The sequence below is a fragment of the Physcomitrium patens genome, chromosome 16, assembly GCF_059467195.1.
Source record: "Physcomitrium patens ecotype Gransden chromosome 16, ASM5946719v1, whole genome shotgun sequence".
NCBI lineage: Eukaryota > Viridiplantae > Streptophyta > Bryopsida > Funariales > Funariaceae > Physcomitrium > Physcomitrium patens.
The window spans coordinates 3,231,345-3,303,433 of record NC_143425.1 but is presented as its reverse complement, the minus strand read 5'-3'; the positions used below and the strand labels follow the sequence as shown (position 1 = coordinate 3,303,433).

The window sequence follows — 72,089 nt, the reverse complement described above, 5'->3', positions numbered from 1 at the left end:
ATAATAAAGAAATTTAAACCTCTTTTGAAGCTTTAAAGATAGTTTTAATTTTTGTATCAATTTTATATTGTTTTAATTATATCAAGATATTTTTTATTGAAAAAAATACATCAGACTTTGCTTTATGAGAAATATTATCATAAATAGAAGTAGATGACAAATTCTATCTAATAGCTTTTTATTCTAAAAATATTTTAGTAACTAAGATTAATTATGAAATTTATGATAAAGAATTTCTTGCAATTGTAGATTTATTTCAAAAATACCTATATTATCTAAAAGGTGCTTTAAATCTACTCACTATATATATGAATTACAAGAACCTTAAATATTTCATATCAGCATGTATTTTGAATTATTGCCTAGCGTGTTAGAACATGTTTTTATTAAGATTTAATATTAAGATTACCTATTGATTAAAAAAATAATAAAATTTTTCAGATGTTCTTTTAGACATTTTGATTTTATACCAAAAGAAGCAAATACAATTTTTGATCAAGAAAGAATAGTTTCCTTAAAAATAGAGCATTTTCATCTTCAAGTAATAAGTTGTTGATTTAACCTTTCTCAAGCAAGTTTGAACAAGTATGTCCTTTGATCTTCTTGTTCATGATATTAAAAATAATTCTTTTAAGTCTTATGATAATCTTAAGTTTGAATTCAAGAACAATCTACTCTATTTTAAAAGATGCTTATATATTCCAAAAGGTGAAGTACAATTGCATATTATTCAAGCTTCTCACAATATTTTTATAACTAGACATTTTAGATATGATAAGACTTTGGAACTAATATCTAAAGATTTTTGGTGGCATCAAATATAAAAAGAAATCAAAAACTTTATATAATCATGTGATGTTTGTTTAAAATTAAAGACTTTTTGTCATCATTCTTATGGACCTTTTTAACCATTATCTATTCTATAACAACCATAGTCTTCTATTTCTACGGATTTTATCACAGATTTTTCAATCTCAAGTTCTTGTGATTCTATATTTGTGATCCATTCATTAAAATGACACATTATTTATATATGACACATTATTTATGACACATTGTGATTCTATATTTGTGATCCATTTATTGCAGATCCATTCATTAAAATGACACATTTTGTACTATGTACAAAACTTTTAACAAATGAAGAAACAACTAAATATTTTATTGAAAATATTTATTGCTATTATGGATTTCCAAGAGATATAATATCAAAAAATGGGACTTAATTAATATCAAATTTTTGAATATTTTTTTTAAGATACTAAAGATAGATATAAAATTATCTTTGACTTTCTATCTTCAATTCAATAGACAAATAGAGTAGTGTCGTATTACTTACATTCTTACTTGAAAATATACCATGCACCTAATTGTGGAAGATAAGTAAGAATACAAGAATAATTCTACTAAGTCTAATAGAGTCTTAAATAAAATTTAATCAATCCAAAGTAAATTTAAAATATATTACAAAAAGAACACAAAGAAGTGATAAATTAATCTCAAAGAAAAATAATAAAAAATCTTTAAAAATTATAAAAATTATTTTTAAAGAAATAATAATATTCTTAAAGAAATATTAAAAATAGAAATTTTATATAAATCTTAAATAAATAAAAATATAATTCTATTTTAATTCTAACTAAAATCCTAATAAATCTTAATTAAATTTTAAATAAAATCCTAATTAAATCCTAATCAAAATCTTAATAAAAATTTTAATTGAAATTCTAATGAACTTTAATCAAATCCTAAATTAAATCCTAATGAAATCTTAAATCTTAATAAAATCCTAAATCCTAATCAAATCTTAATCAAATCTTAAATAAATTCTAACAAAATTTTAAACAAAATTTAATTAAGTTTTAATCAAATCCTAGTCAAAAAACTAATATTTGAAGCATCAATTTTGGCTCAAAATTTACAAGCTTTGTAACAATTAAATAAGCACAACCAATTTGAAAAAATTTATACACACCAAATAGATAATAATTTCTAAATTCAACTAAGATGTCAGCCAATCTCCTTCTATAATCTTAATATTGATATTTCTAAGCCATGATCTTTTATTTTTATCATTCAATTGATATCAAACTTTATATAATTATTGGAAGTCAAGCTAGCTACCTTTGAAAAAAATTGCATTTCAATCCAATTGGTTGATTGATAGATATCTTAGAAATCCTCACTTGTCCTCTAAATCTCAATTTTTAAGACTATAATCCACAAAAAATCTCATATGCTTTAATCTAATAGTTTTATTGACCTCAAATTTTATGCACATATTTAAATTAAACATGATAATAAATTATCAAAGTGATACCTTTAAGTATACTATAAAATTCACAAAATTTTCAAATTTATAAACTTATTTTTATTTTTTAATATCTAAATCCACTAAATAAATTACTAACTTTGAAAATTCTTCAAAACTTCAATATTAATCCAAATGAAATGAAATCAACTCTCGAAAGGTTTTTTTTTTTAAGTTTCTCTTAAATTCCACTTTTTAATTAATAAAAGTATCTTAAAGTCGCCATAGGTGCATGGCTTTGAATCTTAGGATTTGATTTCAATTTAAGTTGATAACTAATCCTTTCAAAATATCAAATTTTAATAATTTGAGATAATTTTTACTTAAATATATTTTTAACTTTTTTTTGAAGTTTTTTATATTATCTACTTATTTTATTTACTTTAATTTGACGCCTTTATGCTCCTTTTCACAAATATACATACTTATTCTAGTAGTTACCTATATAATTACATATAAGTAGATATAATTAAATAAAAATAGATTAATTTCATAATATCTTTTAGAAAAGCTTTTTAGAAGCTTTATAGATATGATTTTGACTTTACACATGTTTATAGTTGACTTTTAGATTAAAAATTTTGTCAAAAAATTAGCCTTATGTTAGTCTTATTTTGTGAAGTTTTGCTTGAAAATGCACTCGGCACTTGATTTGTTGAAGATACAAAGAATTTGCAACATTAAGTCCTAAACACTCTAATAAAATCGTGTATAAATTACTATACAATCTTAAAAAACATAATCAAGCATCTATTAAGTCTAATTATTATTATTTTATTTTATTTTATTTTTAAAATTAATTATTAAAAAAATAAAAAAATCCTAAAAAAAATTAAAGAATCCTAAAAAAATTCAAAAGAACCTTCAAAGAATCTTAAAAAAATCCTAGAGAATCCTAAAGAAATCCTAAAAAATCCAAATAAAATCCTAAACTAAACCAAATCCTAATCTTAAGCAAATATTAATCCTAATCAAAATCTAAATCCTAACCAAATCCTAATCAATTTTTTTAAATCTCAAATAAATTTCTAACAATCTTATAAAAGATTTTGAAATTCAATAACTAATGCTTGAACTATCGATTTTAACTCAAATTTTTCATATTCTTAACTAATTATATCAACAATCAGCACAAAAAATTGAAAAAGATCAAAACTACCAAATAGATGATAATCTCAAAAATGTGCTTGAATGTCGGCTAGCCTACTTCTCTGATCTTCATGCCAATCTTCTAGAGCCAATTACTCCTGATTAAACTATTATTTTGCTTCCAAAATTTATATACTTGTTAGAAATCAAGTTGAATATCTTTATAAAAGAAAATTTCTTCAATATAATTAACAAATTGATAGATATCTAAAAAATCCTCATTGATCTTCAAAACCCTAAATTATGAGACCATGACCCACAAAAATCTTTATGCTTTTCAATCTAATCAATTGATCAAATTCAAATTCACAACACACATCAAGCACAACTATATCTACAAATTTAAAAAAATTCACTTGTAGATTTGTTACCAAAGTCTTGAAATTTTCCAAAATGTCATTCCTATTTTATTTTCTAAAAACTAAAGTCACCAATAACATCAACTTTGTAAAGCTCTTAGAAAGTCATTATCTACTCAAATCTTCTAAAATCAATGCTTATAGAAATCCTATCAAGTCTTTTCTCCAACCTCACTCTCAAATTAACAGAAGGACCTTAGAATCATCATTGAGACTTGGTTTTGTGCCTCAAGGTCTAATTTCAATCCTAGTTGGTAATTGGTCTTCTTTGGATATCAATTTTTGTCCCTTTTGAGAAAAATTTTGCTAAAATCAACTCTTCACTTCTTCTTTCATATGCTTAAATCTTTTATTTTTCTAATCTATCTTATTTTTCTTTATTTATGGCCCTACAAAGTAAACAGAAGCTACTTTTCTAAAAAAGTAGTATTATTACTAAAAAAATTATTACCTTTCTATCTTTTATTTATATATTTTTTACTTTATCTTTTAACTTGATTCTTCTATAATAAGATGCATGTTATTATCTCTCACCATATAGTTATATTACAACATGATAATGTGTGGATAACTTATAGAACAAGTTAACTATGTGGCACATACATAAAAAAATTATCTTGCAAGTTAAGACATGTGGCTTACAAAGTCAACACATGTTGGAGGTCCTATAGAACGTTGCCACATAATTCCTAGGTGGATAGTGTATATAGAGGCAAGAGTAAAGCCTTCTTCACTTTTTTCAATTTCTTTCTTTTTCTGGTCTAGATTCAAGAGTCTTTAGTTTCCTTATCTTTTTTAATAGTCATTTTAATTTTTTTTAATATATATATTTCTTTACTTCTATTTTATCATACTTTTTAAAAAAAGTCTCACTTAGTTATTTATTTTTATTGAATTCTTGTCTTTGACACCCTTACAAATTTAATAGAAGTCTCTTGTATAAAAAGCAACATTGAGACTAAAATTTTTACTACCTTTTTATCAGTTATCATTATTTTTTTACTACATCTTTATATTAAGTTCTTTTGTAATAACATCCATAATTTTATTTTTTATCATGTAATTATATTATCACACAATTAGAGGTGAATCTAGTTTTAAAGTAATATTTAAGATGTACCATCAACTACTAATAACAAGATTAGAAAATTCTTTTGCCATTAGAAGAGTTTGTTTATAATATAAGATACATTCTTTTATACAACAAACATCTTTTATTAAAAATTATAATTATCATCTACGACTAAATACTTTTGACTTTTTATTAGTTGATAATTATATGATAAAAGATTTAAGAAATATTTTTTCAAAGCTACATACAACAATGAAGGTACAACTAAATGAAACTCAAGAATAACAAAAGATCACTGCTTATTACAAGAAACTACCTTGATTTCTCGCATCTTGAACTTCTTCAATATATAATTGCTATTCTTTATGGAACTTGTCTTTAAAAAGAAGAGTAGTATCATAGACATATATATTTATTTAAATAAAAAATATTAAATAAAAAATAAATGTATTTAGATTTGATATTATCTTGTGGAAATACTACTTAGAAGCTTCATAGATGTGTATTTGACTTCATACATATTTGTAATTAATTGATAGGTTAAAAACTTAGTCAATAAATTAACCATGTATTATATGTGTTTTTAATTTTTGGGATAAACTAACTATGTGAACTACATATAAGAAAATTATCTTGTAAGTTTATTTATTTAATGATGATTTTTTATTTATTTATTATTTATTTTGTAGAAATATAAATGAGCCAAATTAAATAAATAAATTTATTAATTAATATAGGTATATTTTAAAAATAACTAAAAATAGTTTTTGGCAAAATTTACCTCAAAATATAAAGAATTATTACCTACAAAAGATTGGTTGTGAATCAAGGCCAAAATCAGACCCTCAAATATAAAACCTTGTACCTATAGAAACTCAAAGATTTTTTGGTTGATTGAAGAGTGGGATTTGAAATCAAACTTGTGGAAAGATTTTTGGGAGTTTATTTATTTCATTTGAAGATAAATTGAAGTTTTGAAATTTTTTCAAAGTGAAAGGTGTATTTAGTGTATTTGGATTTTAAGAAATAAAGAGAAATTTACAAATATAATGATTTTATAAATATATTAGTATATTTATAAGTAAAACTTTGATATTTTTTCATTGTACTTTTTATTAATGTGTGTGAAAAATTTGATGTCAATTGAGCAAATGGATTAAAGGTTGTGAGAAAATGGATTATAGTCTCGAATGATTGAGATTTAGGATCAATGAGGATTTTTGCAATCTTGCAACATCTGCCAATTCAATTGAAGCCAAAATTGGTGTGAATAATTTAGACTTATTTATCTATTATTTAGCTAATTTTTGGATCAATTGAATGGTTTATTAAAGAAAAATCTTTGTTGGATGATCAACGTTTAAGTTAGAGAAGGAAAGTGGCCAATATCAGAGAGGTTTTTACAGCTTTTCTTTTAATTGGTGAGTTTGATTCTTTTTAAATTTTATATTATTATAAATTTATTATAGATTAAAATCTAAATAAAAATCTAAGTTTCAAAATAGCTATAATATTTGATTAAGATTTATTTAGAATTTTCTTGATATTACTCAAGATTTTTTTAGGATTTGATTAGGATTTAAGGTTTGATTAAGATTTGATTAAATTTTATTTAAGATATGATTAGGATTTAATTTAGGATTAAGATTTAGAATTTGATTAGGATTTGGTCTAAAATTTAGTTAAGATTTTATTAGTATTTGTTAGGATTTAATTAGGAATTATTTAAGATATGGCTAAGATTTTTTTAGAATTTTTTGAGGATTATATTAAGATTTGATTAGGATTCAATTATAATTTCTATTTTTATTCTTTTTTCAAGATTTTTTAATTTTTAATTTTTTTACTATATATATTATTTTAAGATTAATTTATGATTTCTTTATGCTTTTTTGATAAGTACTTTGAGACTTCTCATGGAATTTAATTAATTAGCATTATTATAATTTAATTAAAAAAAATTTAGATTTTTTTGTTGCAAGTTCTATTTTACCTTCCAAAATCAGGTATCCAATGCATTCTTAAGCAAACTTTACAAAATATAACAATGGCCATATAATACATAGAGTACATTTTGTTTCTAACTAAGCTAAGCAATCCTCGTTGCTAAATTACTATTGATTAATGAGACATCTGAGAAAACAATAATCAAGAGATCCTAATCTCTAACAAATGGTGTCTTAGAGAGACTACAAGGCTTTCTTCTTATATTTCTATTTATATCTAAGGTAGTACAATTCATATGGAACAAATAAACCTCCCTTTTTATAAAGATTTCACTAATTTTTAATCTTCCTATTTCTATTAGTATAACTATTTTTTATATTTTATATTTTTTATAATATTAAAAATATTCAATTAGCTTAAGATTTTTACAAGGTATTTTTTTTTAAAATTCTTCATAATGGCCTCCTAAGGTGGTAAAAATCATTTTTTCTAAAGTTTTAAAAATTCTTTAAAAATTCTTTAAAAAAAATTAAAAATTTTAATTTTTTTAAAAAAATCTAAAAGGTTTTTGAAATTCTTATATCAATTCAAGAATATTTTTTTCTAACTTATTGATTTTTTATAATAATAAAAATAATTTATATCAACTAAAAATCCTATTTTTTATATAAATAATTAAAAAGACATAATTTTCCTTCTTATACTTCTTCTTTCTATCAGCTAATATTTATAGATTTTTTTTATAAATAATATATATGGATAGAATGTTAATATAGAAATCGGTATCAATAATTAAATATTAATTCTTTTAATTAAAAAATATTTATTAAATCAATTAAGATAATTTCTTCTAAGACTTAATAAGACTCTATTTCTATAAAGTTTATTTTCTAATGAGACTCTAGAAACTTATAAATCCTTATTAATTCTAACAAATATTATAATAATAAAATAGAATCTTTCATTCTAATATTTTTGTATTTAAAAAACTTAAAATTATATTTTAGTAATTCCACCAATTCAAATCTTATGATTAGGTCAATAATTTATAAATTCTTAGATTAATAATTAGATTACAAGATTAAGAGATATTTAATTTTTTAAAATATTATAAAGAAATTGGATTACAAAACATAAATATCTATTGTGCCATGTAATATGGCATTGGATGCTAATCCACATTAGATGGTTGTAGTCTACTTTAATTTAGTGAGTTTTCATTTATTTAGTATTTTGTGTTAAGTTACCATATTAGTATCAACTAAGACTTGAGTATTTAGGTGGAGAAGTCCCTTTCATTTAATAATCTTGTCAAATCAAGTATTTTAAGTATTTTTAAGGAAAAAAATTCTTTATTTTAAGATTTTTTTTGAATATAATGATTTAGCTATTAAATAAATTTTATAATTTTTTCAACATACTTGCACTCTTAGATATTTTTTTATATTTCAAAAGATAGTAAAACTAAGTTTTGTTTAAATACTTTATCTTTCACTTTATAAAAATCCTCTATTCTTCAACTTTTGTAGTATAGAAAATTAAAAAATAGAAAAAAATAGAAACAAATAGAAAATAATAATAATAAAAATCTTCTTCAATTTTAATAAATTTTAAATAAGGGCTATTATTTTATATTTTTTCTTATGGATATTTTTATAATATAGACTAAAAATCAGTATTAATGATCTTTCTCACCGAATTATTTAGAAAGTGACCATATTGAGGACTTCAAACTAGAGGTAGATATTAATAAGATGTTTTAATTTTTTTTAGCATTTCATACCAACTAGAATGTAGGCACATCTCACAAGATGGAAGATAATATCCATAGTATGATAAAAGATCAATTTTCAAGAAAAATTAGAGATATTTTTTTATTAAATTAGAAGCTAATATTTTAAATTTAAATAAATCAAATAAAATCAAATAAAAATTTAAAAAATATTACATTGTTGTTTTTAGCCATATTTGTCGCAATGCCACTTATACTATATCTTTACAAATTATGATAGAAATCGATAAGCAACTTATCCAAAAGTTAGGTCTTAATAATATAAACCTTAAATCTTGTCAATTTAGTACAAGGCACAAAGTTGACTATTAGCTATATTAAGTAATCATTATTATTGATTTTTTATATTGAGTCCAAAAAACTTTATTCATGCTTATTTCTAAAGTGTGTAGTAACTAATACTATCAATAATTATATTTTAATTGGTCAACAAGCACTTTGTTCACTTCATTTAGATTTAAACAATTGGAGTAGAGAGAAATAGATTAGATCAGGGTGGTATATTAATGACAAGAAAAATTAATTTTATTTTGTCATATTTGTAACAATGGTGATGATTGTATTAACAAAGGCTCTATTTGATTGTAGCGTATTAGCATCAAACTTATTTTGTAGACTAATTTTTCTATAAAAGATATTATATCAACGACATAAACCTCAAAGAACTAAAATTTCAATACATTCTTTTGTCATTTGAAAGACTAGAAAATCACTCAAAGATGATATATTATTAAACTAAAATAGCTATTGCCAAAGATAAGAAGATTAGAAAGTCTTGAAACAAGACTAAGTACTAAAAAAGCATTGACAAGAGTGAAGAAGGCTTCACTCTTATCTTTATATATACTCTTAATTAAGATCTATATTATTGTGTTATAACACAATTATATAGTGAAAAATAAAGATATAGATTTTATTATAGAAGAGCCTAGTAGAAAAAAGTAATAAAAAATAAAGATAAATGATAGGAAGATAGTAAAAGATTTAGTCTTAATAGTACTTTTTATAGAAAGAACTTCTATTTATTTTGTAGAAGCATAAATAAGCCAAATAAAAATAAAAGAGATAAGAAATTAATATAGGCATATTAAAAAATAAGTTAATAATAGGTTAAAGTAAAAATTACCTCAAATTGCCAAAAATTGATATTCAAAGAGGATTGCTTGTCAAACTATGTCAAAATTAGATTCTAATGAATAAAACTATATTCATATGGTGACTTTGGAATTCTTTTGGAGATCAAAGAAAGACATTTGAAAGAAAATTTGAAAAGAGATTTTTAAGCATTTATTTCATGTCATTTAAATCAATATTGAGATTTTGAAGAATTTTCAAAGTTAATAATGGTCTTAATGGAATTAATATTCAAGAAATAAAAATATTTTTACAAATTCAAGGATTTCTTGACTTTTATAGTGTGTGTATGGATGAAATTTGTTAATATCTTGGTATGCTAATTGTGAATGTGTATACAAATTTTGAAATCAATCGAATGATTAGATTGAAGTTTATGAGGGTTTTTATAGATTGAGGTTTCAAAAATTGGAGTTTGAGGGTTAGTGAGTGTTTTTAAGATCTTTAGCAAGCTATCAATTAGATTGAAATAAAATTATTCTATATAGATACAAGACTTGATTTTTAATATTTGAATGAAATTTGAAAGCAATTCAACAATTCAAGAAGGAGATATTGGCACTAGAAGTTCAACATTTAATATGGAGTACAAGGCCATACAAAACCTGATTGGATTATCTTGCATTTCTCTCAATTGGTAAGTGCAATTGATTTCAATTTTTTTGTTCTTATTTCTAACTAAGATATATTAAGAAATATAAAAAATTTAAGTTGATATCAATAGTTTGATCATTAGTTTTTGAGGTTTCAATCTACTATATGGTTTGTTAAAAGTGTATTTAAGATTTAGAATTTGATTAGGATTTGCTTAGGATTTGGTTTAGGATTTGTTTAGGATTTAGGATTTCATTAAGGCTTCAATTAGGATTTGACCTAAAGATTGGTTAAGGTTCAATTAGGATTTCAATTAAGATTTGACTTAAGACTTGATTAAAATTTATTAAGATTTTAGTTAAGATTAAATTAGGATTTAATTCAGATTTATTTAATATTTCTATTTTTAATTCTTTAAAGTATTCTATATTGTTTTTTTAAAATTTTTTATTTCTAATATTTTTTTATAGGTTTATTTTTATATTTTTTAAAATTTTATTATTTTTATTTTAGATTAATTTAGGACTTTTTGTGTTTTTTTTATAACTTCTTTTAAATTTATGTTGGATTGATTAAATTTTAAAGATTATTAAGGTTTATTTAAATTTTAGTTAAGATTCTATTAGACTTGATAGGATTATTGTTGCATTTCTACTTATCTTCCACAACTAAGTGCCTGATACATTCTCAAGTAAGAACACACATATTATGACATAAGTATTGAATTTAAAGTGAATACTTGAAATGGGAGGTATTAAAGTTTATTTATTTTTTATTTTTATTTAATAAATAACAAGAATAAGAGTTTTGAAGGAACTATGGAAAGAGCTTCAAGTAGGGCTACTAGTAGAGTTTCTACTAAAGGACAAGGTATATATATGGATCCAACAATTGCAAGCATATTCCAAGCTTTTATATTGTCTATACAACAATAGCAAAATAATAGTTGTAGAGAAGCTTTGGCAATCAAAGCATTGCAAGAAATGGATAACAAGGTTGATCAATTTGATGAAAGAGACATCTCAAAGTATTTATAATGTTATAAACAGAAAGTAGAATTAAATCAAGTTTTTGAAAAGAAGATGATTTAATTATTTGGACTTGCCAAGGTATTGGAGATACAAAAATATATTATATAAATTATAAATCATTGTAAGAATTTGTAGAAGATATTTTCACATACATCAAAAGATAAATATTTCTTAAAGAATACTAATTGTATTACTAAAAAATTATTTTTAGAATGAATTAAATAGCATAATAAGAATTTATAAGCAATACAGCTATTAAAGAAGTTTGAAAGGTAATATTTTCAATTATCAAAGGTAGAAAAGTTACCATTAGAGCCAAAGAAGGTTGAATTATTTCTTTAAGTAGCCAATAGAGAATTACAAGAAAAATTAGAATTGCTTCTTGTAGACAAAGGAAAAGGTGAAGGATTGACAACAAAGTAGAAAAATGTTGAAAATGCTAAAGATTTGCTTACAAAACAAGAAAAGAGAAAGAATAAGAGTTAGTACAAGCATCTAAAACTCAAGTATATACAATATAACTAACAATGTCTATTATTCAATCTCCAATATTTATATCAAAGAAAGAAGATATGGGAGTTGAAGAAATTATATGTGATATGTAAGATCTTCAAATTAAACTAGGAAGGTTTAAAGAAAATACTTCTACAACCAATTTGAAAGCTATTTCTAAACAAGGATATGTACAAAGATGAATTTTATATGACAATATTTTTCATACTAAAAAAGATTGCAATAAATTTAATAATATAGTGCAATAAAGAATTTTTTTTGGAAAGATAGAAAGGTGGCATTAAAAGATACAAGAGACCTTTTTCAAACCAATTTTAACAAGGGAGATATGATACTATTGATTTAAGATTATTTAATAGCACATAAAATAGCAACATCAAAAAGTGGTATTTGTCTTCTTTCTAAGATATTCTCTGTCTTATATGGCTCAAGAAGAGATATATGGAATACAAGATTGATCTTCATAGACTCTAATAGATATAATTGAAAAACAATAGGATTGATTTGTTCACAAATAGGAAAAGATTGAAGCCTATAATAATCAAACTTGTTAAAAGAATAAGTAGTCTTGATATTGCGACAAAGTAGGCTTACCTTATCATCTACAATGAATTATAGTTATTTCTTATAATAAGCAATTGAATTGATCTTTTGTTATTCTTGAACTTCATTTAATTGTGCTTTCATTATTGTATATAGCTTTGACAAATGATTTGCAAAATCTTTTGCAGCAAAATCTTTTGCAGAAAAATTTTTAACTTTTAAGTATCAAAACATGGATGATAACCATAATTTACAAAGAAAGATATTTTTTGAGTAAAAAAATATATCAAATTATTGTATGCAAACTCTATCAATAGAAAAAAAATTATCCAATCATCTTGATGATAATTAATAGTATACTTCAAATACTACTATAAAACTTAATTCACTCATTTTATTTGCCGATTACTTTGAAAATGAAAAGTGAAAGAGAGCTTTATGTCTAGTTTTAAAATCTTAAAAAATATTCTCTAAAATTTTGATATAAATTGAGTCCTTATATCTAATATAATATCTTTGGACAATCTATGATAGCAATAAATGTTGTAAAAAAAACTTAGCCATTTCTTCATTTGTGGTTGATTTTATATATAATATAAAATATACCATCTTGATAAAATAATCTAATATTATAAATATAGAATCATATTAATTTAAGATTTAAAGATCTATAATAAAATCCATAAAAACAAAAAATTATGGTTGTTTTGGAATAGGTAATAGCTAAAAAAGTCCATAAGATTGATATCATAAACAAAAGGATCAGATGACATACTTGATTGAATTTGCTTCACAAAGAATGAATCAATATTCAATATTGATTTTATTACTCAAAGATAAAAATTCTTTGGCTTCAAGTGAATTATTCTTTATTAATCAAAAGTTACATTGTTGAAATAGAAAGAGTTGCCTCAAAAAAGTGTTAGGCTTTTGGTTCTCACTAATTACTCAATCAAGTTTCAAGTAAAGAAAGTACCAAGTTTATATAATAAAAAATCCTATAGGGATAATTAAATCAATACATAATCCATAAGTACCAAAGAACATCCAAAATGTGATAATAATATTCTAAATCCTTATATATTCTTAATATGAATTTTTTCTAAACTTCAACACCTCATATTTTATGATTGGACCATCCAAACAAACTTTAATTTTATATAAAGTACTGATGTACTTTAAAAAACTACCCAAACAAATTTCAATTGTAAATTCATTACAAATCTTGAGATATCACCAAAATCCTAACAACAGCCTTAAATCCTTGCTTATATACATCTTTGTGGGATGATCTTCATATTTCACAAATTAGATATTCAAATATCATAAAATTTTAATATGTAGCTTTTCAATCCAATAATTCATACCTTTAAAAAATTTAAGTCAAAAATTCATCCTAAAACTCAAAATATGACTCTAGCTATTACTATCAATAAAACAATTCATTGCTTTTGAATTGTATGTGTTGTCTTTAATGCTCTATAATTCCTTTGTATAAACTCCAAATATAGAAATTCTTTTACAAAAGACATAAATCTTAAAATCACCCTTATGATTGTACTTGATTTCTAAAAGCTACTATATAACTTTTTGTATCTTTAAAAGAGCAATAATATGTCTTAAAAGAGACCTTAACTTCAAACGGCAATAACTTCTTCATCCTAACTTCAAATCCTTTAAATGCTTTTGCAAAAATTGGAGCCTAAATTCTAAATTTTACAATCTTTGCTTCTAATTCTCAAATGTTCCTTTTGAAGTCATCAAAATCCATATTATGGTCGCAAGCAACTTGCTTAAAGCTTATTGCATAAGGCCTTTTATCAATAGAGATGAAGACCTTCATTCCTTGCCTTCATCTACCTATACCTTACTTTCATCCTTCCAAATAAGCTTCTTAGTAGTTTAAATCTTCATCTTTGAGCTTCTATCTTTTCTAAAATTTTATACTAAATATCTAAATATTATATAATTTAAATATTATAATAAAAATATGTAAATTTTAAAATAAGTTTTTTTACATCAATTCTCTTTAAATAAATCTATTAGCTATTTTAATATACATTAAGACTTATCAATATATTATATATTTTAATTAATTTTCATATACTGTAAGTAATTGTAGTACAATAGCATCTCTTTTTTTTATATATAAGATAAGAATGTCTATAAAGGACATTTGATAAATCTTATTTTTTTTGGATCAATAAATAAATTTGAAATCAAATCTTAATAAATATATGCTCCAACAAGCTTGGCAATAATTCAAAATATATACTAACATGAAGTGTCTTTTAGATAATGATGCCATTCTTGAAATAAATCTACAATTGTAAGAAGTTCTTTATCATGGATCTTATAGTTAATCTTGATTACTAAAAATATCTTGAAATAAAAAGCTATCAAATGGAGCTTGTTATTTATTCCTATTTGTGATAAAAGAGAATCAATACCAAAGTCTAATGTATCTATTTTTATAAAAAATGTTTCAAAAAGTTAATACAATATAAGATTGGTGTAGAAATAAATGATATTTACAAAGCTTCAAAAGATGCTTCAGCTTCTTTACTCTACTTAAGTTTGTCTTTACATATCAAGCATATAAGAAAAGTTGGAAGTTAAAAAAAATTTAATGAAGATTTAGTAATAATTAGTAAATTTTAAAAAATATTACATATCTTTGATTATTTTTGAAATCTTTTAATTTATGATAGTTTGAATATTTTTAGGATCCATCATAAGACCATTATTTGAAATGATGTATCCTAAGAAGTTAACTTGAGTAGTATAAAATATACTCTTTTTCACCTTTGCATATAATTCTATATTTCTAAGTCTTTGTAATAGACAATGAATATAAATTTCATATACTTCTATGTTTTTAGAATAGATTAAATTATTGTCTAAATAACAGATGACAAAATCTTCTTAAGTCCTTCATAGTCTACAAACATCTATAAAGATCTATTTTTTTCTTCAAAAATAAGATGGAAGTTCTAGTTGCAGATTTAGAATGGCATATGAAGTTTTTAATCAATCTTTCATCAATGTATTCCTTGAATGTAGCCAACTTGTTTTATGATAGGCTATAGATTGGTCGCAATGGTGGTTGAGCTCTTTCTTAAAGATTGATGGAACAATCATTAATGGAACATGCTTTGGAACATGCTTTGAAAGAATTGATAGAACATGCTTTGGAAGAATATCTATATTCTTTTTTTTGAAGAAATCTTATTAATCTTAGTGTTAATTTAGAATTCTACTTAAAATCTTTTCTCCATCAACAATAGATGTAGCATTTATAACAAAAATTGATCTTTCTTTTGTAGCATGCATGAAAGTTCTTGCACTTATTAATTATAATTTAGATATATTGGTCTTATGAATTTCTAATTGCCTAACAAAATCTTAGGCTAAATTATAGAAAAAATCAAGATTGTTAGAAATCTAGTCTATTTAAGCGTTATATCTTTCTAATCACAATAATTCTATAATAATTGAGTTAAAAGGAGATTTAATCATATTTAATATTATTAAATTATTATGGTCACTAATTACTACCTCTATAAGAATAGTTTCATGTATAACATTCCTAGAAGATAATAAAAAATTATCTATTATTTCTATATGTTATCAAGGACATACACTAGGAAGTTGTAGAAGATTCTAGAAGGTTCTAGAAAAGCTTTGTAGTTTGTAGAAGCTACTTGAGAAGCTTCATAGTTTGTGGAAGCTATTTGAGAAGCTCCCTAGCTTGTAGTATATATAGGAGCCAAGAGTGAAGAGATCCTCAATCTCGACAATACATCTCTTGGAGCTTTAGCTCACCTCTCTAGTATTATTTTTGTACTCATCTAATTAATCTAATTTTTTTCGATTCTTCTTGAGCTTCTTATTTAGATTTCCATTCAGTATTCTAAATTCATAACAGTTTATCAAGACTACACTCATCTTTCATATCAAAGCTAGTTCCTTCTTGTTAGAGTGTGGATTATCCCTCTGCTTGAAGGTGCTCGCATTTTAGAGGTTGGAAATTACCCTCCTCTAAATTGATATTTTTTCTATTATAATATTGGATTCTTATCCTTCTTGGAGAGAGTGGATTACCTCTCTTCTTAAAGTTTTTAAGGCGTTTTAGAGGTTGCGGAGTATCCTCTTCTAAACCAATATTGCCTTCTTATAGAGTCATTTCTTTCCTTCTCTTAGAATGGCCAGAGGTCAAGATATTAGTATGACTAAAAGTTCGGAGTCCATGTTGGATGCCATTATGGATGTTCTTGCTACGTTATCACAGAGAACTGTAGAGATTGAATGAATCATTGCAAGACTTCATAATGATGGAGCATCCGGGATGACACAATCGAGGATTCACTACCCTCAAGCTTCAGAACTAAGAGAAGTAGCTTTGCTTCTAGTTGAAAAAGAACCGTTGGTCTTACAACGAAACAAGCCCTGAATTAGCCTTCCAGACAAGTTTGATGGTACTCGTTCTAAGTTTTGAGGTTTTGTCAATCAAGTTAGATTGATAATAGCTTTACAACATGAACGCTATCCAATGGAGGAGTCACGTGTTGGACTGGTTGGAACTTTACTCACGGAGCAAGCTATATCAAGCTTTGCTCCTTTTCTTGAGAAAGAATCATCAATTTTGAACAACTTTGAAACTTTTTTGGAGGCGTTTGTGAAAGAATTTGACAAACATGACAAGGCACGATGGGCTACAACAAAGATCCGGTCACTACGACAAGGGGCACGCTCTGTGTCAATCTACGCATCAAATTTTAGACAATTAGCGTGCTACATCAATTGCGATGAGGAAGCATTGATGAGTCAATTTTATTGAGGCTTGAGGGACGATGTGAAGGATTTGTTATTATCTCTTCTTGATCCGTGAACATTCAATGAAGCCATTCGTAAAGTTATAAAGTACAATAACTACCTATTCCAACGTCACCAAGACCAACGCTCAAGACAACATACAGCTCATCATGCTCTAACTATGCCAACAAGCAGCCAGAATTCAGATTCAGAGGTGGAAGACATGCAAATTGATGCGGTACGTGTCAAATTTCTAAATCTAGAAGAAAAAAAAAGTGACGTATAGAGGAAGAACTATGCTTGTAATGTGGTGAAGAAGGTCACAGAGCTGGAAACTACCCCAAGAAGCAAAATCGATGCATTGTCAGGACCACACGCACATTTGTTTAGGAAAACGAGGATGCCCAGCGATAATAGGGACGATGTGGCTGGACAATTCAATACTACAATAATAAACAAGTTCTTCTCTTTTCGCTCAACATGCCCATTGCTTTACCATTTCTCTATCTTTTGGCCTTCAAAAATTAAAAAATCTTAGCATTATTAGATTCAAGAGCATCTGCTTACTTTTTAGATGAAGAATTTGCTTAGCATCATGAAATTCCTCTAGTACAAAAATCTAAACTCGTTCATGTAGAAGTAATAGATGGACGACCTTTATTGTCTAGTAGTGTCACCCATAAATCACAACCTATAGAGGTGACGTTTAAAAATCATAGTAGTTATATTATTTTTAATATTATTAGAATCCCATCAAATCCTATTATTCTTGGTCTTTCTTGGTTAGAAATGCATAATCCATCCATAGATTGGAGGTTATAAAGGATGACATTTCCTATAGAACATTTTGAGAGTAAGCCTATTAGAAGATTTTGAATCAAAAAATCCTTATTTATTGGAGCAAGAGCATTTGTAACATCGTCCAAGGAAGGCACATCATTTGTCATTTATGCGACTCCAAGTAGATAAGAGAAGATTTCAACAGCAGGTATATCGGAGCAATATAAGGATTTTAAAGACATGTTTCAAAAGAAGAATGTGGACATGCTACAGGAGCATGGATCATACGATTGTCCCATAGACTTACAAAAAAGAGCACAACCACCTTTTGGCCCAATCTACAATTTGTCATAGACGGAGTTGGCAAAGTTACAAAAATACATTGATAAGAATCTAGCCAAGAACTTCATTCATAATTTGAAGTCGCAAGCTGGGGCACCAATCTTATTTGTGAAGAAGAAAGATGGCTTGCTACAAATGTGCATGGATTATCAAGGTCTCAACAAGGTGACAAAGAGGAATCGTTATCCATTATCCTTGATATCAGATCTTCTAGAGTAACTTGGGCGTGCAAGGTGCTTTACAAAGATTGATTTAAGAAGAGCTTACAACCTCGTGCAAATCAAAAAAGGAGACGAATGGAAGACAGCTTTCCATATAAGGTATGGCCATTTTGAATATAATGTCATGCCTTTCGATCTTACCAATGCTCCGGCGGTCTTTCAACACATGATGAATGACATCTTTCAAGAGCACCTTAATGATTTTGTTGTCATATATCTAGATGATATTCTGATATTTTTTAAGAACATAGAAGAGTATGAGAAAAAAGTTTGTCTCGTCCTTGAAAAACTCCTCAAGCGAGGACTTTACGCCAAATTAGAGAAGTGCTTGTTTAACCAAACTGAGATAGAATTTTTGGGATTCATTGCAATTACGGAAGGTTTGAAGATGGACCCTAAGAAGGTGGAAGCAATTGTATCATAGGAAGCTCCAAAGATGATTAGAGAAATTAATACTTTCTTATCTTTGCTAATTTCTATCGGATCTTCATCAAGAATTATTCTTAAATTGCTGCTCCACTCACTTGGTTGACATGTAAAGACAAGCTCGAATGGAGACCTCTAGCGAAAAAAGTATTTCATGATCTTAAGACGTCATTTACTATGGCCCGAATCTTGGCACATCCAAACTTTACAAAGGCCTTTTATTTGGAGATCGATGCTTCAGATTTTGCTATGGGAGTTGTACTTTTGTAGATAGGCATAGACGAGAAGCTTCATCCGATTGCGTTTTTATTTTTCTCTTACCAAGATCAACTATGAGATCTACGACAAAGAACTTCTTATGATAGTAGATTCTTTCCAAGAGTGGCGTCACTTTCTCGAAGGAGCTATGCATCCGATGATCGTATACATAGATCACAAGAATTTGGAATACTTCATGTCAGCTCTAGTTTTAAATTGTCATTAAGCTTGATGGAATATGTTGCTATCCAAGTTTAACTTTGTTATTATTTATCGACCTGGGAAGCAATAAAGACTATCTGATACATTATCAAAGAGATCATATCTAGCGCCAAAGGCTGGAGAAGCAGTATTTGATCAACAGCGTACAACATTGTTGAAGTCAGAACAATTCAAGCTTTGCTCTGCTATAGTGCCAATTGATGTTGACTTCCTCAATAAGATACGTACTGCAACTATTGGAGATTTTGTAGCCCTTGATATCACGCAAAGTGTCAATAATGACAAGTTTAAGGTGGAAGGAGATCTTTTATACTTTGAGGAGCGATTGTATATTCCTAGGGAACTAGCATGACTCCGAGTTCTCCAATCTCGACACGACTTTCTAATTGCGGGATATTTTTGATTCAATAAGACCTTTGAACTTATTTCTTAAGATTTTTGGTGGCTCCAAATAAGGAAGGATATCAAAGATTTTCTCTTCTCCTGGGACATTTATTCAAGATCCAAGAACTCTTGGCATCATCCTTATGGTCTTCTTCAGCAATTGCCTATTCCATATCAACCATGGTCTTCAATTTCCATGGACTTTATTACAGACCTACCACCATCAAATTCATTTGATAGCATCTTTGTTGTGGTAGATCGGCTTACAAAGATGGCACACTTTGTTCGTTGCAAGAAAACATCATCAAGCAAAGATATAGCAAGGCTCTTTCTTAATAATGTGTATCAATATCATGGTTTACTAGATGATATCGTGTTGGATCGAGGAATCCAATTTGTATCAAAGTTCTAGAGATCTCTCTTTGAGATATTGAAGGTGAATATCAAGCTTTCTTCGACTTTTCATCTTCAAATTGATGGCCAAACGGAACAGGTGAATCAAACTTTGAAGCAGTACTTACGATACAGCATCAATTATCAGCAAGTTGATTGGATTGTATATCTATCATTAATCGAGTTTGCATATAACAACACCCTTCATGCATCGACTCAACAAACACCATTCTTTTCCAACTACAGGTATCACCCGAAGCTTGATTTGTTGAGTCCGTCAACTAATAACAACTCGGTAGCTGAAAGATTTGTGAAACAACTATCAGAGCTTCAAACTACGTTGAAGCTTCAATTGCAAATCATCCAAGAAGCTTATAAGGCATTTGCAGATAAATTTCAGAATCAGACACCTACTTTCAAAATTGGAGATAAAATATGGCTGCTTCAACAGAATATCAAAACTAAGTAGCCATGTAATAAATTGGACTACCAGAGATTGGAACCATTTGTCATCTAGAAGCAAATCAATCCAGTAGCATACCGTCTGAGGTTATCGGTTGCTATTAAGATACACCCAATCTTTCATGTTTCTTTGTTGGAGCCTTATCAAGAGTCGTCTTTTTCTAGAAGAGTGCAATGTCCACCATCTAGTATTAAAATTGAAAACCACGAGGAATACGAGGTAGAAAAGGTACTAGATTTGCAGCATAAGTGGGAGCGGCTATGATATCAATGAGTGTACATGGAAACCAGCAAAAAATCTTATCAATGCGTTGCAAAAGGTATAGGAGTTTCATCGATACTATCCTCAAAAACCTAAGTCCTTTCGATGAATTTTTTTCAATGAAGTTTCTTCTCCTTGAAGTCTCTTAATTCTCGGCCTTATAAAGAAAGGAGAGAAGGAACCTCTAAAAGACATAGTTAGAGACTATAAATCTGTAATCTGAGCCCATTCTTCTATGTTTAGTGCTTAAATTTTTTGGTCTGATATGGATAGCCAAGATATAGATACCATATCACTCATATCTTCTCAACTGAGTATCTCACAAAGACAATCCCAAGATGAAGAACGGCCTGTACCACAAAGACAATAGAGGATATGTAGTAACAGGTTGCTAGTGATTGTGTTTGAGCTAGAAAAATTTATTTTTTGATACATCATCCTTTTTGATAGCCATGCTCTTCATTTTGTGATTGCATTATTTTTTTAGACAATGTTGAGTAATATGCTTGGATTCTCCACAATATAAGTATAAATCTTTTTTATGACAATGAATCATTTTTTTTCTCAATAAGAAATTTAAAATATATCATATTAATTTACATTGGTTCTAATCTTAATAAATAAGTTTCAAAAAAATTAAGAACTTCCATCATTACTTGACTTGTTTCTTTTCTACCAAATCTTTGTTTTGAAGTCTTTTAAATAATCAATTATTACATGCAATGGCTTAAGTAATAAACTATTTAAAAGATTTTATTTTTAACATTGCCAATAATAAAACTTTCATATTTTCTTTCAACTCATATCAAAATTGATTGATCAGAATTTTGTCATTCCAATCCACATTGCAAGCAAGGTTTTGAAATTCAGTAGCATATATAGTGATTGACTACAATCTTTGTCATAAAGATACGAGCTTAGTCTATATTATTCATTTTCTATCACTTTTTTTAAATAAAACTATAAACACTTCTAGGAATGAATTCAAATTAAAAAAGAATCATAAATCTTTTTCCATCAAAGATACAAACTAAGAGAGAGCACTTCTAAATAGAAATACTTATATGAATCCAAATTGAATAAATCCATTAAGATATTGGAAGAGATGCAACTTTAAATAGAGCTTGACTTGTTGAAAAAATCTTCAAAATTTTGATCTTATTCTATTAAACTTCTCAAGCATACTAATTCTTGTCCCCATTGTACTTGTAGAAACAAAACTTCCTAGATTTGATTGTAAGGTCAATATTCTTGCTTTCTTCAACTATACAACTTCTTGATACAGATTCTAAACTTCTTTTATATGCATAAGATTAGTGTTTCCTTTATTGATATTAGTGATGCATAAAATTTCCACACTAAGAGTATTGACAAGTTTGTAAAAATCTACAATAGTTGCAAATCTATTATTACTTTTGCCAAGTACAACATCCATAGTTTTTCCTTCTATTTCAAACAGCTTAACAAATCAATCAGTCATATTAGAAGAGGATAATCTACAACCTCTAATGTCAAATGAAAATTTCCACAAAAGAAATTAATTTAATTTTTTTAAAAAAAAAATATTATGTGAGAACTAAATAATTTCTTTAAAGATGGATAATCTATAACATTTAAAATAGAAAAATAGAAGTAGAGTAATCCACTCACTTTTAAAACAAGACAAGAACAATGAATTAGAATTCTTTTTAAAATATCAAAGATATAAACCTTAAAAAATTAAAATATCAATAATCTCTTGTTTTACTCAAAAAGATTAAAAAAATCATTCAAAGATGATATAGTTTTAAACTAAAATAGCCATTGCTAACGACAAGAAGATTAAAAAGTCTTGAAATAAGACTAAAGACTAGAAAAGCATTGACAAGAGTAAAAAAGGCTTCACTCTTGCTTCTATATATATTCTTAATTAGGAGCTATGAAGAAATGTCCTATAGAATCTTCAAAATATGTTGACTTTGCAAGACACATACTTTAACTTGCAAAGTAAGTTTTTTATATGTGTGCCACATAATTAGCTTGTTCTACAAGCTATCAACATGTAATTAACTTATTGACCAAGTTTCTAACCTAACAATCAACTACAAATACATGTTAAATCAAAGTAGCATCCATAAAGCTTCTAAGAAGCTTCTTTAGAAAATATTATGAAATAAATATATTTTTACCTATTTTTATTTAATCATATAGGTAAATATGAGAATAAATATGTATGTCTATGATACATTAACATTTATGTCCAAATCTATGAAACAAAATAGATCACCATCTTTAAATCAATTTGTAAGATATCGCAAGGATTTATTTTTTTATATGAAATATATGTAGAACTATCTTAGCAAGACTAAGAGATTGTCACTTCATTGAATTTTTTAAAAGATATTAATTTATTTATTATCATTTATCTTCATTTGTCTCATTAATTTACATTCTCTTTATGAGAGTATTATCTTTACACAACTCTTTGACAACATTAATATCAATTTTACAAAAATATTAGAAGCTAGACTCAAAATTAAGTATTACATTCAAGTAAATATTAAATTTATATTTAATTAAGTATATCAAAATCACCTCAAGAGATTCTTAGCTCTATATCCTAAGCAATTATTTCTTTCTTCTATTCATGGTTATTCTTACAAACTTATTTAAGATGTCACCTTTATTAGTGATGAAAATTTGAAGATATTAGTATCACAAACATATGCATGTAAGCCAGTAATTACATGTGTAAATAGGTAGAAGTAAGTAAAAGTAGATAAAAGTAAGTTAATTCTATAATATTTATTATGAAAGCTTCCTAGAAGCTTCATAGATGTTGTTTTGACTTTATAAGTGTCTTTAATTGAATTTTTGGATTAGAAACATGGTCAATAAGTTGGCCATGTACCACACATATTGTTAGCTTGAAGACCAAGTTAATTATATGGCCTATACGTAGAAAAACTTGCCTTGTAAGTCAAGGTATGTATCCTACAAAGTCAACACATATTAGAGGTCTTATAGAATGTCGCCACGTAGTCCCTAGTAAGATAGTATATATAGAGACAAGAGTGAAGTCTTCTTCACTCTTGTCAATTCCTTTCTTGCTTCCATTCTAGTTTCAAGGGTCTTTACTTTTCTTGAGTTTTGGCAATAGCCATTCTAGTTTCTTTCTTAATATACATATTAAGTTATTTCTATTTTATCATCTTTCTTTGAGAAAAGTCTCACTTGTTTATTTGACTTTATCATATTTTTGTTCTTGACAGATTAACAAGAGTACACTTACAATATCAAAGCTTTGTCTAATCTTGATTAAGAGTGGATTATCTCTTTCTCTTGATAAGACATAAGCGTATTAGAAGTTGCGGATTATCTTGTTCTAAACTGATATTATCCTTAGTATTTTCTTTATTTTCAAATCCTCTCCTCTATTTATATTGAGCGATATTAGACATCTTTTCTTTTCTAAGTGTTATCATGGCAGAACTTGTTGAAATGAAGAGTACAATGGCACAAATGCAAGAGCAACTGAGGAAGTTAATACTTACGATGCATCAACTCAATTTACTACTACAAGAAGCAACAAGATTGGCTAAAAGTAAAGATATAGAAATTATTGGAGCTGCTTCAACATCTGTACCAAATCATATCCCTTTTCCTATGATAGAACACCCTTTCAGTGTTAGATAACTAAGAATTATCATATTCGAGAAGTTTGATGGCACCAGATCAAAGTTTAGAAGATTTATCAATTAAGTACAACTTGTCTTTGAACTTCAACCCCAAAGCTATCCAACTCCAAGATCGCAAGTTAGATTCATTGGTATGCTTCTTTCAAGTTTAGCATTATCATGGTTTTCATCTTTTTTTGAATGACAAGATCCAATATTAGATAATTTGGAGGCTTTTTTGGCAAAGTTTCGAGCCATGTATGGAGAACATGATGCAATTCATATTGCAACCAACAAGATTTATATTTTACAATAAGGCAATTAATCAATAATATTGTATGCTTCACAATTTTGACAACTTGTAATTCATACCAAGTGAGATGATGTTGCTTTTATTAGCCAATTTCTCTACGAATTATAATATGAGATAAAAAAATTAATGATCAATTTATTTGATCTTCAAATATTGAGTCAAGCAATTGACTTTGTTGTGAAGTGCAACAATCATCTTTTTGAATTCCGATCTGAGAACCATATAAGTGGACCTCAACACTACTATAATTCAATGGCAACACCAACATATGTTTAACACATATATTTAATATCATACAGTAATTGCTTATAGTATATAAAAATTAGTTAGAACATATAATATATTTAAAAGTCTTGGTGTATATTAGAATGATTAAATAGATTAATTTAAAGAGACTAGATTTTAAAAACTTTATTTTGAATCTAAATATTTAATATGGAGCCTGAGAGGAGATTAGAGCCTGAAGAAGAAATTCTTAACTAGTAAGAGGCTTATTAGAAGGGATGAAAGCAAGGCATGGTTGAATGAAGGCAAGGAATGGAGATCTTCATTCCTATTGGTCGAAAGCCATGCCCAATGGGCTTCAAGGAGGCTGCCTGATGCCTTATTAGAAATTAGGGATTTTCTTTCGAAGTCATTCGAATTTTGGAGGCTAGTATCAGCAAGTTCAAGGTTTTGGGTATAATTTGGATGAAAAATTTGTGTGATTTAGAGTTTTTGTGAAGGAAATATAGGTATTCAAAATTGAGGTGTCAAATTTGTATCTACTGTCACTCTTTGAAGCATAACATATGCATACGGAGCGCAATGAAATATCGGCAACTAGAGTTAGAGAGAACACTTTCTTGGCTATATTTTACATATATTGTTTGAAAAATTCGAAGTCTAGATAAAGGAGTTATAATGCATTGAAGACGGCACATGTAATTCAAAGGTAGTAAGTGAGTCATTTTGTTGATAGTAATGGTTGGAGCTAGATCTTAAGTTTTTGAATGAATTTTTAGCTCAAAATTCCCACAAGTGTGATTTATTAAGTTAGAAAGCTATAGATTAAATTTTCATGGTATTTGAGTACTTATTTTGTGAGATATGAAGAAATTAGTATGCAGGTGTATGTAAGCTAGGGTTTAAAGCTATTGTTAGGGTTTTGGTGATATCTCAAGATCCATAACGAATTTATAGATGAATTTTTTTGTGGTAGTTTTTGAAAAAATATTAAAACTTCATGTAAAATTTAGAATTTTTTGGATAGTCCGATCGTGAGATATGAGCTGTTGAAGTTTGAGAAACATTTTTCGTAAGCATATCAAAGGTTTTAAGATACTTTATCATACATTTGGGTGTTTTCTTGGTACTTGGCTTATGTTTTGATGTAATTTCCCTAAAAAATAATATATTATATATATAAACTTAGTACTTTTATATCTTAGACTTGATTGAGCATTTAGTGGCAGCCAAAAGCTTAGCACTTTCTTGAGGTAAACTCTCTCTACTCCTACAACGTCATGCCTTTTGGACTTGCAAATGCATCAGTAGTATTTCAATATCTAATGAATGATATCTTTTGGAAGTTTTTACATGATTTTGTTGTTTGTTACCTAGATGACATCTTAATCTATTCTAAGAACTCATAAGAACATAAACTTCATCTTCGTTGTATGCTACAAAAAGTAAGAGATGTAGGACTCTATGCCAAGATAGAAAAGTGTGTATTTCACACTACTCAAGTCGACTTCTTAAGATACATCATTTCAAATGATGGACTTATGATGGATCCTAAGAAAGTTCAAACTATTATGGATTGGAAGATCTCAAAAATGGTAAAAGATGTCCAATATATTTTGGAATTTGTCAACTACTATCGAATCTTCATTAAAGACTTCTTTCGAGTTGCAGCTCCACTTACATGTTTGACTTGTAAAGACAAACTTCAATGGAATCAAGAAAAAAAAGTAGCATTTGAAGCATTGAAGACACCCTTTGTTTCTGCATCAATCTTGTATAAAATTAATTTTTCTAAGCCATTTTTTATAGAAACTCACGCATCAGACTTTGCTTTCGATGTTGTATTGTCACAAATGGAAACAGATAATAAACTTCATTCAATAGCTTTTCATTCAAGAAAGTTTTCAACAACAGAGATCAACTACAAGATCCACAACAAAAAACTTCTTGCAATCGTGGATTCGTTTTAAGAATAGCACCATTGTCTAAAAGGTGCTTCTAGCCCAGTCATCGTATATACGAGTCAGAAGAATCTTAAATATTTTATGTCAGCACATGTTTTGAATCATCGCCAAGTCCGTTGGAGTATGTCTTTATCAAGATTCGAATTCAAGATTACTTATCAACCAGAAAAACAACAAGATTTGTCAGATGCACTCTCTAAACAATCTTACCTTGCACCAAAGAAAGAAAATGTGTTAGGGACATAATCCTTAGAACCTTCTAGAGACAAGTTTCTAGAACCTTCTAGAAGCAAGTCTCTAGAACCTTCTACAAGCTTCTTAGTTGGTAGAAGATGTTAGGGACATAGTCCTTAGAACCTTCTAGAGATAAGTTTCTAGAACCTTCTAGAAGCAAGCCTCTGGAACCTTCTAGAAGCTTCCTAGTTGATAGAAGTTGCTTGAGAAGCTTCTTAAATAGAAGTATATATTAAAATCGAGGCTGAAGAGTTCTTCAGTCTCAACAATACATCTCTTGAAGCTCTAGCTCACCTCTCTGGTGTTGTTCTTGTATTCATCTAATTAATCTAGTTCTTGCCAGTTCTTCTTGAACTTCTTGTTAGATCTCGAGTTTGTATTTCTATATCCGTGATAGTTTGTCGAGACTACACTCACCTCAGATATCAGAGTTAGTTTCTTCCTCGTTAGAGTGTAGAATACTCCTTTGCTTGGAAGTGTACTAGCATTTTAGAGGTTGCAGATTATCCTCTTCTAAAATGATACTTCTTTTGTTACAATATTGGAGTTTTATTTTTCTTGGAGAAAGTGGATTACTCCTTTTCTGGAAGCTCTTAAGGCATTTTAGAGGTTACGGAGTACCCTCCTCTAAACCAATATTGTCTTCTTGTACAGTCATTTTTGTCCTGCTCTTAAAATGGTTGGGGGCCAAGACATTAGTATGACAGAAAGTTTGGAGTCCAAGTTGGATGCTATCATGAATGCCCTCGCTACGTTATCGCAAAGAACTTCAGAGATTGAAGGAGTCGTGGCAAGGCTTCATAATGATAGAGCATCTGGGATGGCACAATCTAGGTTGCACCAGCCTCAAACTTCTGTACTTGGAGAAGCAACTTTGCCTCAGGTTCGACAAGCACAGCTGGTTCTACAACATAAGGAGCCCCGAGTTAGCCTTCTGGACAAGTTCGACGATATACGTTCCAAGTTTCGAGGACTCGTCAATCAAATCAGGTTGATAACAGTTTTACAGCCCGAACGCTATGCAACGGAGGAGTTACGTGTTGGACTTGTTGGAACCTTACTTACAGGGTAAGCTCAATCATGGTTTGCTCCTTTGTTTGAAAAACAATCGTCCATATTAATCAACTTTGAAATCTTTTTGGAGGTATTTGCGGAAGCATTTGGTGAACACGACAAGGTTCGATGGGCTACAACAAAGATCCAGTCACTACGATAAGGGATGCGCTCTACATCAGTCTATGCATCGGACTTCAGGCAATTAGCATGTGACATCAATTGGGATGAAGAAGCGTTGATGAGTCAATTCTATTGGGGTTCAAGGAATGATGTGAAGGATTTGTTGTTAACTCTTCCTGATCCACAAACAATCAATGAAGCTATTAGCCGAGCTGTGAAGTGCAATAATCGCCTATTCCAACGTCGCCAAGACCAACGTTCAAGACAACATACGATTCACCACGCCCCAACTATGTCGACAAGCAGCGTGAATTCACATTCAGAGGTAGAAGACATGCAAATTGATGCAGTACGTGTCAAATCCCTTACCCTAGAAGAAAAAAAGTGGTGTATGGAGGAAGGTCTATGCTTGTATTGCGGTGAAGAAGGTAACAAAGTTGGAAACTACCCCAAAAAGCAAAATTGATGTATTGTCAAGACTAGAGGTGCATTTATTCAGGAAAACGAGGATGCCCAGCCACAATAGGAACCGTACGACTGCACAGTGAAATATCGCAACAACAACCAGGTTCCTTTCTTTTCGCTCAACCTACAGTTTGCTTTACAATCCTTTTGCTTATTGGCCCTCAAAAACTGAGAACCTTAGCATTATTAGATTTAGGAGCATCTGCTTGTTTCTTAGACGAAGAATTTGTGAAGTGTCATAAGATCCCTTTAGTACAAAAATCCAAACCTGTTCACGTTGAGGTCATAGATGGACAACCTTTATTGTCTGGTTGTGTCACCTATGAATCAGAACCTATAGAAATGATGTTTAAAGGCCATAGTAGTCATATTATTTTTAATATTATTAGAACTCTATCAAATCTTGTTATTCTTGGTCTTTCCTGGTTGGAAAAGCATAACCCATCCATAGATTGGAAGTTGCGGAAGATGACCTTTCCCACAAAACCACCCAAGATCAAGCCTAGTAAAAATCCCGAATAGAGAAATCCTTATTCATTGGAATAAGAGCATTTATAAGATCGTCCAAGGAAGGCACACCGTTTGTCATTTATGCGGCTCCAACTACTGAGAAGAAGATCTCGACAACAAGTATACCAGAGCAATATAAAGATTTTAAAGACGTGTTTCAAAAGAAGAATGCTGACATGCTACCGGAACATCAAATATATGATTGCGCCATAGACTTGCAAGAAGGAGCACAACCACCTTTTGGCTCAATCTACAATCTATCGCAAATGGAGTTGGCGGAGTTGCGGAAGTACATTGATGAGAATCTAGCTAAGAACTTCATCCGTCATTCAAAATCGTCAGCTGGAGCACCTATCTTATTTGTGAAGAAGAAAGATGGCTCGTTGCGGATGTGCGTAGACTATCGAGGCCTCAACAAGGTAACAAAGAAGAATCCTTATCCGTTATCCTTGATTTTTGGTCTCTTAGAACAACTTGGACATGCAAGGATCTTTACAAAAATTTATCAAAGGGGAGCTTACAACCTCGTACGAATCAAGGAAGGAGATGAGTGGAAGACAGCGTTCCATACAAGGTATGGCCATTTTGAGTATAATGTCATGCCCTTTGGTCTTACCAATGCTCCAACGATCTTTCAACATATGATGAATGATATTTTTTGAGAGCACCTTGACGATTTTGTTGTCATCTATTTGGATGATATTTTGATATTCTCCAAAAACGAGGAAGAGTATGAAAAGCACGTTCGTTTGGTCTTGGAGAAACTATGCGAGCGAGGACTATATGCCAAGTTAGAGAAGTGTTTATTTCACTAAATAGAAATGGAATTTTTGGAGTTCGTTGTGACTACGAAAGGCTTGAAGATGGACCCCAAGAAGGTGGAAGCAATCATGTCCTGGGAGGTTCAAAAGACGATTAGAGATGTACAATGCTTTCTTGGTTTTGCCAACTTCTATTAGATCTTCATCAAGAATTACTCTCAAGTTGCTGCTCCTCTCACTCGATTGACATGCAAGGATAAGCTAGAATGGGGACCTTTAGCGGAGAAGGCGTTTCAAGACCTAAAGACCGCATTTACTACGGCTCCAATCTTGGTACATCTAGACTTTACAAAGGTCTTTTATTTAGAAATTGATGCTTTGGATTTTGCTTTGAGAGCTGTACTTTCACAAATGGAAGAAGACAAGAAGGTCCATCCAGTTGCATTCTATTCTCGAAAGTTCTCTGCTGCTGAAATCAATTATGAGATCCATGATAAGGAACTTCTTGCTATAGTGGATTCTTTCCAAGAATGGCATCACTTTCTTGAAGGAGCTTCACACCCAGTGATCGTATACACAGATCATAAGAATTTGGAGTATTTCATGTGGGCTCGAGTTCTAAATCGATATCAAGCTTGGTGGAGTATGTCGCTATCTAGGTTCGATTTTGTTATCACTTATCGACCTGGAAAGCAGCAAGAACTATCTAATGCCTTATCGAGGAGATCGTATCTTGTACCAAAGGCTGGAGAAGCAGCGTTTGATCAACAATGTATGACATTGTTGAAGCCAGAGCAATTTCAGCTTTGCGCTACTATTGTGCCAATTGATGCTGACTTCCTGAATCAAGTACATCCCGTGACCATTAAAGATTTAGTAGCCATTGATATTAAGCAGGATGCCAATGACGACAAGTTCAAGGTGGAGGGAGATCTTTTATACTTTGAGAAGCGGTTATATATCCCAAAAGGACCAGTACGACTCCGAGTTCTTCAATCTCACCACGATTTTCTAGTTGCGGGACATTTTGGATTCAATAAGACCTTGGAGCTTATTTCTAGAGATTTTTGGTGGCCTCAAATGTGGAAGGATGTGAAAGATTTTGTCCTCTCTTGTGACATCTGTTCAAGATCCAAGAATCCTCGACATCGCCCTTATGGACTCCTACAACCATTGCCGATTCCATGTCGACCATGGACTTCAATTTCCATGGACTTCATCACGGACCTGCCATCATTGAACTCATTTGACAGCATCTTTGTCGTGGTAGATCGGCTTACAAAGATGGCACACTTTGTCCCTTGCAAGAAGACATCATTGTTGTACTGTAAATACTTACAGTATGTAAAAATTAGTTAAAACATATTATATGTTGATAAATCTACATGTGTGTTAGAGTGGGTAGTAGATTAAATTAAAAAGGGTTGGTATAAGAAACTTTACTTTGTTTCTTTATTTCTTTTGATTTTGACATTAAATATATGTATATATATATATATGATCTAAATGTTTAGTATGAAGCCTTGGGAGAAGTTAGAAGCCTAAAGATGAAGATTTAAACTAATAGGAGGTTAATTGGGAGGGATGAAACCAAGGCATGGTTGGATGAAGCTAGAAATAAGGATCTTCATCCCCATTGGTCGAAATCCATGCCCAATGGACTTTTAGGAGGCTGCCCGCGACCTTGATAAGGGTTTCGGCGTCTTCAAAGAATTCATTAGGAAATCAGAGGCAAGAATTCTAAATTTTAGGGTTTTGGCTACAATTTTTGTGCAAATTTTATAGGGTTTGGAGTTAAGGTGAATAAGTTATAGCCATTTGAAGTTAAGGTGTCAATTTGAGACCTACTGTTACTCTTTTGAGTTTAAGAGGAGTCTTACGAAAGCTTTTGGAGATCGGAAGGTGCGGCTAGGAGGGAAACTTCAAGACATACATCTTTTGCTAAGGAAATTTTGCATTTGGAGTTTATGTGAAGGAGTTATAGGGAGTTAAAGACAGCGCATTCAAATCAAAGGCAGTAAAAGAGCGGTTTTGTTCAAAGTTGTGTTAGGAGTCATAACTTGAGTTTTCGAACGAAATTTTGGCTCAAACTTTGAAAGAATGTACAAATTTGTGTTAAGAAGCTATCTATACAAGTTTCGTGGCATTTGGACTTATGGTTTGTGAGATATGAAGAAAATTGCGCGCGGGTATATAAAGATTAGGGTTTGAAGCGACTGTTAGGGTTTTGAAGATATCTCAAGATCCGCGACGAATTTGCCGTTGAAATTTGTTGTACAAATTAATAACAACATATCAGTACTTCATGTAAATTTTGATCTTGTTTGGACGATTGGATCAAGAGTGATGAGGTGTTGAGGTTCGGGAGAAATTCCACACACGGATATACAAGGTTTTAGAGTACTTCTACCATATTTTCGGTGTTGTTGGTTATTTAAGACTTAAGAATTTGGTGTAATTGTCCCAAAAGGAGAACTTATATATATAAAATTAGGGTTTCCTTATTTTAAGCTTGATTGAGCAATTAGTAATAGCCAGAAGCCTAGCGCTTTCTTGAGGCAAAACCTCTCTACTCCGACATTGTCCAGTGAAGTCACAGTAAGGCTCTTTCTCGATAATGTGTATCGATATCATGGACTACTAGATGATATCGTATCTGATCAAGGAACCCAGTTTGTATCAAAGTTTTGGAGATCTCTCTTTGAGATACTGAAGGTGGATATCAAGCTTTCTTCGGCTTTTCATCCTCAAACTGATCGCCAAACGGAACGGGTGAACCAAGCCTTGGAACAATATTTACGATGCAGCATCAACTATCAGCAAGACGATTGGACCACATATCTACCGCTAGCCGAGTTTGCATATAACAACAACCTCCATGCGTCGACTCAATACACACCATTCTTTTCCATCTATGGATATCATCTGAAGCTTGATTTATTGAGTCCGTCAACAAATAACAATCCAACATTTGAAGGATTTGTGAAACAACTATCAGAGCTTCAAAATACATTGAAGCTTCAATTACAATCTGCTCAAGAATCCTACAAGGTGTCTCCAGATAGATTTCGGAATTAAGCACCTACTTTCAAAATTGGAGATAAAGCATGGCTTCTTCGACGGAATATCAAGACCAAGCGATCATGTGATAAGGTAGACTATCAAAGACTGGGACCATTTATCATCCAGAAGCAAATTAATCCAGTGGCGTACTGTTTGGAATTACCGGCTTCTATGAAGGTACATCCAGTCTTTCATGTTTCTCTGTTGGAGCCTTATCGAGAGTCGTCTTTTCCTGGAAGAGTACAATGTCCGCCACCTAGTATTGAGATCGAGAACCACGAGGAATACGATGTTGAAAAGGTGCTGGATTCACGGCAAAGGTGGGGCAAGTTGGAGTATCTTGTTCATTGGTGCGGCTACGACATTAATGAGCGAATGTGGGAGCCAGCTGAAAATCTTACCAATGCGCCGCAAAAGATACAGGAGTTTCATCAACAACATCCTCTTAAACCTAAGCCGGTTCGACGATAGCTTTCTTTTGAAGCTTACTCACCCAAGAATATAAGAAAGGGGGAGAGCACCATCAAAATTCGTAGTTGATATAGTTATTTTCTCTAAGATAAAATAGAATTTTTTCAGTAGCCATAGTTTGGTCTTCTGATATGGATAGCCAAGCGATAGATACTATGCCAGTCAGATTATCTCAACCGACTAGCTCACGAAGGTGACCTTGAAATGAAGAACCACCTATACCACCACGACAATTGAGGATACCAAGTAACTAATCACTGGTGATTCAATTTGAGTTCGAGCCTACTTACGATGGTCAGCTAGAAGGCATATTTGTACAACAATTTCACAATGAGGACACGGAAGTTCATACTTGGTCAGAAGTTGAAGGAGTGGGCTACTACCATTGGCTTCAAGGGCCGATGAACCACTTACCTCGTGAACAACAGTTGGAGTCCATAGCAGACGTTATGTGACAGATCTTCATTTTCTTGCGTTGGTATTGATTAACAACAACATTGCTTCTCAGAGACCTTGAAGTTAAAGGAGGGGGTGATGTTAGGAACATAATCTTTAGAACCTTCTAGAGACAAGTTTCTAGAACCTTCTAGAAGCAAGTCTCTAGAACCTTCTACAAGCTTCTTAGTTGGTAGAAGATGTTAGGGACATAGTCCTTAGAACCTTCTAGAGATAAGTTTCTAGAACCTTCTAGAAACAAGCCTCTGGAACCTTGTAGAAGCTTCTTAGTTGATAGAAGTTGCTTGAGAAGCTTCCTAAATAGGAGTATATATTGGAATCGAGGCTGAAGAGTTCTTTAGTCTCGACAACACATCTGTTGGAGCTCTAGCTCACCTCTGTGGTTTTGTTCTTATATTCATCTAATTAATCTAATTCTTGTCATTTCTTCTTGAACTTCTTGTTAGATCTCGAGTCTGTATTTCTGTATCCGTGACAAGATGTTACTTTTGATCAACAATGAATAATTTTCTTGAAGCAAGAGCATCTTCATCTTCAAGCGATGAAATCAACACTAACTATTGATTCAACTTTCATTAAGCAAGTTCAATCAAGTATGTCTTTTGATCTTCTTATTCGTAATATTAAAGAAAATCCTTTAAAGTCTTATTATACTTCAAAGTTTGAGTTCAAGAAGAATCTACTATATTTTGAGGGATGCCTGTATGTTCCAAAAGGTGAAGTATGATTACGTGTTCTTCAAGCTTGTCATGACTTTCTACCAGCATGACATTTTGGGTATAATAAAACTTTGGAACTAATATCTATGGACTTTTGGTGGCCACAAATGTGGAAAGCAGTCAAAGATTTTGTACAATCTTAAGATATTTGCTCAAGATCAAAAACTCCTCGTCATCAACCTTACGGACTTCTTCAGCCATTATCCATTCCAAAACAACCATGGTCTTCTATTTCTATGGATTTCATTACAGATCTTTCAATCTTAGGTTCTTATGACTCTATATTTGTGATAGTAGATCGTTTTACTAAGATGGCACATTTTATACCATGTACAAAATCTATCATAGGTGAAGAAACAACTAAACTCTTTCTTGACATTATCTATTGCTATCATGGATTATCCAAGGATATTATATCAGATAGAAGAACTCAATTTGTATCAAGATTTTGGTGGACTCTTTTTATGATTCTAAAAATAGATATAAAACTATCTTCAACATTCCATCTTTAAACTGATGGACAAATAGAGTGTATTAATCAAGTTTTAGAGTAGTATTTAAGATGTACTATTAACTACCAACAAGATGATTGGATAATTCTTTTGACATTGGCAGAATTTGCTTATAAAAACATGGTACTTTCTTCTACAAAACAAACACCTTTCTTTACCAATTATGGTTATCATCTACGACTTGATACTTTTGACTTTTTAAAAGTTGATAATCCTGCTACAAAAGATTTCACAATTCATTTGTCAGAGCTACATGCAACGATGAACGCACAATTAAAAGAAGCTCAAGAACAACAAAAGGTCAATACAAATGTCTATCGAAAGGAACAACCACCATTCCACATGAGTGACAAGGTATGATTACTTTGTCGCAATATCAAGACCACTTGTCCTTATGACAAATTGGACTATCGAAGGCTTGCACCATTTTTTATTTTTGTATAAATCAATCTAATTACATATTGTTTACACCTACTAGAATCAATGAAAATCCATTCAATATTCCATGTGTTACTTTTTGAATCATATAAGACAGTGGACATACCAAGAAGAAAAGCTCCACGTCCTTTTACAGAAGTCGACAATAATGAAGAATTCGAAGTGGAAGAAGTTTTAGATTCAAGGCAGCGCCAAAATAAATTCGAATATCTTGTCCATTGGCGTGGATATGATATTAGTAAACCCACATGGAAGCCAATAAAGAATCTTACAAATGCAGCAAAGGCAGTGGAGGCTTTTCATCAATGACATCCATCATAATCAAGATAAAAACCTTCCTTATAAAATAAACAAGATATATACAAGATAACATTCTACTTTCAATCCTTGTTTATAGCTTCTTTGTAGTTGTCACGCAAAAGAGATGGAAAACCAACAACCACTGAATTCAATTCAAGAGCCTTCATTTTCTGACCTACCGGATGAGACATTATAATTGTCACAACCTTCAAGACAACACAATCAAGATGAAGATCTTCAAGAACGACATATTCTTCTTCGAATAGATGGTGAGATACAACGCGTTTGGTATCATGACCTTGCAAGGGACTCGCGATGTTTGGTAATTTTATTAAAGGTAGGAACAACTTCTGACGGTGTTTCAAATATTTTATTCGAAGGAAGTTTTAAAGGCCTCAACAACGATCAAATAACTGGGTGGTCTTCCCGCCGTGATATGGGATACTATCGATGGTTGAAAGGCCCTATCAATCATCTTTGAAGAAAACAAAGATCAAAATATGTGGTGAATATAATTTATCGTATCATAGATTTTCTCAACATATAATGACCGCTCCTCGTAGAACTCGTCTCTAGAAAGAGGGATAATATCATGGACATATGCATATAAGCTAGTAATTACATGTATAAATAGGTAGAAATAAAAGTAGATAAAAATAAGTTAATTCTATAATATTTGCTATGAAAGCTTCCTAAAAGCTTCATAGATGCTGCTTTGACTTTATAGGTGTCTTTAATTAACTTTTTGGATTAGAAACGTGATCAACAAGTTGGTCATATGCCACACATGTTGTTAGCTTGAAGACTAAGCTAACTATGTCGCCCACACATAAAAAAAACTTGCCTTGTAAATCAAAGCATGTATCCTACAAAGTCAACACATATTGGAGGTCCTATAGAACATCGCCACATAGTCCCTAGTTAGATAGTATACATAGAGACAAGAGTGAAGCCCTCTTCAATCTTGTCAACTCCTTTCTTGATTCTAGTCTAGTTTCAAGGGTCTCTAATTTTCTTATCTTTTGACAATAGCTATTCCAATTTCTTTCTTAATATACATATTGAGTTATTTCTATTTTTTCATCTTTTTCTAAGAGAAGCCTCACTTGTTTATTTGTCTTTATCAAGTTCTTGTCCTTGACAATTAGGCTACATTGATTTATTCATTATTAGATGGCCTTGCTAAAGTCATTTTTATACTTGAACAAGTTAAAATTTAAATGATTTTTAACCTAATTTATTTTTAGACTTAATATAATTCTTATAACAAAAGTTTATATATTAAATAATATTATTTAGAAATATTTTTAAAAATATACTTGTATTGAATAAAACTTAAATAAAGATTTTAAAGGTTAAACAATATATTTATTAATGTCTTAATTCTCCAACTTTTATAGATGCTGAGACCTTGGTTTTTAATATCCATCAATTCCATTAAATGTGGACTAACTTGGATTTATCTTATATATTAACAATGGCACTGTCTAGAATAAATATTTCAATTGGATGCAAGATTGATGATATTTTTGATAATCATCATATTATTTTAGTTATATCTTAAATTGATGAATCATCTTTTGTCTTAGTTTACAAAATAGGAGTACCTTATGGTGTATTTCTTACATTTGTAATATCTTTAAGTTTATTTTTATTTTGAGTATGTAGATTAGACATGGATTGGAATGCTAATTCTTAAATTCTTAAAGAACCTATTGTAAATAAATGAGAACATGATATGGATCTTTTGACTTAAACCATAGTTGCTCATGGTATCACAAAGAATCAATGTTGCTTTTTTTTATGCCAAGTTGTAGACCATAATACTTAGATATAAATTTTTGGAATTTTTTTTGCTCTTCAATAAAATTATACTAGCTATTTGTTTATTCTAAAGTCAAAGAATAATGGTCAAAGAGTTTTGAAGCCTAAATCTATTCATGTTGAAGGATTTTTATTATTTTTTTAAAATAAAGTAGCATAGACTAAAAGAAGTAAAAGATCAAAATATTTTTTAATTTTAATTAAAGACTTTGAAAAAAACATATCCAAAAGATGTTGTCATAGATGATTTTGTAAAATACCCCATATCTAATGATATTACTAATTTATACATGGATTATAGTAATAAAATCTATCATGTAGTTATAAGTATATGCTCTCTAATCATTTAGAATTGTGAATAATAATAGATATTTGACATGTTGAAATAAAAGTTGGATTCAATTTCTATGATTTTCTATCTATATGCTATTAGATTCTTTCAATTGCATACAAACTAGAGTGCAATAAAATTGGCATCAATCTTGATACAAAAGGATGATGTTAGATAAGAATATGTTATTATATTTACTTTTAAAAGCAACAATAATGCAAAGTCCAACAATACATCTTATGAGAGAGAAGCTTTGGCAACTATTTAGACTATTACTTACTTTTAAACTGATTTGAATGAGCAACAATTTATATTGGTGTTTGACCATTAACCTTTGAGGTAGTATATGGAATTAAACAAATTTATTTTCAAGCTTGCTAGATAAACCTTATTGCTTCAAAATTATGATTTTTTGTTGTATATTAAATATGCATTATTAATTTTAATATAAGTAATTTTTTTTTTAATGCAAGTCCTTTAATAGAAGATTTTACTAAAGTTAAATGGCATAGAAATTGCAATAGAGAAGCAATTCTTAGATTGCATGCAACAACATATCTTATTTTGATATTAGAATCTATATATATAATGCTTAATCAATATTCAAATGAAAAATCTTTTAAAATCTTAGTACTTAGTAATGTGTTGGAAGACCTTATTAACTTATATAAGATTTAATAAGAAATATTGCTTTCAACTATCTATGCTATGGAGCAAGATATAATTAATTACCAAGTATCATGGTTTTTTTGATTTTTTCTTTTACTTTGTGTGTGGTTTGATGGAACTAGGCACATAGTTCCAAGGTTAAATCAAATAATTTCTTTAATGCAGCAAGTATTTAAGGAATTTGGACATTTTTGGATGTACAAAACATATTTTATGTTGTGCAATCAATATTGATAGATTTGCATATATCATCTGGTTGCTATATATATATATATATATATATATTTTTAGTGTGAAGTATACATCAAGTCGAATTAAGTTTTAACACTTAATTATCTTAATTGAGGCCTTTACATGGTATGAATTTTGACTACTATTGGACTTTGGACTTTATTGAACCACTTATTTTTACCTAATGTAGAACTAAATATGTATTAGTGATGGTGGAATATTTTATCAAATACCTTAAATATGTGGCTTTGCTACAAAATTCTTTAAAATTAGCAACCATAACTTTTCTTAATTTTGTATTAGTATATTTTAGAGGACTTGCTAAATTCTTAACAAATCAAGAAAAAAAGTTCTTATGGCTTTTGAGACTTTGAATACCAAAAGATTTAATTGATTATTGAATAAATTCTAAAAATTATCCTCAAAAAAATGGCTTGGTTGAATAAGTTGTTGAAATTGTTAAATATAGATTATAAAACTAAATATTTTTTATGGCAAGTATTGGAATTGAACTTAATATTATTTTAGATTGTAATAAACATATGTTTTAACAAGTAGGCATATTTGGCATCTTATAATCCTTGTAAGTTGTTATATAGATATGAAAATATTCTATCAAGCTTAATATATATAAAACTAGTCCAATTTGTAGAATTGGATGATCTTAACATTTGAGTTTAATGTTTATATGATAAAGTAGATTTCTATAAAAAGCCTATACCTATGGCCATAAAAAACCTATCTATTACTCAATATTATAATATTTTATAATATTTTTGTAATTTTAGCAAAACTTATCTTCATTAATTGAGAAGATTTTCTAACAAAAATTATGTATATTTGTAATATGGCATACCTACAATAATTGATGTTAAGGCAAGGTATATAATTTATTGTATCAAAGATGTATTGTTTAGTAGTATTTTGTTGCTTCAAGGCTAGAATAGATAAAGGTATTGAAAGTATTTTAAAAATTTTGTTCTTTGTTATCTTCCAATTATTGATTCTTCTATAATTTAGCACTCTACATCTCGCAACATTGACTAAGTTGTGTCGAATTTTTGAAACAACATTATTGTAGCATTTATCTTTGATTATATCTATGTTATTGTTCTAGCAAATTGATAGAATTTCTAATTGACAAGGAAGCACTTGAGAGTATATTTATTATGCATTTTAATTTGGATTTTAATTGTATATTTGATTATGGTTTTTGGTACTTCATTTGTATTGTATGACAATCTTTATTTATACAATAATTGTTACATGGCATGGCATTGGATGCTAAACCACATCAAATAGATGTAGTCTATTTTAATTTATTAGGTTCTCATCTATTTATTTTTTTATGTTAGGTAACTTTATTAGTACCAACAAAGGCTTGAAGTTTTAAATAGAAAATTTTATTTGACTTGACATTCTTATCAAATCAAGTCTTATGCATGTTTTTAAGAAAGAAAGCTATTTCTTATAAGATTTTGCTTGAATATTGTAATTTAGCTATTGAATAAAATTTTTGATTTTTTTTATATACTTTTTGTATTGGATACATTTTTTGTAGCATAAGAAATAGCTTGATTAAGTTGTGTTTAGATACTTCATATTTTCTTAAGAATATCTTTGTTATGCATTCTTATTTGGATTTTAATTGCATATTTGATAATGGTTTTTGATACTTGATTTTTTTGATATATCAAAAAAAATTATATAAATTTTTTATAAATTTTTACTATAAATACAAAAATTATCAAACTACTTTTTGAAATTCTTAAAATTTCAAAAAAAAAACCATTTCTTTCAATTATAATTATACTATAAGGATTTTTTATTATTTATTTTTTTAAGTTTTTTTACTCACCTTAATTCATATAAATTCATAATTTAACGAAATATTCTTCTTGTAATTTTTTATTTTTAATTATTATTTTGATTAATTCTTAATTTAAACTATAGTGATAAATCAATTAAATATATATATTTATAAAACTAGATTTTATGCCAATATTATTTAGTATTATAATTTTCAAAATTTGATGTAATTTTGGTTGTGTTAGTGCATTTATCACAAGTTGTATAATTATTTTATGTTCTTGCAATGGTCGTAGAAAATTTTATTTATTTACAAAAAGAATTGTTTTAATATTTTTATTACTCATTTGAATCTCTTTATTTTTTAGAGGATTTTGTATATATTTTATTAAAGTGATTATTTTTAGCATCAATGAATTTGGTTATTGTACCTAGAAGTTGTTGATAAATATCAGTTGCCATTTGTTTTGAGAAGGTTTTTTATTCCATCCCATAGTTGATTCATTGACATGTATCTTTTCTTCTTTTTTTATTTGTTTTTTTTTATTGTTGTGGTTTAATTTTTAAATTATTTATTCTTATATCAACTAATAAGATGAATCCATTCATTTTTGTATGTCATCTTTTATTTCTAGCTTTGTTAGAGACCATTGCATCATGTTGTTTGTTATATCCATTCGTATTTATACTTGATACTTTGCTAAATAATATTCTTAAAAACAAATTGTATTTTCATATTGTTATCATTTTTATTTTTTCTTATTATATGTAAACTTGTGTAATAGAATTTACATTAAAATGGAAATTGGTGGTATTAATTTATTTATTTTTTGTGCATTATTAGGATGGTAAATATGAAATCTATCTTCTACAAAATCTTAGCTTTTATTTCTATACATAACCAAGACTATTAAACTTTTTTATTTTTTTTATCTTCTCTCAATACTTTGCCAAACTTAATTGCTATGCACATGAAAATTGGCTTAAATTCAGTTGGAGTACATTTTAACATAATCTAAGTTAAGCTACAAGGTATTTTAAAATTTATATAATATGTTCAAGTTCTATGCTGCTTTTAAATTAAGAATAAGATTCTAAAATTGAATTGTGCAATTGTTTTATGTTGACATCTTTCTTTAAAAAAAAATAAAAAACTTAATTAAAATTAAAAAAGAATCTAAATTTTATTTCAAATGATTCGAAATTTTACCTAAATTATTTAAATAGACCTATAACTCTATTTTCTTCCAAAGATGTACTTTAAAACCTAAATTCTATTTTCTATATTATTATGAAAGTTATTGTTTCTATAATCCTTACATGAATATTAAAGTGGTTTTTTATTATATGTTTTGGAATTTGATTTATGCTCTGATAACTTAGTGTTGCTTGAAAAAAAATTATGTTGATACTAATTTATACCAAATTAATTTAAGTCTCAAAAAATAAATTAAAATTTGATTTTATAATTATAAATAATCATGTAATGATAAAAATAAATAAAGAAATAAATAAGTCAACTTGAAATAAGTAGAATTTTCTTATACATACTTATGAATTTTCAAAATATTAATTTCAAAAATATTAATTTTTTAATTAATTTTAGATGTTGATGTGCAGTAAAAATATATAAAAAAATAATTTATTTCACATTTTTAAAGATTTTATGTAACAAAATCTTAAATCCAAAAAAATCCAAGCTACTAAAAGATTTTAAAGTAATATAAGGCATTTATAGATCACTAAATTATGAATCATTTTATGTATAAATTTTTAAAAATTCACCAACGATGTAGTTTTAAGAAAATTCACAGAAGTAGAAATTTTCTTCACAAACATTTTTGACCTATAGAGAGTGTAAAACATGTATTGAAAAAATAGATTAGATAAACTTTTTATGAGCAATATAAAAATTGAATGCAACCTAGTATCTGAAAAATTTTCAAAAAATATATACATACATAAAAAATTAAAATTTTAAATATGTTATTTGACAGATTTAAGAAATCACGTTTGAAAAAAATTAAGTGCAATGCATCATCTTAGATATTTAGAGAGCTACTTCTTACATATGTAAAAATAATTTTAATTTTATTGTTCTTATTGCAATATTTAAACACTATTCTGGACTTTCATGTTCTAAATTCTTAAAAACATTTATACCCATGCCATGTAATTTATATTCACAAGTAGAATATTTTAAACATATTGTATCAAATCATTCTTTAAAAAAAATTGATGAAAGAATCTATTTAAATGATTAAAAAGCACCAAAGCTCAAAAGAGTTTGTTGAGGCATAATTCAAGTAACCAGATTTTATTCCCAAAACTAACCAAGGCAACAAAATAACTAAACATTATATCATAAATTTTAGCAATACAAGAAGCTAAATTTTCAACACGTAGTTAAAAAAAATAGTACCAAACCATTTATTTATTTATTTATTTATTTATTTATTTATTTTTGATAAATTCATTGTGTTCAGTTATTGCAATTATCTTCCACAACAAAACAACATTTCTTTAATCTCTTTTGATTTAAATGTGATAAAACAATGGTTCAAAATATTAACTAGGACTTCTACTGCAAAGTGTACTTGGCTAATTTCTAAGAGGTAACAACATGAATCTTTGCTAGATGCTTTTAATTATAAATAAATAAATAAATGATTACTCATTTACTTGTTTTATTAAAAGCAGAGAGTGGCCACCCAACAATCCCTTCGACCGTCAAAGCTGCCAAAGCACTGGTGCTTGTTGGTGGGGAGTTGGTGCCTCTTTGCAGCAAATTCATAATGCCCATGGTCAGGGCATTCTGCGACTCTGAACCTGCCATTTTTATTCAATAGAATGGACCATTATTTGTACGCCTCACCAGATTTCATGACTTGTAGAAATGGGTCAGACTGAGGAAAGCTTTTCACACCCTGCATTGGATTGTTCTCATGGATTTGTGATGGTGTGTTTTTAAAGTGTGTATAAATATTAGACTGCGTGTAGTGAATTTGAAAAGAGGTGATAAAATGATGTAGCTATGGTTTTCTTAACCAGCCCTGTCTTTTGTTTTTTCTCATTCTATTTTTTGAAATAAACTTTTCAAGAGTATTTTAGTTTCAGGATTTGGCGTTTTTTCCAGGTTCTAATGCGTTGGCTAGAAAAGATATGATATGAGTTCTTCATTTAACTTTGTGAACACTATATGAATCCCATTCACTCACGTGGTCTTAACTTAATATTTTAAATAAAAATGACTGTGGACATTCGTAATTATAAAACTCAAAAGCAAATTGTTAGTAAGAACCACAAGTTGACTGTGTGAGGTGACGATGCTGATGAAATTGAACACGAAAGAATATGGGTAAATTTGATTTTTTTACTTTATTTTATTCGCTCCTTTGTTCCTTTGTCTGAATTCTTTACAAAGTCCCGTGCACTTTTATTCGCATAGTTTTTTTCAAAAAAAAAGTGTAATCTAGTGAGTGCCGTCGTGGACTAGCAAAATGCATGACGCCTCAACTATGTGAGCCAAAGCGACCCCATACATTCCTAATCACAATAGTAAGCAATAAAACACTTCCACCCATGCAACTGTTAAGCTAAGCAACGACCACAACCAAATAAATAAATATATATATATATATATATATGTACACAAATCCTTATAGTTCTTGTCCATACAAGTTGAATAACAACGCACACTTTTGTGGAAGTTTGGAATCAAGTAAAGTCACATGGGGTCACCGGTTTTCACTAATGAAAGTTTCACCCCAAACGAAGACTTGAACACTGCCACGATCCCGTTCACACAGCCACAACGTGAACAGTTTCATCCACATTCACACTGCGAACAAGGGAGACGGAGTGGCGACGCGCAATGGCGAAGGGTGGCGACAGGGCTTGACGCTGTGGCTATAGCTGTGGCTGTGGATATGACGCGACACACAGAGAATTAGCGAGCGGACTGTGCCACGGTTGGAACTTGCTTCTCAGTGTTTACTGCGGGGTAAGGGAGCAAGGGAGCAGTAAATCCTGGTGCCGATGCGGATGGGCTGTGCGTGAGTGCGTGCGTCGCCTCCTGATTTCGTGCTACGTGGCCACATGCACAACGCACTGGGTTCGTCGAGATTCCACGAGAACAGTCCGCAGAGGGCCAACTCATTCACCCAACTCGAAATCTGTTCCAGAGGCCCATAATTGAGAGATGAGGGTGAGGGTGGGGAAAAAGTGAATCGGGATTTCTCACCGTTCGGCAGCCCCCTTCTTCCACCTTCTTCGTGTCTATTTGCAGCGAAAGATCTCACTTGGCAACAAGGTTGACGTCTTGCAATTGGGAGCAACAGGGCACCTGGCTGCTTTTGCAACAAGCGCGGCAGTTTCCTCGTCTTGTGCGGGGCGCTGCTTGAATGCCACCGCAGCAACGCAGCCGAGGTGGAAGCCTGCTGGTTCATTAAGGTATGTTTGCAGACACTTGATGCAGTTGAGTGAGTGTCGTGTACGTGTGTGTCCGCGCGCGCTCTTGACTATTGAAGCTGGTGGGTGGTGTACCTGTGAATCGATCTGCTCCTTGGTCGAACAGACCTGGTGGCTTGTATCGTTGGTTTGTCAAGGTGCGCGTTTTTTGAGTTTCGGTGGCTTGGGTTGGGGTGTTGTGCGCTCTCGAGGTGGTGGAGCGCAAGTTTCCCAGCGTTGCAGTTGTGTTTTTTGAGGATATTTTGTTGCTGGGGTAGCTTTTGTGTCGCTGACGCTGCTCTGTGGTCGGTGCAGTGGGTTGGGTCTAGGGATAACGCAGAGACTCTAAGTTTTTGGAGCTCATCGTGATGCCCGTCACGGCGTTCAAGATGGCGATCCCGAGGTCGTTTGTGTTGATGGTGCTCCTTGGGTTGGTTATTGGCATCGGGACATTGGTTAGGGCAGATGAGCTCATGCCTCCTTCTTATGAGTATGGCAACGAAATTATGGCACTGAAATCCAAGCTCTCTCTTCTCGAGGAAGGATTGAAGACCAAGGAAGTGAGTTTATCGGAAAAGGAGTCGAAGATCAGCGTTTTGGAGCAGGAGTTGGAGGCACTGCGAACGCATAAAGGCGAATCCCAGGATGCTGCTCTTGCACAACTGCAGATAGAGTCAGCTGAGGCGAAGGTGCGTGAATTGGAGGACCAGGTTCAAGCTCTTCAGGAGGAGTCTCGCAAGCTCAGAGAGGAGGCAGAGGCACATGCCGGGGCGGCGAAGTCTCACGAAGAGACTGCAAACTTGCACCTGACTGAGAAGGAGAAGACCATCAAGGCTTTGGAAGACCAGAAGATTCGTCTCCAGAAAGCTGAACGCGGTCTTCAGATCGCTGAGGCTGCCATGTTGAAGGCCAAAGCTGAAGCAGAGGAGAAAGCCAAGCGACTTGATGAGGTTCATCAGGCATGGTTACCCCCATGGGCTGCTACGCACGCCGAGCTTCTCCAGAAAACTGCCTCTTCTCGTTGGTCTACTCACGCAGAGCCTGTGGTGAAGAACCTTCAGAAATCGGCGTCCACCAACCACGCCAAGTACGTCAAGCCCCATTTTGACACTATCCAGGCCAAGGTGAACCCCCTCATTAGAGAGAAATGGCAGAAGCTCACTGAGGCTGTCGCTCCTCACCTCGAAACTGTGAAGAACATGGGCGTTAAATCTCGCGAGTATATTGCTCCGCATGTGGAGACCGTCCAGAAGACCGTGAGTCCCTATGCCGAGGTATGAGCCTTCACCAATACTCCCATTTGATCGTCTCCTGTCCTGTTTTTCCCGAGTCAGTTTAGGGTTTCTAACCATGTATTGACGTGGGTTTCTCAAACAGGCTGCCAAGGAGAAGAGCAAGCCCTATGTCGACAAGGCATCGACGTTTGCTGCTCCTCATTTGGAGAGATTAAACACCCTGGCAGGTCCTCACTACCGCCGCGCCGTTACTACCGCCTACAACTACCACGAAGGAGTGCAGAGCTACTTGAAGGAGTCTTTGGGGAAGTATGAGTTTCTGTCTCATCTATTGACCAAGGAGTCTATATGGTTTCTGGCTGCCGCAGTTTTTGCTCTTCCCATCATGTTGATTTTCATGCTCTTCCGAAGGTTGTTCAGCTCCCAGCCGGTCGTGCCATCAAAAAGGCACCGCAGCACTCAAAGTGGCACCTCTTCCACTATCAAGAAGACCCGGAGGCCTAAGCAAACAGACAGGATGGTTGAGAAGTAAACACTCCTTTGCACCTCGAATATCCATGTTGTGTTTATGTACACACGTGCTTTCAGTCCGTCACTCGCTGCCCGTTCGCCATCGTCTTTGGCATCCGAAACTAGACAATCGAAGACAGGGAGCTAGTCGAAGCTGAGAATGTCACTGGAGCAGAGACGCACCAGATTAAGGAATCTGGAAATGGACAACTTCGTTACATCCCTGCTGCACTTTGACAAAAACGTAAGGAGACTCTGAAGATACCAACTTCGACTGTTTGGTTGTATTCCTGTTTCTAATGGAGGCTCTATTTGCAAATATTTGAAGGTCGTATTCCTTTGGCTACAGGGAAGAGAGTACTGTTAGCATCTAGTTTTGTAGGGGTTCAGTGGACACTCACAGAATCACACTAGGTTATTGTTCCAGATATTCCATAGACGCCTGTTTTGTTGTAAATCCTGGAATAGATACTTGTTTGGTGTAGAATTACAGCTGACTGCAATTGAGAGTAGCTCTTTTGTTGCTGTTTCTTTTTCCTTTGAAAATAATTTTAATTTGTCACCTATGTAACCACAAGTTGTAAAGAGATGATATTCAATGAAGTTGCTTGTCATATTTCCTGGTTAATGAATACTAGGCAGTACTGTTCAAGGCTTGTTTAGGGTTTCTGATCAACTTGGGTAGCTGCTACAATATTTTTGTCACTTGGTTGTAAGGAAAATTGAGAGACGGAATTGAAAATGGGTTTATTTTATACCATTTGCTGCGAAGTTGTGAACAGAAGATAATGTCAGCTGGGGAGTTGTAGATTATATGTGATCGCTGAAGGGTTCTTCCTACAAACTAGTTTTCGCTGTAGCAACACTCATCTTTCTTCGCCAGTGATACTTTCATCGTTACGTTTTTTTTGTGTATGTCGTGAATTGGATCTCCTGTCTAATAAATTCGTGTATCAGGGAAAGTCACGCCAAAAAATAGGTCGAATTTCCACCAGGCTTTACGGATGAATCCTCGAGGGGAAGTCTTAAGCAAAGGTGCCACTTCAGGCACGCAAGCGTTGTCCTCCTCTGCTGTGTATCAAGTGTTGATTGTGCTTCCCACTTTCGCAGGTTAAAAATTCTTCTCCAACAACTGCATAAGAGAAGTCAAACCCTGCAATCAAAGGTATGAGGTATGAACGCCATGTCTACTTGCGTTGAATCGACCGAGAATCTTGCAGTAATGGATTTAGAAGTTCCTGAGATGCTGATATGATAGTGAGCTATTGCAGGGGTGATTGTAGAATTTGTACTTATTCTATCGATTATGTGTTTGTTTCTCCTCGTCGAAGCTTTACTACTCATTGTGAATGGCTCAAGAAGGATTTTGAACGAGGGCAGTACACTGGGGTGCTGAAGAACTTACAGAGCATGTCATGCCAGGAGTCAAGCCATCTTCCAATAAGCTAACAAACTGGGTAAAGGACCTCATCGTTGAAGCACTTAGAAGTCAAGTAGAAAGTGAGCTACATGTAGCTGATGCTTGAAGCCAATGGACGATGTCTTTTTTAAGAAAACAATTGATTCTCCAATTGTTAATAAAAGAAAAGTGTTTGTTGTTACACTCTTATTAATACAAACTTTAAAATTGGCCTATTTTTGCAATGAATTCCAAAGTTTCTTGTTGTAATAATATCAATGTTGAAGATGAGCAAGATCTTGCATAGTTGTTACCACATAGAATTAAACCATAATAAGTTGTTAATATTCGAAAGATATCAAAGTATTAAAATAAGTTACTATGGTGGTAGCTAGGATTTTAGGTAGCAACTAGGTTAAGAAGAATCTAGGCTTTAGTTGGATATAACAAAGAAGGATAAATATGATTGTAGATGAAGACTCCAACTATAAGTAAAGAATGTTGGAAGTGGGAGTCATCTTACTTCATACTTTTCTTGGGTGCAACCTTGATGATACTAAGTGTTGTAGCTTTTAGTTTTTCTTTCTTTAATGGATTATGGACCCACTTGCATTTCCTTGTAAGTTTTTTTGAAATTATATGAAGTCTTTGTTGTTGTTTGGAATAGATCATATTGTTATTGTTGATGTTAAGGTTTTGAAACTCCTAACTTTTAAATTCAGATCTAGATCTAGATCTTTCTTTGCTCTTACTTATTGTTAAGTGCATCTTAGATTTAAGATTTGATTTGCACCTTATAGCATTATTATAAAACACTAGTGTTGTATTTTCTTATTGAATTAGATCTTTGGTGGACTAACTTTGAAGTTTCATGTATTAAAAGAACTTAAGGTGCTTAAAAGACCTCTTATGATGCTTAGAAGTGATTTGTGAATACAAAAGTGATATAAGAGTGGCAAATCTTGTTTAAGATGTTTATGTAATTCATTGGACTTGTGAGAGGTTGTAGAAGTGAAGTAGAAAGTGTTTCGAGAATAAAAACACTAGTTTATTTGTAAAGATGGCATTATGAGATTCTAAGGCAACAACACCTTCTTATTAATTTTAAGAGCTTTACAACTATTTCTCTTGATCTTTTTTGATACATTTCTCCTTTACATATGGCTTTAAGTGAGGGTGAAGGCTTAAGAGCAATTGAAAATTTTAGAGGTGAAAATTACTACCATTAGGAGATCAAAATGGAGCTTTTGTTAGCTTCTTTGGATCTTTGAAATATTGTAGATGAAAGTGAAGAACCTCCAAGCATGCATGTTGATATAAAAGAGAAGAAGGACTATAAATACAATGAAAAGAAGGCCTTTGGATTGATTGCATGCAATATTGATGAAGCAAACTTCTCCCACATTATCTCTTGCAAAAGACCAGCAAAAATATAAAACTCTTTGCAACATGTATGAGAGCAAGAACTTATTTAACATCATCTATATAAGAAAGAAGCTCTTTACTTATAAGATGGAAGAGAGTGAAGACTTCATGGCACACATCAATAAAGTGAAGGTACTTGCAAATAAACTTGCAATTGTAGACAAGCTCTTAGAAGATGCAAATATTGTTATGACTCTATTTATGAAATTGCCAAAATCCTATAACTACCTCATTGTGGCTTTAGAATCCATCAAGATGAAAGAACTTACAATAGACTACGAGACAACAAGACTTAATCATAAAGTGACCAAGAGGAAAGATAAAGACCCTCAAAGTGAATATTCAGCACTTTACTCACAACAAGGCAAAGGCAACTATTCAAACCAATGAAGTAATGTCAAAACTTGCTTCATTTGTGGCAAAGTAGGACATTTTTCTCGAAATTGCTACAAAGGCAAAAAGATGAAAAATGAAAATGTAAATAATATGTAAGATGAATTTAGATGATAAGATTATGCATTCGCAATAGCAAATGGTACTTCAATAGCTCCCATATGAAGATTGATTATGGACTTAGGTTGTTCCAAGCACATGACACCTTATAAGTGTTCACTTGTCACTTATGAGGCTATTCTACCATCAAATGGAATTTTGGCAAATAGTGACACATGTGAAGATATTGAAATTGGTTCTATTATGATAGAGATGGTTGTGAATGGACAAACCAATAGTATTAGATTCAAAAACGTCCTCTACATATCCAAAATAAAGCAAAATCTACTTTTAGTGAGTAAATTTATAATGGAAGGTTTTATGGTTCAATTCAATAAGAATAGATGTTTTTTGAAAACATTGTATAGAAACATGCTTGCCAAAGGCTTTAGAGAAAGAAATTTGTACTATGTCAAGTATAAGAAGGTCAATGGAGTAGAGATAGCTATATTTGCTAAGTTTACATCAAACTAAGACAAGTTGAATATATAGCATCAATGCCATGGCCATTTGAATGTGAAGAATATGACAGAGCTTAAGTGTCATGGACACAAAAATACAGACTCGAGATCTAACAAGAAGTTCAAGAAAAACTGGCAAGAACTAGATTAATCAGATGAATACAAAAACAACACCAGAGAGGTGAGCTAGAGCTCCAAGAGATGTGTTGTCGAGAGTGAAGAACTCTTCAACCTCGATTCCAATATATACTCCTATTTAGAAAGCTTCTCAAGCAACTTCTACCAACTATGAAGCTTCTAGAAGGTTCCAGAGACTTGTTTCTAGAAGATTCTAGAAACTTGTCTCTAGAAGGTTTTAAGGACTATGTCCCTAACATCTTCTATGAACTAAGAAGCTTCTAAAAGGTTCCAGAGACTTGCTTCTAGAAGGTTCTAGAAACTTGTCTCTAAAAGGTTCTAAGAACTATGTTCCTAACATCACCCCCTCCTTTAGCTTCGAGGTCTCTAAGAAGCAATGTTGTTGTTAATCAGTACCAACGCAAGAAAATGAAGATCTGTCGCATAACGTCTGCTATGAACTCCAACTGTTGTTCACGAGGCAAGTGGTTCATCGACCCTTGAAGCCAACGGTAGTAGCCCACTCCTTCAACTTCTGACCAAGCATGAACTTCCGTGTCCTCATTATGAAATTGTCCTGCAAACACGCCTTCAAGCTGATCATCGTAAGCAGGCTCGGACTCAAATACAATCACCAATGATCGGTTACTCGGTATCCTCCCTCGTCGTCCTGATGTAGGCAGTTCTTCATGTCGGGGTCACCTTCATGAGCTAGTCAATTGAGATAATCTGACTAGCATAGTATCTATCTCTTGGCTATCCATATCAAAAGACCAAACTATGGCTATTGAAAAAATTCTACTTTATCTTGGTAAAAATAACTACATCAACTACGAATTTTGGTGGTGCTCTCCCCCTTTCTTATATTCTTAGGTGAGCAAGCTTTAGAAGGAAGCTATCATCGAACCGGCTTAGATTTATGAGGATGTTGTTGATGAAACTCGTGTACCTTTTGCGGCGCATTGGCAAGATTTTTAGCTGGCTCCCATGTTCGCTCATTAATGTCGTAGCCGCACCAATGAACAAGATGCTCCAACTTGCCCCACCTTCGCCATGAATCCAGCACCTTTTCAACCTCGTATTCCTCGTGGTTCTCAATCTCAATACTAGGTGGCGGACATTGCACTCTTCCAAAAAAAGACGACTCTCGATAAGGCTCTAACAGAGAAACATGAAAGACTGGATGTACCTTCATAGAAGCCGGTAATTCCAAACAGTACGCCACTGGATTGATTTGCTTCTGATGATAAATGGTCCCAATCTTTGATAGTCCAACTTATCACATGGTAGCTTGCTCTTGATATTCTGTTCAAGAAGCCATGCTTTATCTCCAATTTTGAAATTAGGTGCTTGATTCCGAAATCTATCTGCAGACGCCTTGTAGGATTCTTGAGCGGATTGTAATTCAAGCTTCAATGTATTTTGAAGCTCTGATAGTTGTTTAGCAAATCCTTCAACTGCTGGATTGTTATTTATTGACGGACTCAATAAATCAAGCTTCGGATGATAGCCATAGTTGGAAAAGAATGGTGTGTATTGAATCAACGCATGGAGGGTGTTGTTATATGCAAACTCGGCTAGCGACAGATATGTGGTCCAATCGTCTTGCTGATCGTTGATGCTGCATCGTAAGTATTGTTCCAAGACTTAGTTCACCCGTTCCGTTTGGCCGTCAGTTTGAGGATGAAAAGCAGAAGAAAGCTTGATATCCACCTTCAGTATCTCAAAGAGAGATCTCCAAAACTTTGATACAAATTGGGTTCTTTGATCTGATACGATATCATCTAGTAGTCCATGATATCGATACACATTATCAAGAAAGAGCCTTACTGTGACTTCACTGGACGATGTCTTCTTACTAGGGACAAAGTGTGCCATCTTTGTAAGCCGATCTACCACAACAAAGATGCTATCAAATGAATTCGATGATGGTAGGTCTGTAATGAAGTCCATGGAAATTGAAGACCATGGTCGATGTGGAATCGGCAATGGCTGTAGGAGTCTATAAGGGCGATGCTGAGGATTCTTGGATCTTGAACAGATGTCGCAAGAGAGGACAAAATCTTTCACATCCTTCCACATTTGAAGCCACTAAAAATCTCGAGAAATAAGCTCCAAGGTCTTGTTGAATCCAAAATGTCCTGCAACTAGAAAATCGTGGCGAGATTGAAGAACTCGGAGTCGTGCTGGTCCTTTTGGGATATACAATCACTCCTCAAAGTATAAAAGATCTCCCTCCACCTTGAACTTGTAGTCATTGGCACGCTGCTTGATATCAATGGCTACTGAAACTTCAATGGTCATGGCACGTACCTGATTCAGGAAGTCAGTATCAATTGGCACAATAGTAGTGCAAAGCCAAAATTGCTCTGGCTTCAACAACGTCGTATATTGTTGATCAAACGCTACTTCTTCAACCTTTGGTACAAGATACGATCTCCTCAATAAGGCATTAGATAGTCCTTGCTGCTTTCCATGTCAATAAATGATAACAAAATCGAACCTAGATAGCGACATACTCCACCGAGTTTGACGTCGATTTAGAACTTGAGCCAACATGAAATACTCCAAATTCTTGTGATCTGTGTATTCGGTCATTAGATATGTAGCTCCTTTAAGAAAGTGACGCCATTCTTGGAAAGAATCCACTATAGCAAGAAGTTCCTTATCGTGGATCTCATAATTGATTTCAGCAGCAGAGAACTTTCGAGAATAGAATGCAACTGGATGGAACTTCTTGTCTTCTCTCATTTGTGAAAGTACAGCTCCCAAAGCAAAATCCGAAGCATCAGTTTCTAAATAAAAGACCTTTGTAAAGTCTGGATATACCAAGATTGGAGCCGTAGTAAATGCGGTCTTTAGGTCTTGAAACGTCTTCTCAGCTAGAGGTCCCCATTCCAACTTATCATTGCATGTCAACCGAGTGAGAGGAGAAGCAACTTGAGAGTAATTCTTGATGAAGATTCGATAGAAGTTGGCAAAACCAAGAAAGCATTGTACGTCTCTAACCGTCTTCAGAACCTCCCAAGATACAATTGCTTCCACCTTCTTGGGGTCCATCTTCAAGCCTTCCGTAGTCGCAATGAACCCTAAAAACTCCATCTCTATTTGGTGAAATAAACACTTCTCTAACTTGGCATATAGTCCTCGCTCACGTAGTTTTTCTAAGACCAAACAAACAACCTTTTCATGCTCTTCCTCGTTTTTGGAGAATATCAAAATATCATCTAAATAGATGACAACAAAATCGTCAAGGTGCTCTCGGAAAATGTCATTCATCATATGTTGAAAGACTGCTGGAACATTGGTAAGACCAAAGGGCATGACATTATACTCAAAATGGCCATACCTTGTATGGAACGCTGTCTTCCACTCATCTCCTTCCTTGATTCGTACGAGGTTGTAAGCTCTCCTTAGATCAATTTTTGTGGAGATCCTTGCACGTCCAAGTTTTTCTAAGAGACCAGAAATCAAGGGTAACGGATAACGATTCTTCTTTGTTACCTTGTTGAGGCCTCGATAGTCCACGCACATCCGCAACGAGCCATCTTTCTTCTTCACAAATAAGATGGGTGCTCTAGCTGACGATTTTGAATGACGAATGAAGTTCTTGGCTAGATTCTCATCGATGTACTTTCGCAACTCTGCCAACTCCATCTGCGATAGATTGTAGATTGTGCCAAAAGGCGGTTGTACTCCTTCTTGCAAGTCTATGGTACAATCATATGGTTGGTGTTCGGGTAGCATGTTAGCATTCTTCTTTTGAAACACGTCTTTAAAATCCTTATATTGCTCAGATATACTTGTTGTCGAGAACTTTTCCTCAGTAGTTGGAGCCGCATAAATGACAAACGATGTGCCTTCCTTGGACGATCTTATAAACGTTCTTGTTCCAATGAATAAGGATTTCTCTATTTAGGGTTTTCTACTAGGCTTGCTCTTGGGTGGTTTTGTGGGAAAGGTCATCTTCCGCAACCTCCAATCTATGGATGGATTATGCTTTTTCAACCAAGAAAGACCAAGAATAACAAGATTTGATGGGGTTCTAATAATATTAAAAATAATATGACTACTATGGCCTTTAAACGTCACTTCTATAGGTTCTAATTCATAGATGACACAACCAAACAATAAAGGTCGCTCATCTATGACCTCAACGTGAACAGGTTTGGATTTTTGTACTAAAGGGATCTTATGACACTTCGCAAATTCTTCGTCTAAGAAACAAGCAGATGCTCCTGAATCTAATAATGCTAAGGTTCTCAGTTTCTGAGGGCCAATAAGCAAAGGGATTGTAAAGCAAAGGGCAGGTTGAGCGGAAAGAAAGGAACCTAGTTGTTGTTGCAATATTTCACTGTCCAGCCGTTTAGTTCCTATTGTGGCTAGGCATCCTCGTTTTCCTGAACAAACATGCCCCTAGTCCTGACAATATGTCAATTTTTCTTCTTGGGACAGTTTCCAACTTTGTGGCCTTCTTCACCGTAATACAACCATAGACCTTCCTCCATACGCCGCTTTTTTTCTTCTAGGGTAAGGGATTTGACACGTACCGCATCAATTTGTATGTCTTCTACCTTTGAATGTGAATTCACGCTGCTTGCCGACATAATTGGGGCGTGGCAAACCATATGTTGTCTTGAACGTTGGTCTTGGTGGCGTTGGAATAGGCGATTATCGTACTTCATAGCTTAGCTAATAGCTTTGTTGAGCGTTTGTGGATCAGGAAGAGTTAACAGAAAATCCTTCACATCATCCCTTAAACCCCAATAGAATTGACTCATCAACGCTTCTTCATCCCAATTGATGTCGCATGTCCCAATTGATGCTAATTGCCTGAAGTCCGATGCATAGACTGATGTAGAACGCATCCCTTATCGTAGTCACTGGATCTTTGTTGTAGCCCATCGAACCTTGTTGTGTTCACCAAATGCTTTCGCAAATGCCTCCAAAAAAGTTTCAAAGTTGTTTAGTATGGACGATCGTTTCTCAAACAAAGGAGCAAACCATGATAGAGCTTACCTTGTAAGTAAGGTTCCAACGAGCCCAATACATGACTCCTCTGTTGGATAGCATTCGGGCTGTAAAACTGTTATCAACCTGATTTGATTAACGAATCCTCGAAACTTGGAATGCATACCATCGAACTTGTTTGGAAGGCTAACTCGGGGCTCTTTATGTTGTAGAACCAGCGGTGCTTGTCGAACCTGAGGCAAAGTTGCTTCTCCAAGTGCAAAAGTTTGAAGCTGGTGCAACCTAGATTATGCCATCCCAGATGCTCCATCGTTATGAAGCCTTGCCACGACTCCTTCAATCTCTGAAGTTCTTTGCGATAACGTAGCGAGGGCATTCATGATAGTATCCAACTTGGACTCCAAACTTTTCGTCATACTAATGTCTTCGCCTCCGACCATTCTAAGAGAAGGACAGAAATGACTCTATAAGAAAATAATATTGGTTTAGAGGAGGGTACTCTGCAACCTCTAAAATGCCTTAAGAGCTTCAAGAAAAGGAGTAATCCACTCTCTCCAAGAAGAATAAGACTCCAATATTGTAACAAAAGAAGTATCAATTTAGAAGAGGATAATCCACAACCTCTAAAATGCTAGTACACTTCCAAGCAGAGGGGTAATCTGCACTCTAACGAGGAAAAAACTAACTCTGATATCTGAGGTGAGTGTAGTCTCGACAAACTGTCACAGATACAGAAATACAAACTTGAGATCTAACAAGAAGTTCAAGAAGAACTGACAAGAACTAGATTAATCAGATGAATACAAGAACAACACCAGAGAGGTGAACTAGAGCTCCAAGAGATGTGTTGTCAAGACTGAAGAACTCTTCACCTTCGATTCCAATATATATTCCTATTTAGGAAGCTTCTCAAGCAACTTCTACTAACTAGGAACCTTCTAGAAGGTTCCAGAGGCTTGCTTCTAGAAGGTTCTAGAAACTTATCTCTAGAAGGTTTTAAGGACTATGTCCCTAACATCTTCTACCAACTAAGAAGCTTCTAAAAGGTTCCAGAGACTTACTTCTAGAAGGTTGTAAGGACTATGTCCCTAACATTAAGTCTATGGTAAGTAGCTTAGATCTTAGCAAAACAAGCCTAAATACAATACAACTTGCATATGAAGGATGTATACAAGGAAAATAATAAAGAGCCTCATTTCTAAGTGGTTTAGCAATATAGGCTACAAAGTTGTTAGAGATTATATATTCTGATATATGTCGACCTATAAAGACTACAAGTATTGAAGAAGTAAGATATTTCTTCACTTTTATTGATGATTTCTCAATAAATATTTGGATCCACATTCTTAAAGCAAAGAGTGAATGCTTTTGGAAGTTTAAAGAGTTTAAAGAATTTGTTAAAAAATAAATTGAGTACAAAATCAAGGTGCTACATATGAACAATAGAAGTGAATACATATCTAAGCAATTTGATGATTATTTGAAAAATGAAAGAATTGCTAGAAAAATGACAACTCTATACAGTCTACAACAAAATAGTATTGTTGAAATGATAAATCAAACCATTATGGAGATGGCAAGGAGCATGCTTCATGTTCAAAATCTTAATTATGAGTTATGAGTGGAAGTTGTGATAAATGCAATATATACAAAGAATAGGTGTTTAATAAGTGCTCTTGCATCAATGATACTAGAAGAAGTTTGGAGTGGAAGACAACCTTGCATTTCACATATAAAGATCCTTGAATATATTGCATATACAAAGACTTCAGATTATATGAAGTCCAAACTTGATGCAAAAGGTACAAAGTTTATTTTCTTGAGATATTATAAAGGTACCAAGGCATATATGCTAATATTTTTGGACACCAAAAAGATCATCAAAAGTCATAATGTTAAGTTTTTGAAATATAAGAATACTTGTGAGCAAATGGAGATGAATCCAAATAGATGTTAGGGACATATTCCTTAGAACTTTCTAGAGAGAAGTTTCTAGAACCTTCTAGAAAACAAGCCTGTGGAACCTTCTAGAAGAGAAGCCTCTGGAACCTTTTAGAGAGAAGTTTCTAGAAGCTTCTAGAAAGGAAGTCTCTAGAAGCTTCTAGAAGAGAAGTTTCTAGAAGCTTCTACAAAGGAATCCCCTGGAACTTTCTATAAGCTTCTTAGTTAATAGAAGTAGCTCGAGAAGTTTCTAGAACCTTCTAGAAAGGAAGCCTCTGGAACCTTCTAGAAGCTTCCTAGTTAATAGAAGTAGCTCGAGAAGCTTCCTAAGTAGGAGTATATATAGGGATCGAGGTTGAAGAGTTCTTCAGTCTCGACAACACATCTCTTGGAGTTCTAGCTCACTTTTCTGGTGTTGTTCTTGTACTCATCTGTTTAATCTAGTTTTGCCACTTCTTCTTCTTGAACTTCTTGTTAGATTTCAAGTCTGTATTTTGTGTCCGTGACAGTTTATCGAGACTACACTAACTTGAGATATCAGAGCTAGTTCTTTCTTAGTAGAGTGTAGATTACCCCTCTACTTGAAGGTATACTAGCATTTTTTAGAGGTTGCAGATTACCCTCCTCTAAACTGATACTTCTTCTGTTACAATATTGGAGTCTTATTCTTCTTGGAGAGAGTGGATTACCCCTCTTCTTGAAATTCTTAAGGCATTTTATAGGTTGTGGATTACCCTCCTATAAACCAATATTGCCTCTTATAGGGTCATTTTTGTCCTTCTTTTAGAATGGCCGGAGGTCAAGACATTAGTATGACAGAAAGTTCGGAGTCTAAGTTAGATGCTATTATGAATGCCCTCGCTACGTTATCACAAAGAACTGCAGAGATTGAAGGAGTGGTGGCAAGGCTTCATAATGATGGAGTATCTGGGATAGCACAATCTAAACTACATCAGCCTCAAATTTCGGCACTTGGAGAAACAACTTTACCTCAGGTTCGACAAGAACCACTAGTTCTACAACATAAGGAGCCTCGAGTTAGCCTTCCAAATAAGTTTGATGGAACACGTTCCAAATTTTGAGGATTCGTCAATCAAATCAGGTTGAAAACAGTTTTACAGCCCGAACGATATCCAACGGAGGAGTCACGTGTTGGACTTGTTGGAACCTTACTTACGGGATAAGCCCTATCATGGTTTGCTCCTTTGTTTGAGAAATGATCATCCATATTAAACAACTTCGAAACCTTTTTGGAAGCATTTGCGGAAGCATTTGGTGAACACGATAAGGTTCGATGGGCTACAACAAAGATCCGGTCGCTACGACAAGGGATGCGTTCTACATCAGTCTATGCTTCGGATTTCAGGCAATTAGTATGCGACATCAATTAGGATGAAGAAGCGTTGATGAGTCAATTCTATTGGAGTTCAAGGAATGATGTGAAGGATTTACTGTTAACTCTTCCTGATCCACGAACGCTCAATGAAGCCATTAGCCAAGTTGTGAAGTGCGATAATCGCCTATTCCAACGTCGCCAAGACCAACGCTCAAGACAACATATAATTCGCCATGCTCCAACTATGTCGACAAGCGGTGTGAATTCGCATTCAGAGGTGGAAGACATGCAAATTGATGCCGTACGTATCAAATCTCTTACTATAGAAGAAAAAAAGCGACGTATGGAGGAAAATTTATGCTTGTATTGCGGTGGACAAGGCCACAAAGTCAGAAACTGCCCCAAAAAGTAAAATCGAGGCATAGTCAAGACTAGGAGAGTATTTGTTCAGGAAAACGAGGATGCCCAGCCACAGTAGGAACAGTGCGGCTGGACAATGAAATATCCCAACAACAATCAGGTTCCTTTCTTTCTGCCCAACCTGCACTTTGTTTTACAATCCCTCTGTTTATCGGCCCTCAAAAACTGAGAACCTTAGCACTACTAGACTCAGGAGCATCTGCTTGTTTTTTAGACGAAGGATTTGCAAAGCGTCATAAGATTCTTTTAGTACAAAAATCAAAACCTGTTCATGTTAAGGTCATAGATGGGCGACCTTTATTGTCTGGTAGCATCACCCATGAATCAAAACCTATAGAAGTAACGTTTAAAGACCATAGTAGTCATATTATTTTTAATATTATTAGAACCCCATCAAATCCTATTATTCTTGGTCTTTCTTGGTTAGAAAAACATAATCCATTGATAGATTGGAGGTTGCGGAAGATGACTTTTTCCACAAAACCACCCAAGAAAAAACCTAGTAAAAAACCTCAAAAAAAGAAATCCTTATTCATTGGAGCAAGAGCGTTTATAAGATCATCTAAGGAAGGCACTCCATTTGTCATTTATGCGGCTCCAACTACCGAGGAGAAGATTTCAACAGCAAGTATACCGGAGCAATATAAAGATTTTGAAGACGTGTTTCAAAAGAAGAACGCCGACATACTACCGGAACACCGACCATATGATTGTGCCATAGACTTGCAAGAAGGAGCACAACCACCTTTTGGCCCAATCTACAATCTATCGCAAACGGAGTTGGCAGAGTTACGAAAGTACATCGATGAGAATCTAGCCAAGAACTTCATTCGCCATTCAAAATCATCAGCTGGAGCACCCATCTTATTTGTGAAGAAGAAAGATGGATCATTACGGATGTGTGTGGACTATCGAGGCCTCAACAAGGTAACAAAGAAAAATCGCTACCCATTACCCTTGATTTCTAGTCTCTTAGAACAACTTGGACATGCGAAGATCTTTACAAAAATTGATCTAAGGGGAGCTTATAATCTCGTACGAATCAAGGAAGGAGATGAGTGGAAGACAGCATTCCGTACAAGATATGGTCATTTCGAATATAATGTCATGCCTTTTGGTCTTACCAATGCTCCAGCGGTTTTCCAACATATGATGAATGATATCTTTCGAGAACACCTCGACGATTTTGTTGTCATCTACTTAGACAATATTCTAATATTCTCTAAAAACGAGGAAGAGCATGAAGAGCATGTTTGTTTGGTCTTGGAGAAACTACGCAAGCGAGGACTATATGCCAAATTAGAAAAGTATTTATTTCACCAGACGGAGATGGAATTTTTGGAGTTCATTGCGACTACAGAAGGTTTGAAGATGAACCCCAAGAAAGTAGAAGCAATCATGTCTTGGGAGGTTCCGAAGATGGTTAGAGACGTACAATGTTTTCTTGGTTTTGCTAACTTCTATCGGATCTTCATCAAGAAATATTCTCAAGTTGCTGCTCCTCTCACTCGATTAACATGCAAGGATAAGTTGGAATGGGGACCTTTGGCGGAGAAGGCGTTCCAAGATTTGAAGACAGCATTTACTTCAGCTCCAATTTTTGTACATCCAGACTTTACAAAGGTCTTCTATTTAGAAACTGATGCTTCAGATTTTGCTTTGGGAGCTATGCTTTCACAAATGAGTGAAGATAAGAAGCTCCATCTAGTTGCATTCTATTCTCGGAAGTTCTCTGCTGCTGAAATCAATTATGAGATCCACGATAAGGAACTTCTTGCTATAGTGGATTCTTTTGAAGAATAGCATCACTTTCTTGAAGGAGCTGCACATCCAGTAACCGTATATACGGATCACAAGAATTTGAAGTATTTCATGACGGCTCGAGTTTTAAATCGGCGTCAAGCTCGGTGGAATATGTCGCTATCTAGATTTGATTTTTTTATCACTTATCGACCTACAAGGCAGCAAGGACTATCCGATGCTTTATCAAGGAGATCGTATCTTGCACCAAAGGCTGGAGAAGCAGCATTTGATCAACAATATACAACGTTATTGAAGCCAGAGAGATTTCAACTTTGTGCTACTATTGTATCATTTGATGCTGACTTCCTAAACCAGGTACGTGCTATGACCATTAAAGATTCAGTAGCCATTGATATCAAGCAACGTACCAATGACGACAAGTTCAAGGTGGAGGGAGATCTTTTATACTTTGAAGAGCGATTGTACATTCCAAAAGGACTAGCACGACTCCGAGTTCTTCAATCTCGTCATGATTTTCCAGCTGTGGGACATTTTGGATTCAACAAGACCTTGGAGCTTATTTCCCGAGATTTTTGGTGGCCGCAAATGTGGAAGGATGTGAAAGATTTTGTCCTCTCTTGTGACATCTGTTCAAGATCTAAGAATCCTCGGCATCGCCCTTATGGACTTCTACAGCCATTGCCAATTCCACGTTGACCATGGTCTTCAATTTCTATGGACTTCATCATGGACTTGCCATCATCAAACTCATTTGATAGCATCTTTGTCGTGGTAGATCGGCTTACGAAGATGGCACACTTTGTTCCTTGTAAGAAGACATCGTCCAGTGAAGTCACAGCAAGACTCTTTCTCGATAATGTGTATCGATATCATGGACTACCAGATGATATCATATCAGATCGAGGTACCCAGTTCGTGTCAAAGTTTTGGAGATCTCTCTTTGAGATATTGAAGGTGGATATCAAGCTTTCTTCAGCTTTTCATCCTCAAACTGATCGCCAAACGGAACGGGTGAACTAAGTCTTGGAGCAGTACTTACGATGCAGCATCAATTATCATCAAGACGATTGGACTGCATATCTACCGCTAGCCGAGTTTACATATAACAACACCCTCCATGCGTCGACTCAACAAACACCATTCTTTTCCAACTATGGGTATCATCCGAAGCTTGATTTATTGAGTCCGTCAACAAATAACAATCCAGCAGCCGAAGGATTTGCGAAGCAACTATCAGAGCTTCAAACTATGTTGAAGCTTCAATTACAATCCGCTCAAGAATCCTATAAGACGTCTACAGATAGATTTCGAAATCCAGCACCTACTTTCAAAGTTGGAGACAAAGCCTGGCTTCTTCGACGAAATATCAAGACCAAGCGACCATGTGATAAGTTGGACTATTAAAGATTGGGACCATTTATCATCCAGAAGCAAATGAATCCAGTGGCATACCGACTGGAGTTACCGGCTTCTATGAAGGTACATCCAGTCTTTCATGTTTCTCTGTTGGAACCTTATCGAGAGTCATCTTTTCCTGGAAGAGTGCAATGTCCGCCACCTAGTATTGAAATCGAGAACCACGAAGAATACGAGGTTGAAAAGGTATTGGATTCACGGCGAAGGTGGGAAAAGTTAGAATATCTTGTTCATTGGTGCGGCTATGACATTAATGAGCGAACGTGGGAGCCAGCTAAAAATCTTGCGAATGCGCCACAAAAGGTACAGGAGTTTCATCAACGACATCCCGATAAACCTAAATCAATTCGATGATAGCTTCTTTCTGAAGCTTGTTCTCCCAACAATATAAGAAAAGGGGAGAGCACCAGCAAAATTCATAGTTGATGTAGTTATTTTCTCCAAGATAGATCGTAGTTTGGTCTTTTGATATGGATAGCCAAGAGATAGATACTATGCCAGTCAAAGTATCACAACCGAGTAGCTCACGAAGGCGACCCCGAGATGAAGAACTACATGTACCACGACGACGACGGAAGATACCAAGTAAACGATCACTGGTGATTGTATTTGAGATCGAGCCTGCTTACGATGGTCAACCAGAAGGCGTGTTTACAGGACAATTTCACAATGAGGACACGGAAGTTCATGCTTGGTCAGAAGTCGAAGGCGTGGGCCACTACCGTTGGCTTCAAGGGTCGATGAACCACTTGCCTCGTGAACAACAGTTGGAGTTCATAGCAGAAGTTATGCGACAGATCTTCATTTTCTTGCGTTGGTACTAATCAACAACATTGCTTCTCAGAGACCTCGAAGCTAAAGGAGGGGGTGATGTTAGGGACATATTCCTTAGAACTTTCTAGAGAGAAGTTTCTAGAATCTTCTAGAAAACAAGCCTGTGGAACCTTCTAGAAGAGAAGCCTCTGGAACCTTTTAGAGAGAAGTTTCTAGAAGCTTCTAGAAAGGAAGTCTCTGGAACCTTCTAGAAGAGAAGTTTCTAGAAGCTTCTACAAAGGAATCCCCTGGAACTTTCTATAAGCTTCTTAGTTAATAGAAGTAGCTCGAGAAGTTTCTAGAACCTTCTAGAAAGGAAGCCTCTGGAACCTTCTAGAAGCTTCCTAGTTAATAGAAGTAGCTCGAAAAGCTTCCTAAGTAGGAGTATATATAGGAATCGAGGCTGAAGAGTTCTTCAGTCTCAACAACACATCTCTTGGAGTTCTAGCTCACCTTTCTGGTGTTGTTCTTGTACTCATCTGTTTAATCTAGTTTTGCCACTTCTTCTTCTTGAACTTCTTGTTAGATTTCAAGTTTGTATTTTGTGTCCGTGACAATAGGAATAATAGTATGTTTGTGGACACATCTTCAAATTCAGCAAAGAAATAAGGAGATGAAGAAAATAAAGATGTTAAAGGTGTGAATGAAGATGACGAAGCAAAGAAGATGAAAAAAAAGGCCTTATAAATTCTTAGATCTAGTAATGAAGATATTGAAGATTACAATGATGATGATGATGAGTATCAACCTTTATATGAAAAAAGATAAGCTTTATAGGAATAGAAGCTTAGTAGAGAATATAAAGTGCAACAAGATGAATCTTCTTTAAATAAAAGGAGATATTCCTTGAGAAAAAGAAGACCATGTCGCAAATAATAAAAGTACCATATTTTTCTTCAAAGTGAAGAACATGCAAATATTGCTCTCTTTATTAATTCATTGTCTTTGTGTGATGCTATAAAATCCCAAGATATAATTAAGTGGAATAAGGCTATAGAAAAAAAATAGCAATCTCTTATGGACAATGATACATAGAAATTAGTACCTATTCTAATAAATCAATCTAGTATTAGTTGTAAGTAGGTATTTAGAACTAAAAGAGATGTAATGGGTGTGGTGGTAAGGCACAAGACAAGATTAGTTTCCAAAAGGTATTCACAAGTTGCTAGTGTTGATTTTAATGAGACTTATGCACCCATTACCAAATTCACCACCATTAAGACTATTGTGATAATTGGGATAGCAATGGACTTCAAAATGCACGAAATGGATGTAAAGACGGCCTTTTTCAATGAAGAATTGCAAAAAGACATCTACATGGATCAATCTCAAGGATTTGTACAATAAGGCAAAGAAAATCTTGTATGGATTGAAACAATCACCAAGAGCATAATATCAACGTATTAACACACTTTTTGTTAATAAAGGATTTGTAAAGTATAAGGCTAATCATTCACTATATGTGATGAAATCTAAAGAACTTTTGCTAATTCTAATCTTCTATATTATTGATTTGATTATCTTAGCTAATAATATAGAAAAAATAGATTGAATAAAGGCCATATTTGAAAAATAATATAAGTTGAGTGATTTGGAAGAGCTCTACTACTACTTAGGAGTAGAGTTTCTAAAAGATTATGGTAAGAAGATCATTATAATGAGCCAAATTAAGTATATTAAGGAAGTGTTAAAATAATTCAACATGGAAGAGTGTAAGTCCATTAGAACACCTTTGGAGGTCAATTTGAAGTTGATGAAGCATACAAATGAAGAGTATGCATAAATTGAAGGTGAGATGCAAAGTATTTCATACAAAGCAATAGTAGACTCATTTATGTATACAAAGGTCGCCACAAGAGTGGATCTTGTATTTAATATAAGTATTGTGAGCCAATACATGTCTAAGGCTGAATCTTTGCATTAAGTAAATAGTAAATAAAATATCGATGTACTTAAAAAATACAAAGGACTTCAAATTGTGTATTGGTGATAAGAAAATTGATTTACAAGGTTATATGATGTAAATTGGACTAGAGATGCAAATGATAGAAGACCCACATTGCGATATCTATTCTTTATTAGAGTGGGAGCCATTTTATGGAATTGCAAGAAATAATCTACAATTGCAAGATCAACTATGGATATTAAGTACATAGTAGTAAGTCATTATGCAAAAGAAGCATGTTGGATAAAATAATTCTTAGAAGACATTGGAGTAGTACAATTGGAAGCAATTCCAATAATATGTGATTATGAAAGATGTCTTGTATTTGCTAAGAATCCAAAGCACCATTCAAGAACCAAGAACATTGATGCTTAACATCATTTCATATAAAAGAAAATTAAAGATGGAATAATAGATATAAAGTATTATATTATAAAAAATATGCTTATTATTAATAAGTTGTTATATATGATATGTCCAAGAAGACATGCTTATTATTATGTAAATAGATACTTTTGACTTTTAATAATATTCAATCTTATACCTTAGTGCTTTGTTCATGGAGTGGGCATAGAAGCTACTATTGTACAAGTTACAGCTATACTTCTAATTCTCATTTGAAGCACATTGCATATATGACTATGACTAAATTACAATAGGGACTTTGATTTGCTAAAAGATGAAATTTTTTAAGCACCTAGATTTATGACACTGAGTAGTTTCACAATAAAGTTAGAATTAATTACATTATTAATATGTTCTTTTGCCAACTAGCAAAGGTTGAACAAAACATATCAAAAGTCTATTTTAGTTGGTATTTATTACAAAAATAATAAAAAGATAAGAAATATATCATTTAGCTCAAATAAAAAAAATAGCTTTATTGATGTTTGAAAAGAATGTTGATATATATAAGGTAATAGACAAACTTAGAAGTTTTAAAAAAATAGTTATAATAGCTACAAATAAAATATTATATATTAATATATATTATTATATATTATTATATATTATTATATATTATTATATATTATTATATATTATTATATATTATTATATATTATTATATATTATTATATATTATTATATATTATTATATATATATTATTATATATTATTATTATATATTATTATTATATATTATTATATATATATATTATTATATATATATATTATTATATATATATATATATTATATATTATTATATATTAAAGGTTTGAAGAATACTTAGAAAAATAGTTTTTTGACATTCAATAGTTAGTCCAAGCCTATAATACAAATCCATAAAATAATATATTGATGCAAAATAGAACTAAATATACTAAGATTTTTGAATTGTAAAATTAAGTATTATTTGAATGTATAACCTATATTGTAATATTAATATGCAACATTATAATTGAGCCTCAAGTTCCTCTAGATCTAAGTAAACAATGTATATAGTAGATTAGACTTATTGTAATTGAATTAGTACTTGAAAGAATTATAAATATTAATTATGATATAAATACTAAATTTCTATCATATAAATAATTTAAGATATTTTATATTATTTTAATCAACATAAAAGATTTTCCATCTATTGAGCCTTATATTTAACAATTAGTCCACTTATATCATTATAAAATATTAAAGATAATAGATTATTGTAAAGATAAAATTTATCCTTTAATCCAAATTATAAGATAGTCTAAATTAAGAATTATTTTTAATTAGCAATATAAAGTGAAACAAGAAAATAAATAAATAAATAAATACGAAACATAATGAATGTGATCATACAATTTTACATTCTAAAACTTAGTCACAAACTGTTCACTAGATTTTCAATTAATAAAAATTAAAAAGTAAAAATTATGTTTAAGATAATTAATTTTATTATCTTTTCAATGATGTAAGAATCATATAAATCCAATTTATTACAATTAAATTATGAAGATTTAAAGATAAAAAATTAAAAAAATTAAAAATTAAGTAAAAATATTTTATTTCAAAAATATTGTGCTTATAAATCAAGGATTCAAGCATCACTAAGGCTCACATACAGTGTGTAAGGATGTCTTAAAGAGGCATTGAGGCCATAATTTTATCTATATCTAAGGTGTTACAACTCATACATGACTTGTGCACATTCTCTTTTTTATAATGACTATACTAGTTGTTAGTCTTCCTAATATTACTTCATCATAGTGTTAAAAAAACATTCAATTAGCTTACATAAGTTGTATGGCTTTCAAAAATTACTCCATTTCTTCATAATAGCTTCCAAGGTAGTAAAACTCAACTTTACCAAAGTCTCAAAATTTTCTCTAAAAATTCCTTAAAAATTATAAATAAAATTTAAATAAATTTTTTAAATCCTAAAATATTCTTATAATACTAATATCAACTTAAGGCTATACTTTCCTACCTTAAAAAAAATTTATAATAATAAAATAAATTTAAATAAACTAAAAATATTATTTTGTATATAAATAATTAAAAAGAATTGAGGTTCTTTTTTATATTCTTTCTAAATACTAAATAATATCTATAGGTCCTTTTTATAAATAATAAATTTAAATAAAAGACAAATATAGATATTGGCCTCAATAATTGAACATTAGTATTTAACAATAAATAAAAGTACTAAATCAAGTAAAAATATTGCCTCTAAGACTTACTAAGACTCCACTCTTATAACTTTTCTTCTAATAAGACTTTATTAACCTAAAAATGCTTCTAAATTCTAATGAATACTTAAATAATCAAAAAGACTCTCTAATTTTAATATTTCTATAATTAAATGACTTAAAATGATATTTTTAATCAACCAATTAATATTAAAATTTAATATAATTAATATATTCTCTATCTATAAATCAATAGAAATAAAAAATATCTAAGTTAAGAATTTGAGTAATTTTACATGGAAAAAGTCATTTATCGACATTAAATTACCACTCGCTTTTTACAATCTAATAGCCTTGTTGAGGAGATGAATATAGAATTAATAGACAAAGTCTAAAGAATTTCCTTTGACATAAATATTTTAGCATTTCTTTTGTTGAAAGCAATCAAGATTCCAGCCTATATTACTAACAAAGTTTCAATCGAAGCTAATCAAGGAGACTTATATAAAGAAAAATTTACTAAGATACAACCAAAGATCTTACATCTTTGTACCTTTTGGTACAAAACTTTCATCTATATCGTTGAAAACTTCCAAATCAAACTTCACATTAAAATCTTAGAAAGAATCATTATAGATTACAATTCTTGTAATTGAGCAATTAGATGTTATATTTTTGCAACTAGAAAAATTATAGTTTCTTAAGATGTTAGGTTCAATGAAAGTCATGGCTTTCAATCATTACCTTTTAACTTTGTTTAATATGATTGTCTTCTAATGTTTTGTAACACAAATACTGATCTTATTTTAATTCATGAGTCTATTAGTATCTCTCTTCAATTTCTTCCTTCATCAATTTTTTTTAGTTTATTCTCTTCTCTCTCTACTACTCTCTCAAACACTCTTAATCCGGTCACTTCTTCATTTGTCTCTTTAATACTCTATCAAATTCATTCTTATCAAATCCATTTCTTTTACTATCTTTTAATTTCTTTTCTTTATCTTCTTAAATAGATTAATTTACATTTAAATTTAATTAATTAATTATTAATTATAAAAATGATTCTAAGACTTTTTTATAAGATCAAAAATCAAATATTGATGTATTTATCAAAATTATTAATTATCGTCTCTACAAGACTAAGTATTGTTTTGAAAAAATTTAAAATTTTATAATACTTTTTCATTCTAAAATCTTCAAATATTAGAATGAATTTAAAAAATTATAAATTAATTATAAATTAAATCTTATCTTTAGTATTTTTTTGACTTAAGCCTTATTTTTTTAATAATTGGTAATTTCTTAGTTTGATAGATATATTATAAATAAAAATACTAATGGTCAATTGAATTAAGTTTAATTGAACATAGGTAATATTTTATTATATTATTTTTGCTTCTATTCTCTATTTTATTATATTCTAGTAGTCTTCTTTAACCATATAATTTATTATTAATAAAATAAAATAAAATAAAATATAAGCTCTAAATAGGGAAAAAAAAATATAATACAATATAATACAAAAGCCAAGGCCTCTTAGAAAATTATTTGCCAATGCATAAAATACAAAGATCTAAATTTACTTAATCTTAAATTAGCTTTTATTACATGAAGAAGTTTTTAGAAGTTCTAAATTTTAAGATTGATTGTTTTTTTCTACTTCATATTATCCAATATAAAACTTAATTTATATAATTTTTAAATGAAAATAATAATCAGACAATAGATATGCATAGTTTGATCAAATCTTCTTTAAAATAATTTAGACAATTATATTCTAGAAAAGATTTTATAAGTCTCAATAATTAACAACAAAAGATATCATAATAAGATCAAAAGATATATAATAATTAACAACAAAAGATATCATAACAAAAGATAAATATTATTTATCTTTATTAAATTAAAATATATAAAATCACATCTCTTTTTTTAAACAATCCAAAATGCTAACTTATTAGAATTTAGCCACCAAATTCACCTTCTTCTTTAAAAGTCACACAAACAAAAATATATATTTTTTCAAATTTTTAAATAGAAAATATAATTACCCTAACAAGATCCTTCAAATTTTAATTTGAATGATTGAATGAGATTACACCATTGCAACAATTCTAATTGGCTAGTCTTTATATTTTAAGTTTCTTAAGACAAAGTAAATAATACAGATGGTAATCTGTTTTATATGCAAAATAGAATAACTTATCATCTATTTTTATCAAATAATGCAAAAAAATATATTGATAAAAGAATAGGACTTGAATAAATTAAATAAGTTACAAAATATAATGGATCAAATATAAAATGAACCTTTATAATATGCTATAATCTAACATAATAAAATAGAAATGTCTTCAATTGACTTAATGCAACCTTCTAAATTTCTTTAATCTAATACACATGTAACAATTCAAATCTAATGAATTTTTTGGGAATAGAAATCTTCTTTAGAATTAATAATACAAATAAACAAAACAAAATAAAATTTAGATATCAAAAGAAATCCCTTCCACTTTCATTTAAACTGAAAAACAGATTAGGATGTTACGTTGGATATTAAAATGAATTAGATTATTAATGCAACAATCTCAAGACCAAAAAAATAATCAACTCTAATTTGGCATACTTGACACAAAGAGATAGTACTAAACACATACAGATAAAAACCTGGTTGTAACATCAAAAAAATTTACTTCCTTAGTGCTTTAAAAACTTCAAGGAAAAAAAAAAACTACTAACAAGAAAAAGCAAACGCAACATCAGCAGCATGCGAGGTGAGAGAAGACGTTGATTTAAAAGGCAGCAAACTAACATACACAAATATGCGTGAAAATGAGAGTAGATGTTGATGTGAGAGGCAGCGATCGAAAAAACAACGTGAGCACCAGGCCCACCTTGATATATATATATATATAAATGAGGCTCAAGCTTTGCATGACGGCAACGTTCAACGGAGGGTGATTACGACATCGACATGACTTGTGTCGAACTAAATCAGTCCAGAAAACCGGCACACGACCTCACAAATCTCATTCCGAATATGACGAAAACGTATACATGGGTCGGTGTTTTAAAGCTATCGTGGATGCCAATTCGACACCCCAGTGCAATTGGGTTCCAATTGTAGATATCCCAAATCTGAAGCTTGCCATGAGGCAAACCTTACAGGACAAAAATTCAGGGACAGATCCTTCAGATTGTATCATGCTCTGGTTACAGGTGTAAAAACAGATGGGAGTTGCTAATCTCCAGGCCGATCGGTCAAGTATCCGAAGCATCCTCTAGCTGGGAATATGGATCCGGGCTGCGCATGTTCGACACAGCCTTGGCTTTGCTAGTTCGGCTTTCGAGAGGATCTGCAGTTGACCCAACTCTTCAAGTTGTCCAATTATCTTCACAGTCGTGTTCAGTGGCCTTCCCTTTTGAGGCTCCTCCAGTCTGGGAAACGGTAGAAAGGCATGATCAATCATTGATGGCTCCGTAATGCTCTTCCCAAAAGCGGAGATCTGCTTTGGCACTAGCGCCCCTAAGGTAGTCTCCAGCAGTACGTCAAAAGAGGTTGGAAAAAGGTGCCTTGAAGCTTGTCCCCAGGCCCCAAATTCCCATGGCCCTTCCGAAGGATAAATTCTTGTCAGACCCAGCAGA

At 31.7% G+C, this 72,089-nt stretch overlaps 1 protein-coding gene and 1 long non-coding RNA gene across 3 annotated transcripts; both read left to right on the top strand.

Annotated features, from left to right (window-relative positions):
- Positions 1–45,449: 45,449 nt before the first annotated feature.
- Positions 45,450–47,934, top strand: LOC112293578 (uncharacterized). Of its 2 annotated transcripts, none has more exons than XM_024543176.3 (3): positions 45,450–45,589; positions 45,902–46,860; positions 46,964–47,934. In XM_024543176.3, the coding sequence occupies exons 2-3, from the start codon at positions 45,955–45,957 to the stop codon at positions 47,351–47,353; spliced, it is 1,296 nt and encodes a 431-aa protein (XP_024398944.1). In that variant the 5' UTR covers positions 45,450–45,589; positions 45,902–45,954; the 3' UTR covers positions 47,354–47,934. The 2 variants fall into 2 exon arrangements, with proteins under 2 accessions (XP_024398944.1, XP_024398943.1); XM_024543175.3 differs by lacking the exon at positions 45,450–45,589 and adding an exon at positions 45,623–45,744.
- A 354-nt stretch (positions 47,935–48,288) lies between these two features.
- LOC149987595 (uncharacterized) lies at positions 48,289–48,966 on the top strand. The gene is made up of 2 exons (XR_016506927.1): positions 48,289–48,496; positions 48,663–48,966. It is a non-coding gene; the product is annotated as an uncharacterized LOC149987595 (long non-coding RNA).
- Positions 48,967–72,089: the final 23,123 nt, after the last annotated feature.

What these genes read in the sequence shown, in the direction of transcription:
- LOC112293578 (XM_024543176.3), top strand. Translation starts at nt 45,955, where the DNA reads ATGCCCGTCACGGCGTTCAAGATGGCGATCCCGAGGTCGTTTGTGTTG. An exon ending in CCGTGAGTCCCTATGCCGAG is followed by an intron (nt 46,861 to 46,963) that starts GTATGAGCCTTC and finishes TTTCTCAAACAG; the next exon opens with GCTGCCAAGGAGAAGAGCAA.